We start from the raw sequence: 72,089 nt of genomic DNA on the forward strand, positions 1-72,089 counted from the left end.
ACGTTGTAGGTCGATAGAGTATCAACCAAACCACCGATTTAGTTCGTGCTGTATGCAGTCGTCCAGTAGAAAATGCTTAAACGGCAATTAAAAGTTACACCAGAACTACGAAGCACCGGAAAGGCGTATCTATGAAGAACTATTTCGTAGATCTCACGTGGATGAGTTGATATAACTTGAATTTGTCATGTTGAAAGTCCTGCGCTCAAATCCCACTGATGAACCGAGCGGGGTGGCGCAATGGTTAGACACTGGACTCGCATTCGGGAGGACGACGGTTCAATCCCGCGTCCGGCCATCCTGATTTAGGTTTTCCGTGATTTCCCTAAATCACTCCAGGGAAATGCCGGGATGGTTCCTCTGAAAGGGCACGGCCGACTTCCTTACCAATCCTTCCCTAATTCGATGAGACCGATGACCACGCTGTCTGGTCTCCTTCCCCAAACCAACCAACCAACCAACCCACTGATGACAATTTGTTCTAATTGTTTACGCGTAAAACTGTTGCAGGGGAGAATATTTTCCTGACATGTATTAGGACTTTTCGGAGTTTTCAGAAGTTTTCTTTTGGCAGTCTGCTTCCCCATCGTCACTTCAAAGTAGCAAGTCTAAAAAAAATGGTTCTGAGCACTGTGGGACTCAACTGCCGAGGTCATTAGTCCCCTAGAACTTAGAACTAGTTAAACCTAACTAACCTAGGAACATCACAAACAACCATGCCCGAGGCAGGATTCGAACCTGCGACCGTAGCGGTCTTGCGGTTCCAGACTGCAGCGCCTTTAACCGCACAGCCACTTCGGCCGGCTAGCAAGTCTATAGAGTACATCTGTATAGATAGGCGTGGTGTCTGTCGGACATATGCGACATAACAGACACCATTCGTGATGAAGCAGCTAGTGGATTTGTAACTTCACAGAATAAACATAAACAATCGGAACAGTAGAACAAAGAAACAATTGCATCACATGTGCGGTAGTAGTAATAGTCCCATATAACACTTTCATGCATCCGTAGTTCTGGTCTCAATTTGAATTAACATTTACGCCCGTTCTGCTGGACGACAGCACATAATACGAACTAAATCGGAGTTTTGGTTGATACTGTATCGACATACAAATTTTGGTACCGATCTGAGTGTCTGACATCTGGAGGTTTGGGTATAAGTGACTTCGAACACGGACAGGTCGCTGGATGTCATTTGAGCAACAGATCATGAACATTTCAGCGCTTCTAGCCGGCGGATGTGGCCGAGTGATTCTAGACGCTTCAGTCTGGAACCGCGGGACCGCTACGGTCGCAGGTTCCAATCCTGCCTCGGGCATGGATGTGAGTGATGTCTTTAGGTTAGTTAGGTTTAAGTAGTTCTAAGTTCCAGGGGACTGATGACCTCAGAAGTTAAGTCTCATAGTGCACAGAGCCATTTGAACCAACCCTTGTAAATCTGCCCAATTCGACTGTCGGAGACGTGACTGTGAAGTGGAAACGCGAAGTGACAACCACAGCTTAAAGAGGATAAAGCAGGCCACATGCAGTAATGGACAGGGGCCCTCGAGCATTGTGGAGGACAGTTGTAAAAAAAAAAAAAACGCATGAAATGAGCGGAAAGAATTGCTCGTGACTTCCAAAGTGCTACCAGCGGTCCAACTAGTTAGATGCTGAGAAGGATGGGGTAGAACGGTCGAGCAGCTCTTCTTCAGCCTGGCATTTCAGTAATCAGTGCCAAGCGACGCTTAAGGTGTTGCAAGCAGCTCTCCACTGGACAGTGTCTGGCTCGAAGCGAGTGATGTGGAGAGTGATGCATCACACTGTACCCTTTGGTAATACGGTGGCAGGGTTTGGGTTTGGCAAATGCCTGGAGAACGTCTATAGTATTTCCTTCATGTGTAGTGCCAGTAGTGAAATACAGAGGAGGTGGTGTTACGGTTTTGGGGTGTTTTCCGTGGTTAGCGTATGGTTCTCTTATTACGCCTAAGAAAACTACAAAATTCGATAGTATTAGAGCATTGTGTCTTGGGTGCAGCAGAGGAACAGTTCGGAGACGGTGATTGACAGTGCGCCCTTTTATAAAGCAACACCTGTGTGGCAATGGTTTGTGGGCGATAATATTCCTGAAATAGAATAGCCTGCGCAGAATCCCGACCATAACTCAATGAAGCACCTTTGGATCGGGTTAGAACGTCGACCTCGTTCCAGACTCCAGCGTCCAACATCAGTGTGTTCTCTGGTCTCGGCTCTCGAAGAAGAATGGGCTGCCATTGCTCCACAGACATTGACACGTCACTGAACGTGTTCCCTGTTGAGTTCAAGCCGCGGTGAAGGGTGTACACGGGACACATTAATTTGCACTATCAGCTGACTGGGTTCTTTCGATCAGACGTGTATTCTCCCGTTACCGTGGGATGGCTGTCTCCGTCCCGGCACGCGTCCGAAGGGTCCTGCAGTTGCATAGCAACAGTAGGGCACGGCGCGACGGTCCAGCGGTGCGCGCGGCTGGGAAGCGCGCGTGAAAGTGGGTGCGGGGCGCGCCTGGGTGCTGGCCGCTGGGTGCTGGCCGCCGTGTGGCGGGCCGGCCTTGCGGCGCGTCCAGCGCCGGATCCGCTGCCCCCGATTTCGTTCGGCGCGGCGCGTATTACGTTCGGCCGTTTCGCAACCGCGACGCAACTGGGTCGGGGCAGCGTGGGCGCGCCCTCCCAAGGAGCAGCAGCCGGCGCTGGAGGCGGAGCGGGCGGCACCAAGACTCGAACCGCGGACACAGCGCCGAAGGGCCGGCACCAGCTCCAGGGGCGAGCTGTACCCTAGGAAACGTTACAATAAGGCTGTTCCAGAATTTACCGGGTGGTCGATAGTATTTCAAATCCATTAAAGTGAACACGAAAGCAATAGCTCTCAGGTGACTCACACTCCTAGCGCATCCTCATAGGGCACACGCGATGAACTACACTGAGGAGCCAAAGAAACTCAAACACCTGCCTAATATCGTGTAGGATCCCAGCGAACACGGAGAAGTGCCGCAACACGACGTGGCATCGACTCGACTAGTGTCTGAAGTAGTGCTGGAGGGAACGGACACCGTGATTCTTGCAGGTCTGTCCATAAATCCGTAAGAATACGACGGGTTGGAGATTTCTTCTGAACAGCGCGTTACAAGGCATCCAATATATGCTCAATGATGTTCAGGTGTGGGGAGTCTGGTGGCCAGCGGAAGTGTTTAAACTCAGAAGAGTGTTCCTGGTGCCGCTCTGCAGCAGTTCTGGGCGTGTGGAGTGTCACATTGTCCTGCTGCGATTGCACAAGTCCGTCGAAATGCACAATGGACATGAATGATACAGGTGATCATACAGGATGCTTACGCATGTGTCACCTGTCAGAGTCGTATCTGGACGAATCAGGCATCCCATATTGCTCCAAGTGCACACGCCCCACGTCATTACAGAGCCTCCACCAGCTGAAATAGCCCTCTGCTGACGTGCAGCGTTCATGGATTTTTAAGATTGTCTTAATACCCGTACACAGCCATTCGCGCCATACAATTTGAAACGAGACTCGTCCGACGAGGCAACATGTTTCCAGTCATCAACAGTCCATGGGCCCAGCGACTGACCGCTGTGGCCGAGCGGTTCTAGGCGCTTCAGTCTGGAACGGCGCGACCGCTCCGGTCGCACGTTCGAATCCTGCCTCGGGCATGGATGTGTGTTATGTCCTTAGGTTAGTTAGGTTTAAGTAGTTCTACGTTCTAGGGGACTGATGACTTCAGATGTTAAGTCCTGTAGTGCTCAGAGCCATTTGAACCATTTGACCTCCCTTCCCGCCATTTATCTGCGAATCCGCAGAGAAACAATAGATACTGCGGGACTGTGATAAACGTGTTTTACATCCATCCTATCGTAGACATGTTTGATGCGTAACGTCTCAGCAGAATAAGTAAGCCTAGGAAGCAGCAGTACCCACCATTCTTAGAAGAAGGCTTACATATTTCACTCCACGCGCGCTGCGGTATTGTCCCGCTGAAATATAGCAAAAGGGATTGTCATAAGAAGGAAAAGTTCAATGTCCTCTAAATTCTCCGTGGTGTAGTAGCTGCAGTTCAGATTAACCCCAATGCAGAGAACACATTAGACCGTTTGTGACAAAGTGTACTGATACTGCTTTTCACGTTCCCAGTTCGTTCGAAAGTTCTTCGCTACCCAAGCTCGTCATAGTACTGATCTATACGGATTCACAATGTAAGATCCCATTAGTTTTATGGTCTTATCTAGTCTTTCCTCGTACGCTGTTTCGTACATCCTCCAAATTTGGATTCGTTCGGATCGTTCTATCTTGTTGCTGCAATTTTCAATTTCGTATATGTATTATTTTTAATGCTTTAAAGAGGGATTTTTTGACTAGTGCCGCACAGTCCTCCACGTACTCTATGATAATTTTTTCAGTTATAAACACCTACCCTACGCAACACCCTTCATGATCTGTTCTTTATTTTCTAGTCCTTAGTCTCCTCTTACAACTTTGCCTCTACTGCTCCTTCCTTAATACTTTTGCGCTAATCTACTCTTTTCTTATTTTACATAACCTTACCGCGTTTGCTGTTCTTTACATAATCATTGCATTTCAAACTTTAACTGGCTACTTCAGTTTTAATATTTTTCTACCTCATCACATTTCAAATGCACCTGGTTTATTGTTCTCCTGCCTTCTCGCGATCCATATGATCACTGCTCGACAGCCTGCACCATTAACCGGTATGATTGACAGCAAAAATAGAGAAGATGCGAAGAACACCCTCCCATTTAGTCACGAGTTGGCTAAAGTAAGCGCGAGTGCGTCAGGGAGTTGCTGATTCACCCATTGTGGCAGACGTTACAAGAGAGACGTTGCGGATCAGACTGAGGTTGACTGTTATTATTCTCAGAGTACCTTGCGAGATTGCACAGCGGTTAGCACGCAGTACCTTCCGCAGCTCGTGGTCTAGTGGTTAGCGTTGCCACCTATGGTTCAAGGGGTACCGGGTTTGATTCCCGGCCAGGTTGGGGATTTTCTCTGCCCGCGCACTGGATGTTTGTGTTGTCCTCATCATTCCATCGTCATTGATAAAAGTGGCGAGATTGGGCTATGTTCAGAGTGGGAATGTGTACGGGTGCTGATGTCCGCGCAGTTGAGCACCCCGTTAACCAAACATCATCATCATCGTCATCACATAGTACTCGCATTCGGAAGGACGACGGTTCAAATCCCCGTCCGGCCATGCAGATTTAGGTTTTCCGTGATTTACATTAATCGGGATGGTTTCTCTGAAAAGGGCACGACCGATTTTCTTCCCCATCCTTTCTTAAGCCAAGGTTGCGCTCCGTCTGTATCCTCACTCTCGACGTGACGTTAAACTCTAATCGTCCTTCCTCCTGCCTTTATTTTGAGAGCATACTTTCCTACGAGGGTCAAACAATATATTGTTCCCTGTTACGTATACATCTTGCGAAAAGACCATGAAGGCAAAATAAGAGAGATTTGAGTTCAGGAGGAGGCATATCAGCAATCGTTCCACTTGAGGACCATTCGCGGCTGGAACAGGGAAACGGGAAGCGGCAGTGGTGCACTGTAACATCGATTGTGGAGCACAGGTACAAATAAATTTCTAAAACACGAAATTTTAGAGGCATAAAGTTTGTAAAGTATAATTTCCGTCCGGGTACATTTTTGTTCCTTTAGTCAATGTCGAGGCATTTCTCTTTTAACATGCATCTTCTGTATACTGCTGCAGTTACTTTGTCTCTCTCCTGAAACACTCAACAGGACTTCAACAGAACCAGCAGACGCGACGCTCCAGCACAGTTGTACGAATGTGTGGGAACGATCTGAATGGAGCTCTGTGAAAGGTATTCGTCCTGAGAATCACTTCAAAGTTTCCACGGAAATTGAGTGAACCGAAGTGTGGTTGACTGAATTTGAATCAGTATCTTCCAGTAACGTGCATTGACTCACGGAATATACTCGTACATGATGGTTTCATTACTGCTCGGTGTTTTTCTTGAACTTCGACAACTAACGTCTAGAATCGAGTCAGCGTGTAAGTCTGTTGGTTTCTAAACAGGTTACGGGCCATCAATAACCGTCATCACTGGGACAGATACACGGCTAGAAGTAAGTAAGAGGGAGAGTCTGTTGGTTTTGAAACAAGTTATTGGTCATCAGCAAACGGCGTCGTTAGGGCAGATACATGGCCGCTAAACACAGAGCGTGCGGGAATACAGGGTGGGCCGCAGTCGGCGCATACATCACGGGCAGATTGGCGGTGGGCGGGCCTCCTGACAAGACAGATGCCGGTCGTGAGCCGCGCTGGAGCGGCCGCGCAGCCCGTCTGCGGCGAGACGGGGTGAGCGGCGCCCGCGATACTCAACTGTCGCCGCCGCCAGATCCCTGGAGGAGGTGACGCATGCGCATGCCGCCCCTCTCCGGAGCTGGCGCAACGCGGCAAATGCCACCGCCTCTGTCTGGTCCTGCCCCGTGGCTGTACGCCGTCACCACCTTAAGGCCGCGACAGTCTAGAGAAGGGAATGCGATTTCTGAAGCCGTGAAGGAAAGAGGCAAAGAGAACTGAGTTTTGATGGCTGCTGCAATGGGGTTCTGTGAATTGCGCAATGGAAATCCTATGTTACTATTGCTACGGTTCTCTTCCAACCTAATTTCAACCGATTTATTGAGGACGCAGTCCCAAGAACAGAACGACACAGTTTGGATCTCCTTCATCTTCCTCTCCTTCTTTGGCAGTCCAACCCCTGATCATCCTCGGCCTCGTCAACAACCTGCCTCCATCCATCTCTATTTTTCTCTTCCCTCCTCGGGTCTTAACCTTGGTAAGTTCAGCCAACACATTGTCCAGGCGACTTGCGCTTCGTCGGTCCTACCTTCCAGTGGAATAGAGTTTTACTTTCATTATGTCCGCCTCCGGCAGCTGAGTGGTCAGCGCGACAGAATCTGAATCCTAAGGGCCCAGGTTCGATTCCCGGCTGGGTAGGAGCTTTTCTCCGCTCAGGGACTGGGTGTTGTGTTGTCCTAATCATCATCATTTCATACTCATCGACGAGCAAGTCATCGAAGTGGCGTTAAATCGAAAGACTTGCACCCAACGAACGGTCTACCCGACGGGAGGCCCTAGTCACACAACGTGCACATTCACTTTCATTATTCCTTTGATTATCCTTTCATCCATCATCCTCTCCATATGTTTTACCAGCGTAGTCTACATCAAATTTTTATAACTTTTACTGTGCCTTTCCCCTGTATAGCTGCTGTAATTCATAGTTGTAGCATATTCCCCAACCCTCTGGCTCTCTCACAGCTCCACACATTTTTCTCAGAATTTTTCTCTAAAAAGTTTTGGGTTTTTTATAGATGCCTCTTTATATTACTCACCTTTACGCAACAATAGGTAATACGAGAGAAGACCATACACTTCACTTTGCTGCTCTTGTAATTAGAGAATCTTAACGTCGCGTAATACGCTCTATTTCCTGCTTGTATCATTTTTCACGCGGTTAATGGAAGCAGCTCACTATATTAAAACATTGAGATCTACCTATGCGTATTATTTATTAAAACTTTTAAAAAATTATAAAAATCTTCTAATGCCTAGATCGCATTTACATAAGGCAAAATAAGGTGACTATCTCGTTTCGGTTGTAAGTAGCAACAATCTTGACATCATGCGTAAACGAAATGCTGGTTGAACACGAACTGAATATGGCAGTCGTTATGGCATGCGTCCGTGTAAAAAGCAACATGAAGAAGAAAAATTTTTTTGAAGAGCAACAACAGAACTGAGCCACGCTGTACACCATATTTGTACGAGACACAGCTTGAATAAACCGTCCATATCAAATTGCGTCTCGTAAGAACATAGTATAAAGCTTGGTTCAGTCTTGTTGTCGCTGTTCAGAAAAAGTTTTATTATTCATGATGCTTTCTACACAACGCATGTCACAGCTTGATGACTGATATATCCAACTCGAATTCAGCCTGCATTTCGTATATGCATCTACATCTACATCTACATCCATACTCCGCAAGCCACCTGACGGTGTATCGCGGAGGGTACTTTGAGTACCTCTATCGGTTCTCCCTTCTACTCCAGTCTCTTATTGTTCGTGGAAAGAAAGATTGTCGGTATGCCTCTGTATGGTCTCTAATCTCTCTGATTTTTTCCTCATGGTCTCTTCGCGAGATATACGTAGGAGGGAGCAATATACTACTTGACTCCTCGGTGAAGGTTATGTTCTCGAAACTTCAACAAAAGCCCGTACCGAGCTACTGAGCGTCTCTCTTGCAGAGTCTTCCACTGGAGTTTATCTACCAACTCCGTAACGCTTTCGCGATTACTAAATGATCCTGTAACGAAGCGCGCTGCTCTCCGTTGGATCTTCTCTATGTCTTCTATCAACCCTATCTGGTACGGATCCCACACTGGTGAGCATTATTCAAGCAGTGGGCGAACAAGTGTACTGTATCCCACTTCCTTTGTTTTCAGATTGAATTTCCTTAGGATTCTTCCAATGAATCTCAGTCTGGCATCTGCTCTACCGACGATCAACTTTATATGCATTCCATTTTAAATCACTCCTAATGTCTACTCCCAGATAATTTATGGAATTAACTGCTTCCAGTTGATGACTTGATTATGATTCTTGCTTGCAACCGAAACTAGCTTGTCAGCTTATTTTAATTGACTTATGTAAATACGGTCTAAGGATTAAAAAATTTTTGTAAATTAAAAAAAAAGTTCATAAATTGTATAAAGACCGCTTTCTCTATTCCTGGACGTCAAGCATTACTATGCGTATTGTTATGGCATAAAACGCTAAATCAGAATAACAAAATCGTCTTATGAATCAAACTGTCATTTGTCCAATTTCCATCGACACAGAAGGTTAATTTTCTCTATGATTCTGTGGATAAAAATAGAATTCGGTGGCCCTGACAGATTCCCGATTCTGTATGCATACATATAATTTTGGTGTTATAATGACTGAACCAAGTGAACGTGACGATAGTAGGGCTAAAAACACACAAATCGAAATTCACTACAAAAATATCACAAAACAAATTAAACAAAATGTGGCTGATATATGTATAAAAAGATTGTATTTTATTCTCAAGTCAGAAATATCGCCTCAGATTTTTGCAATGCAAATTGTGTCGTAAGTAGACGATGGTTCCAATATAGATTTAATTAATCAGTATTAATTAAAACGTCTCTTTTAATTGAAAATATTAACGGTACCAGGACTTTTTATATTGTGCATCGATTGCTACAGATTGCCTCTCAAAATAATGTTCGAGAAGTTGAGCCATGCTCTGCATCGTGCTTTGTGGGGTCCCATCACGGAAGCCGACCCCACGTAACCTACCATGTCACTGTGAATAAGAGGTGATACTGACTTCCTATGACGGCAAAATTTGAATTATGCTAAGAAAGCTGAAAAGTAAATATGAGACCGATGTCAATACCGATGGATAATTCAAGCTATTTTATGTTGCAGCCGAAAGTGTCTGTAATGTTACAGTAGAACCAGCGTTTTGCAAGCGAAAATGTAGATTAAGACGACGATGTGGTCTTCCTTCTGAAGAAATGGATTTAGAGAGCATGAAATCGCTCTTTTGTTTATGAACAGGGTGGAGAATGCAGTAGAGTTGTGACCCACGGACCTCCATTTTGTGCTGAGCCATCAGCAACCACCTCAGTTCTTCAGTCTGTTGCAACCTTGTGTGACAACATAGGGCTGTAAAATTTTGGGAAGCCGTCGGCGTTGTATGATTTCGACCGGGAAACGCAAAGTTTACTTTTTATTTATATATTTACGTATTTATTTATTTTTTAGAATGCGCTTCCTTAACTCCACGTAAGTGGAAGTACGTTCTTATTCAAAATCATATCAAGAAGAGAAATCAGCTGTTGCGGAGCACGCAAGCAGATAATGTATTGCACTTGTCATCCTAATACGCCGCTCTAGATTCAAGACCTTGAGATAGCAGGTGTTTACGGCAGCTACACAAATGCGGAAGTCTTCCGGTATGTTGTTGTTTCCAGTGGTGGTACGTCGAGGTCGTCCAAAAACTAAGCACACATCACGGCCACACGACGTCATCCTAGGTTTCTTGTTTTCGAAGTTTCCGTTTTTTATTGTATCGCTTTGTCTGCTGTCTGGGGATTTGAAGACACTGCTACATTATGAAATCATCAGTTATTTTCTTCGTAAGTTTACCATTAGTTTGTGGTTACTTTTCTGAATTTTCTTCGGCAAGCAAATCAAATTCATATTTTGGACAATGCTTTGTCTCTTTTGCCAATGATCAGAGCTGTTATTGCTGTTTCCAACACGACACACTTTCTCGAACACTGTCTTCTTAAACGTTCTGTACGACCACTCGTCAAGCACATGAAAATAACGTTGTGCACATAGTGGAGCAGGTACTCCGTACGTGTCGCAAGTTGTGTCGGTCGCGACGGCCACCTGGTGACGCCGTCTGTTTTCTCGTGCCTCAGGCTATCCACTTTATGTTGTTGCGTATATCAGTAACATCTAGACTACCTCTACAGAGGACAGCCGTTCGATTGCATTAGGAGCAAGGCCACAGTGTTGTTACTTCAAGGCCTCTACTGGATTCGAGTGTATCTGATGATCTCAAACAACTCTACGTACTATAGTCTGTTGAGCAGGAGGTAAAGTATTTACTTCTCTGTCGACAAATTTCTTCTGGTACGACGACAAAAGAAAATCATGTTTGAAGTTCGATGCCCCGGGACAATGAAAGTGGGGGTTGGTTGTGGATTTATACGACTACACCAGCGACATGATGAAGTAGTTAATAGTCACAACTAGTGACATTAAGATCATCATCCAGCCATCTTGTTTCAGGTTTCTCGTGGCTTAATAAGAGATAAATATCAGGATGGTTAGGTATCACAGCCAATTCCGTAAGCAGCATCAATTTCCAATTACTTCAACGTCGGTAGAGTATTATACTTATCCCTGCCGTTGGATACGAGAGCAAGGTTTTTTTTCCGGAACACCTTCTTTTAAAATGCCCAGTGGATTCTCTCTTTCTGTCTGGTCAACAACCTGACGGTCAAAAATGAGAAGACGCACTATATAGATTGAGACGATTAACAGACGAGTGGCCTACTTGTCTACTGATAAGAAGTGACCAACGTCATGCAGTAATTCTCTCTTATTTTTTCCGTCGTTATCATTTCGCGAGATGTATACGGGAAGGAACTAGTATGTTGCCCAACTCTTCATGGAAGGAATATTCACGGAATTTCAACAATTAATCTTTCCGTGATACACAAATCCTCTTTTGTAGCGTCTGTCTCTAGAGTTTGTTGAGCAACTCCGTAAAGCTCTCGCGGCAACTAAACGGTCCCGTTAGGAATCGAACCGCTCTTTGCTGGATCTTCCTATCTCCTCTATTAATCCAACTCGCTACGGCCCCAGACTGATGAACGGTACTCAAGGATTGGTGGAACAAGTGTTTCCTAAGCCACTTTCTTCGGGCATTAATTTCATTTGCTTAAGATTCTACCAGTTAATCTCGGCGTGTGTTTTTATTTTTGTTTCATTTGGTCATTCCATTTTAGGTCAGTCCGGATGATCAGTCCTAAATACTTCAAGGAGTTTAATTTTTCCAGTCAATAGTGTACTCGAGCATAAACGGATTTATTCGCCTATTTGTGCGAAATGTGCTCCGTTTCTTTACGTTCAGAGTCAATGGCCAGTCCCACACCAATCATCGACCCTCTACTGTTTTTCATGTATTTTGCTACGGCTTTCTGCTGTTGCAACGTTCCAATAGACAATATCATAATCCGTGAGCAGCCTCATGTAGCCTCCAACGTTATCAACTATATCATTAATTCAAATTGTAATCAGCAACGGCCTTGGGGCACTCCTGAAATCGTCTAAGACTGAAACTGCTCATGAGTGCCTAACACAGTTCTAGCAGTCTATAGGGAGGTGGCATGGCATGCAAACCTGCAGGCTTGATTAGACTCTTAGACGGAGTTCTATCCTTACCCTACCAACCATTATGGTCATGTGTCATTAGTACCTTCGATATACAGAGAGGTCGTAGGGCACACAACATTAAGTTGAGGAAAAGGGCAAATATCATTATTATACTCAGCATTAATTCTAGGCGAACGGTAACAAAAGCGTGACATTTACCGCAAAGGTTTAATAATTCAAGTTCATTGTTCCAGAAGTTGAGAGTAGAGGGTTGAGTTCCAAATTGAGATGGAAGGAAGTACCTCAGCCGTAATTAGCGGCACGCTGGGAAGGGTAACAAATACTTTACCAATTAAATTTTGTACCGCAGTTCTTTTGTATAACTAACGTTTCGACAGAACACGATTTTACGTGTCTTCACCGTTACTCTAAATATACACACAGCGAAATTTACTATCTTTGTCGCTCGTAGTAACTCAGCTTTACAAAGTTTTATCAAGTACTAATGAGAACAGCGGAAGTGTTAAGGCGAACAAGTTACAAATCGTAGCGCTGTAACTGCCACCGTTGGAAAATACCATCATATGTACCATGCAATAGAACAGAGAAAGAGAGAAAAGTAGCGACAACGAACCAAAGCGGTACAATTGAGGAAGTTACAAGGGGTAGCCCCCCAAGAACCATGGACCTTGCCGTTGGTGGGGAGGTTTGCATGCCTCAGCGGTACAGATAGCCGTACCGTTGGTGCAACCCAAACAAAGGGGTGTCTGTTGAGAGGCCAGACAAACGTGTGGTTCCTTATTAGGGGTTGCAGCCTTTTCAGTAGTTGCAGGGGCAACAGTCTGGATGATCGACTGATCTGGCCTTGTAACACTAACCAAAACGGCTTTGCTGTGCTGGTACTGCATACGGCTGAAAGCAAGGGGAAACTACAGCCGTAATTTTTCACGAGGGGGTCAGGAAGTCATTCCTGAAAGTATTTGTGTGGAGTGTAGCCATGCATAGAGTGAAACATGGACGGTAAACAGTTTCCACAAGAAGAGAATAGAAGCTTTTGAGATGTGGTGCTACAGAAGAATGCTGAAGATTAGATGGGTAGCTCAAAAAAAAAAAAAAAAAAAGTTCAAACGTGTGTGTGTAATCTTATGGGACTTAACTGCTAAGGTCATCAGTCCCTCAGTTGACACACTGTTTAACATAAATTATCCTAAGGACAATCACACACACCCGTGCCCGAGGGAGGACTCGAACCTCCGCCGGGACCAGCCGCACAGTCCATGACTGCAGCGCCTTAGACCGCTCGGCTAATCCAGGGTGGCAAATGGATAGCTAACGTAAGTAATGAGGAGGTACTGAATAGAACTGTGGAGAAGAGAAATTTGTGGTACAACCTGACTAGAAGAAGGGATCGGTTGATAGGACACATTCTGAGGCATCAAGGGATTACCAGTTAAGTGCTGGAGGGAAGTGTGGGGGGTAAAAATCGTAAAGGGGGACCAAGAGATAAATACACTAAACAGATTCAGAAGGATGTGGATTGCAGTAGATGAGATGAAGATGCTTGCACAGGATAGAGTAGCATGGAGAGCTGCATCAAATCAGTCTCTGGACTGAAGATATTAACAATAACAACAATAAGGGGTGGACAGAAGTATGGAAATACCAAGAACACAACACATTGTCGCGCCTAAAACGCTATAGGTAACGCGTTGGCAATCGAAACAGTTCTAGTCACCTCGGAATAGATAAATACACGTCCTGTACGGTATTCTGGGGAACAGTGTAGCATTGTTCCTGTAAAACAGTGGCAAGTTCAAGTAACAGTGGTGGAGATGGATAGGGATTACACACACGTCTGCCCAAAGTTGACAACAAAGGCTGAGCAATATTGAGGTCAGTGGCTGTGATGGATAGGGGAGATGCGACAATTCATCTTCGTGGTCACAAACCTAGCTCTGGATCATGCGGCCTATGTCAACAGGGGCCATGTCGCCTTGGAACACAGCATCACCGTTGAGAACAAACATTCTACCATGGGATGGACATGATCAGCGAAAATGGTCAGATAATCCTTGGCGGTAATGCGATGACGCAGAGTAACCATGGGGCGCATCGCCGAAACCCCGTTATCTTTGATTCTTGGGGCGTAAGCTCGACCTGAAGTTGGGAATAGTGTGGAACAGGAACAACACGTTTGTCCGGCCTCTCAACAGATACCTCTTTGTTTGAGTTGCACCAACGGTACGGCTATCTGTACCGCTGAGGCACGCTAACCTCCCCACCAACGGCAAGGTCCATGGATCATGAGGGGGGGGGGGGGGGGGGCGCACCCCTTGTAAATCTGCACCGGATAGGTACTTGCTGCAGGGAGTGGCAACTGACCCTTAACATAGACAAATGTAATGTATTGCGAATACATAGAAAGAAGGATCCTTTATTGTATGATTATATGACAGCGGAACAAACACTGGTAGCAGTTACTTCTGTAAAATATGTGGGAGTATGCGTACGGAACGATTTCAAGTGGAATCATCATATAAAATTAATTGTTGCTAAGACGGGTGCCAGGTTGAGATTCATTGGGAGAGTCCTTAGAAAATGTAGTCCATCAACAAAGGAGGTGGCTTACAAAACACTCGTTCGACCTATACTTGAGTATTGCTCATCAGTGTGGGATCCGGACCAGGTCGGGTTGACAGAGGAGATAGAGAAGATCCAAAGAAGAGCGGCGCGTTTCGTCACAGGCTTATTTGGTAAGCGTGATAGCGTTACGGAGATGTTTAGCAAACTCAAGTGACAGACTCTGCAAGAGAGGCGCTCTGCATCGCGGTGTAGCTTACTGTCGAGGTTTCGGCAGGGTGCGTTTGTGGATGACGTATCGAAAATATTGCTTCCCCCTCTTTGCACCTCACGAGGAGATGACGAATGTAAAATTAGAGAGATTCGAGCGCGCACGGAGTCTTTCCGGCAGTCGTTCTTCCCGCGAAGCATACGCGACTGGAACAGGAAAGGGAGGTAATGATAGTGGCACGTAAGGTGCCCTCCGCCACACACCGTTGGGTGGCTTGCGGAGTATAATGGTTTGAGCACCACTTTTTCTTGTTTTTGGCATTTGCACCGCCGCTAGGTGTTTCTGGAATTTCAGATCACCCTGCAATTTCGTGGTTATGGTGCCCCCCTCATATCGTTTTGGCGCCGACAGGGTTCACGAGTGCGATAATAAGTACTGCAGCTACATTTGCAGTTGTCATACCTTTATTTTTCACCACGGTCCTTTTCAATTACCGTCTGTCACGATCGCTCAACACACACTTTCGTCCGCGTTCTGAATTAGCGGGTAAAGTTTTTCCACTTCCTTGTGTGCCGTCTAAGTGTCCGATACGGTCCCTGTTGAAACACGACCCACTTGGCGTAGCTTAGTTAAGGAACCACTTGCCATACGAGTACCAACAATTTGCCCACAGTCGAGATTATGCAGCTACGACTACGCAGATCACTGCTCTAACCACGACAGACACTTCAACGAATTGAAGACAGGTGCCGTTCGTGATCAAATACAACACCGCAACCTGCAGGCTTCGTGAGCATCTGCAAGGATGCATTTCTCGCTTTGTTTTATATTTTTGTTCACCCCTTGTACGAGTAGGGCAACGGCCTTGCCGCAGTGGATACACCGGTTCCTGTCAGATCACCGAAGTTAAGTGCTGTCGGGCGTGTCCGGCACTTGGATGGGTGACCATCCGGGCCGCCATGCGCTGTTGCCATTTTTCGGGGTGCACTCAGCCTCGTGATGCCAACTGAGGAGCTACTCGACCGAATAGTAGCGGCTCCGGTCAAAGAAAACCATCATAACGACCGGGAGTTGTGTGTGCTGACCACACGCCCCTCCTATCCTCATCCTCAGCTGAGGATGACACGGCGGTCGGATGGTCCCGCTTGTACGAGTAGATTACTCCTCTGTGACAGAAGCACGGCTCTAAACTTTCCAGAGTGTACTGAATTTGGAACCCGTGAATCATTTCGGACGAATAACGGACCTGTCCTTTAAATGCCTCAGTGAATTTCCTGCTCTATCCGCGTCCGCTTCGCTCTTATTCCGCCTCTCTTAATCTACCTCGATGTGAACGTGGTGCTACAGCTCTGGCTGTGGTCTATCCCTTGCCGTCGCAGTAAGCGCCCCCGCCGCCCTCGGCTGAAAGCGGACAGAAGGCGCAGTGCCGGTCTCTTCCTGGCTGCGACTGCCGGCGCGTGACGTGAGCGCTGTAGACGGCGAGGCGCCGGCCGCGTCACGTGAAAGGCGGCGAGACCGCCGCGCAAAAAGCAGCCGTCCGCGAAGGCCAAGGTGGAGGCGGCCGTCCTGCCGCCGCCGCTCTGTAGGCTGTGCTGTGGGCGTCCCCAGACTCTGCCGCTTACGCGCCCGCCGCCTCTCTCCCCTCACTTCCGCCTCTCGCTCCTCCACGACCGAAAGCTACACAAGCGAAGCAAAGCATCTCGCTTCCTAGTGCCCATTCACCTCGTGCAGCCTCCAATCGAGCCTCAACGGGCTTCTTCTGCCAAAAAATACGAAGAGTAGTTATCAAGTTTGAGTTACCACCTCGAGAGAATCGAGCTGCAACTACGAAACTTGGTGACATTTATCTGTCAACGCGACACATCTTTCCCAACGATGGCTTACGTTGTGGCTGCTTGATTGTAGAAATCTATATTTTCGCTGATATCACCTCGTCGTCACTCTCAAAATGTCTTCCATGCAATGGTTTCTTCGACCGAGGAAAGAGGGAGAAGACACTGGGTACCACATCGTGAGAATATGGGGTTGAAGCAAAACCTGATAGCCTACAAAAACAGCATGAGTGACTGTGACACGTGCAGAATGACCTACAGCATTATAGAGTAAGGACACCACCTTCTAGCACTCGGTATTCACAGCCTCTTGTAACCTCGACTGCAGTTTTCGGCTGTATGCTTCTGCAATGGTTTTCCCCTTACGAGCATAATCTGTCAAGAATAGACCATGACAATCTTAGAACACACTCAGCATCACCTTCTGTAATGAAGTTTCATCTCCAGCTTTTTCGGTGGTGGTGAGTCCACATGTTTCTATTGCTTTCTTTGCTCATTTGTTTGGGGAACGTAGTGATATACATGGCATCCACCCAAGGTGATTAGGCGGCGACAGAAGACATCTGGATTGGCCGGACACACCTGCAGCATTTCCGCTTTCTGATGTATGTGAGCAGTCGGGAAACCAATGGGCGGCAAACTTTGGTGATAATTAATTGAAACCCTAGCTGCCGACATGTGTTGTGATATACCTCGATGGAGACAGCTGAAAATGTGTGTCCCGACCGGGACTCGAACCCGCGATCTCCTGCTTACATGGCAGACGCTCTATCCATCTGAGCCATCGAGGACACAGATGAATAGCGAGTCCCGGTCGGGGCACACATTTTCAGCTGCCTCCATCGAGGTATATCAACAACACCTGTCGGCAGCTCAGGGCTTCAATTAATTATCATTTATTCTAGAGAAGCTGCACGGTCACCAATGGTATCTGTTCTTTCGAGAGCAGTTACTATCTTCATACACAGACCTTTGGTGTGTTTAGAAAGTCGTCCAAGGCGTTGAGAACTCATCCCTGACTGATTTTCATATTTCTATTATCACCTATATTTGGATAGGCATGTCTTGGAGCACCAGGCCTACCATTCCTTGTGCGATTCCCAGTTCTTCACTGAAAGGAAGTCTGCCACTTCATTCTTCGTCATGCAAACTTGTTGGAACACAATGGAAGCCACTCCGCCACCTGCCACTATGCCACATGATGCTGAATTCTTGCTGTACAGTTTCTTCAACTCCTCATGGATTGTTGCAGCGTTCTACTCCTACAAATAAAATGAAAATTACCACATGCGCACTCCGCTTCATTAATGGGTAGCGTCATTTTCTTTTCTCACCCCCAGCGGCGTGCTACGGTACTGTGACACAGGGATTTGTATGTGTACTGGCACTGCAGCCGTGTACCTCCGAACAAAGAATTAACTACGAAGCTTCTTTTTTCAGGTGATGATTTAAACTTGAAGACTCCTCCTCCTATTAATGTTGGAGCTGAGCATTTTGTGGTGTTAAAAGACGGTACTCTATGTATACCAGTTTTAAATCGCATTAGGTCGTAAAGGCCCTTTTCGATCTTAAAGTGATTTTTCGCCCCCAAATAGACGTCTGTGAAGATTAACGCTGTCTAGAAGCTCCATCGTCTCCGTAAAAAATAAACGTCAAGTCTACGATATTGATCAAGCGGGTAACAACCTCTAGCAAGTAACTTTGTTGTTCATTTGCATCATGTTACTTTGAGACCAGGCATGTTGTTTTGCAAGGAAAATAGCGTCGAGAAGAATATTATGTTATAAACCCTGACTATGAAATTTCTGGCGGAAAATTCCCAGTCATGCAATACGGCATGCTTCAATTTATTTAAATGTCCTGCATTCCTTCAGTCTGTTGCGAATCACCACTACTGCACAATTCAACAGTAATTTATCCAAACCGGCAAGGCGAAATGAAAATATGTTCGCGACTGACAAAAAATGAAATGAGCGTGTGGTACTGATGGCCTGGAGGCCCCATCCGGGGGAGTTCGGCAGCAGAGTTGCGAGTCTTATTTCAGGTAACGCGACATTGCGCGACTTGCGAGTCGGTGATAGTGATAATGAAGACAGCACAACACCCACTTCACGAGTGGAGAAAACCTCCAACCCGGCCGGTAATCGAACCCGGGCCCGCTGCAAGGGAGGCAAACACGTTACCACTCAGCTAAGCAGGCGAACCTACGCGACTGACAACTGAATTTTATTGTGAAATTAACCACTAACGCGTTGTTTTTCTCTTAAACGAGGAAGCAGTGCATACAATCCGCGTTAAAACCACACGCTGTCTAGTCGCTGTACCAATCGGACGCTCATTAATGTCGCGCTCGGATTCGGTCCGGATCTCGTTCACACCTCTGTATCGCAATCCACCACGCTGCGTGTTAGGGGACACGAGTAGGTCGCCCCTTTACTTACTATCACTTGTCAGTAACCTCGTTTCTCCGCCTGCAACTGTTTACGAAATGCCACGACAGTAGACGTGACGTGGTACGCGCTGTACAGAGCACAACCTTGGGAAACCTCTTTTGTGAGGGAAATTGAAGTGCGGCGGCGGTCGCCGTTACTTGTCAGCCGGAGCAAAACACTGGCCTGCGCACCGCTGAGCCGCAAGGTGAATGAACAAGCAGGCGCCGCGCCGCCCCGGCCTCCAGAGGTCGCACCGTTCTGCCGCTGACGGCCGCCGCGGGCTGTTTGGTGTTTACCGCCTCTACAGAGCCGCAGGCCCGCAGCTGCCAGCCGGTTTACAGGCCGCCTCCGTAACAGCTCGGCTCTCGCAAGGTCCGCGAGCATCTGTTGCATCACCGGGTCGCCCGGCGATCAACCTCACGGTGAAAGCCGACTGCTTTCTGCTCTCGTTTCCATCAATCAGGAAGAAATACTAACGTCAGCTCTCAATGTCCAATGTGACGTAACGTTGTGCGATCTTCTTGGTGATTTTACCTAACTATGAAACTAAATGAAAGCCTGTTTGTGTAGTATCATATGCGTTTCACTTCTTTTTATTTGTCAAGCATCTTCAGTAGCCTGTTATGCATATCTTTTTTTATGAATATAGACGGTTCAGTCACATTAAGGTGACTACCGCCTATATTCGACGTCAACGTGCAGTAACCACTCACGAACGGCAGATGGCAGCACTAGCAGTGGAGGGTATATAAATCGTGTCGAGGGGGGTTGAGGCACTGAAAACAATGCAGTCCTTGTAGTAATGCGAAAACGGAGTGATTTACCTGACGTTCAATAGGGCAGATCATTGGCCATCGGGTCGGCCGGGGTGACCGAGCGGTTCTAGGCGCTACAGTCTGGAACCACGCGACCACTACGGTCGCAGGTTCGAATCCTGCCTCGGGCATGGATGTGTGTGATGTCCTTAGGTTAGTTAGGTTTAAGTAGTTGTAAGTTCTAGGGAACTGATGACCTCAGAAATTAAGTCCCATAGTGCTCAGAGCCATTTGATCCATATTCCACATAAAAACAACCCTCATCATTATGGAGCCAACAACAGCCTGCACAGTGCCTTGCTGGTTAACTTGGGCCCATGGCTTCGTCGGGTCTGCTTGCCACACTCCAAACCGACCACCAGCTCTTACCAACTGAAATTGAGACTCATCTGACCAGGCTACGGTTTTCCAGTCGTCCAGAGCCCAACCAATAAAGTCACGAACCCAGGAGAGGCTCTGCAGGTGACATATTCTTAGCAAAGGTACACACATCGGTCGTCTGCTGCCATAGCTCATTAACGCCAAATTTAGCCGCACTGTCCTAACGCAAATGTTCATTTACGCCCCACATAGATTTCTGTGTTTATTTCACGCGATGTGGCTTGTCTGTTAGCACTGATAATTTTACGCAAACGGCGCTGCTCTCGCTCGTTAAGTGAAGGCCGTCGGCCACTGCGTTGTCCGCGATGAGAGGTAATCACTGACATCTGGTATTTGCGACCCACTCTTGACACTGTGGATCTCGGAATACGATTACCCATGCTTCTAGTTCCAACTACCATTCCGCGTTCAAAGTCTGTTCATGCCCATTGTGCGACTGTAATCATGTCGGATACCTTTTCACATGAATCATCTAAGTAAAAATGACATCTCCATTGATGCATCGCCCTTTTATATGTTCTGTACGCGATACTGCTGCCATCTGTATATGTGTATATCGCTATCAAATGGTTCAAATGGCTCTAAGCACTATGGAACTTAACATCCGAGGTCATCAGTCCCATAGACTTAAACGTAACTAACCTAAGGACATCACACACATCCATGCCCGAGGCAGGATTCGAACCTGCGACCGTAGCAGCAGCGCAGTTCCGGACTGAAACGCCTAGAACAGCTCGGCCACACCGGCCGGCCTATATCGCTATCGCATGACTTTCGTCACCTCAGATTATATCGTGCACGGCAAAATGGCGTCATCCGAAACTGGCGCCGAGGCAACTGCAGTGGATCAAGGTCCAGAAATGACAGTTGTGAATGAGGGCTGTAAAGATTTGTACTGGTGAACAGACGTGCTAACATAAACGTAGGCTTCCGCGGCCATTGTCACATTCAATAAAATTTTTCTGGGTCTATGACCGCATTGTCAATATATATAAAGCAATCGACGTTTCGGTTCCTGTTGCATGCGACCTTCTTCAGCGTGTTTTTGCTTACTTAGACGTGCTAATGTTGAGCAACTGACCGCCAAGAGGAACCAAGGGGCTGGCTGCCAACAGTGTCTCCTCAACGACCGTTCAGTGAATGTTGAGGGGTACGGGCTTCCGCAGGAGGCACCCGGCTCATGCACGCATGCGGACTGCTGATCATCAGCGACGAAGGCTGGAATTTGCACGGCAATACCGCAACTGAACGTCCACTGAATGGTGACATATGGACTTTTCGGATGAATCATACATTATAATCCATGGGACAGATGGCAGTCGGGATCTAAGGACTGGAAAGCAAACACGCTATAACCGTCATTGGGAGTGTCCAGACTGGAGGACATTCTCTGGCTGATCTCGTCATTTTGGAAGCCAGAATACATCAACACAAGTATGCATTTGTCCCTGGGGACCATATCCACTCATACCCGAAGTATCTTTTTCCTCAACAGGATATCATCTACCAGCAGGACAATACAATGTGTCATTCAGCTGGCAGTGTATGTGCATGGTTCGATGACCACCACGACGAGTTTACCGTACCCCCCCGGCCACCAAACTCCCGGATTTAAACCCAATCGAGAGTATGTGAGACCACCACGATCGGGCTGTCCGCGCCATGGATCCCCAACACAGAAATCGAGCGCAGCTGTCCAAGGCATTGGAGTCGACATGGCTCTATATACCTGTTTGTGCTTTCCAGAACCTCACTGACTATGTTTCTGCATGTCTCACAGCACTGCGCTGCTTTTGAAAGCTGGTCACATTAATGTGACTGGACAGCGTAATAACAATGTTACAAAATGATTACAGGTATTATTATTATAAGTTACACGGTTTCTTCTTATTCTCTTTTTATTAGATGAGAAACAACATTTTGGCACTAGTTGCTGGTTCTTCTCATGATATTGTGATCTTGTTATTCCACATGTGTCGTCCTGGAGTTGTACTTACTTGGCCTGCGTACACCAGGAAAACCATTTTTGGACGTTTTGTAAAATATTTTAGTTGAACACTTCACTTTCATCGCTCACTGTGTGCTCGAAAAACGCCGAAAATCGGACGTCCCAATGTACGCAGGCTAACTAAGTACAGTTCCACGACGACACATATGGATTTATAAGATCACAAAATCGTGAGACAGACTGAATAGTAATTTAACCTGCAAAGGAGGTACGCCTTCCTATTCGTTTGTCTTCTTTACATTCGCATACAACAGTAAAACTTGAAACTAAAGATATGCTGTTGTCACAGCAGCGGTACTCGTACGATTGCAGCGTTATTTTCCATGTACAAATCTCTGATGGTTTTTGACTGGTCACGAAGGCCGGAATCTCGCCGCCCCGACGCGTTTCATCTTCTTCCTACGACTATGCGTATAATTCTTTCAAGCGGCGATTCAGACCTATGTGAAACTGTATTAATCCCATTACTGTTCTTTTCGAATACTGTACGTATAAGAAATATGCACTATTTTGAATACTTGGTTTCTAAATCTGTCACATTCGCGTCGTACTGTCACGTGTAATGCTCTGATACCAATACAAGGGTGTGGTTACGTAGCAAGACAGAGACCTCATCGCGCAGAACCACAACAGCGAAAAAATGGAATAGGTTACAGCAACAGTACCAAAGGCACTACTTTCTGTTCACACACACACACACACACACACACACACACAATGATGTGACTGAGAAAGGTGGCGCAGTGCACACTGGACTTGCATGCGGGAGGACGACGGTTCAAATCCGCGCCCGGTCCGGCCATCCAGCTTCAAGTTTTCTGCGATTTCCCTAAATTGCTCCAGGCAAATGCCACGACGATTCCTTTGAAGGGGCACGGTCGATTTGCCTCCCTATCCTTCCATTTTGAGCGTGTGCTCCGTCTCTAATGATCTCGATGTCGACGGGACGTTAAATCTTAATGTCCCCCTTGCCTGACATGTGAAACACACTATGACGTCCATCATGAGACACGACTTCCGTCGAGATCTTCGTCACGGTAAACTCTTATTTACCTCGTCGAAGAGGAATAGAGCGAACTTCACACGTTGCTCTGATCTTCAGCGCCTGGGAAGCCAGCTACCAGCTACACCGGTTGTCACGTGAAACAGCAGAAGCAGTTAACGCGACCCTGAGGAAGTCGAGCCGAGAATCTACTACGCAATAACAACAGCGCTTAGAAGCTATACGACTCACAGCAGTTTTCCAACAAGCTCTCCGTTCCAGTGATCCAAGGTATAGGATTAATGTTTGGAGAAACGTGTTCAGTATCCCACTTACGTTTCATGAGACATGCGGAACGGCTGTTCAAAAGAATTTTCCATAGCTGCGGTGATTGTAGTTGACCTCCATGAGTGGTATTTTTGATTGTGGAGTCATATATGCAGCCAGACGTTGGACGACAATATTAGTTGTCTAGTGTATTTCTCCTCTTCGCCCCGCCCCCAGCCACACTAGTGTATTGTAAAATTCTAGACAAGCTAAATTTTATTTTGGTAACAGTCGGAATGTAACAATGTGATCACATAGCTGAAGTATAATATACAAGTATTTGACTGCTAAACTGCAGCTGTTAAATTTTTGCTACGCGTGTACAGTCTTAGAACAGGAGTTAACTGTACTTCGCAAAGCTATTGTTCATTTGAATATAATTTATATTAAGTTAGACAGAAGTTTGTTCAGGCCTGCGTCAAAATAATGATAATAATCGAAGTTCTGGAACTTAAAACCACCAGTAACATCTTCCGTACTTTAGAACTTATAACGTAAACTTTAGCAACAACTGCTCTTATTACACTTTATGCAGCCCAATGAATTCACAATGTGCGTAACTATTAACGTGTTCGGCCACTATTTGCGGGAATTAAAGCATTTATCTTGGGGGATGGCTTTACACAAATTTCAGATATAGTAGTTGTAAAATTTCTTAACACTCTTCCCTTCAGTATGACGAATAGCTTCTGGGTTTTTGGACAAATTCATCTGCCATGCAAACCACGCTCTGTTTCATTCTAAAGACAATCAGCGTGGTCCAGGTTGGAGTTTTTAGCAGGACGGAAGAGCAAAAGCTCATGAACTTCTTCGAACTATTATGCAGTGATCCTTGCTTGGTGTGTGAGATCATTATCAGGCTGATAGATTAAAGCTTCAACGATTCTTGACCGTTGCCATATTACGGATAGCCTGCTGTTAACCAAATATTTTTCATAGCACCTGCGTCCATCTTACCATCAACCAAATTCGAGCTTCGAGTCTAAACCACAAAAACGCCATTTAACAAGTTTTATTTACCGCCACCGCATAGTCAAGTAGTCACCTTCCGCAAGACACCCGTCAGCTTCAAATACCCCCTTAAGAGTGCCACTTCGTCCACCGTGACCCATAAATGAATAAAATCTTTTTAAACTTCTCCGTATAACCAACTGCTTCTGAGAACCTGAACGACTACTGAGAGAGAGCGCGCAATCGCCTCGACGGGCAGTTCTGACCTTTGCACCTGATAAGTTTGACAAAGGTGTTTGACTGTTTGCTCGTACAGCATGCTTCTGAGTTTGGCGGCCCGTAAAGTTCTATTATTCACGCCTGCTGTGTGTATCTGAGCTTCCCTGACATCTCCACTCCACAATGACATCTCTAACACTAGACATGCCCCTATGAAACTAGTATGACATCTCCCTGATGGATTGCTGGAACATATGACTTCCTATCGTTTGCTCAATCCACCTCGCTCAACTTTCCCTATCATAGAATGGACCCATGCACAGCCAGATATCCAACAGAGCGCATTCGTTCATTCACATCTTCATTTATTCACTCATCATATTCTGTAAATTATACGATGAGGGGGATTCTTCAAGGATGTGGAATGGGCCCACGTTACATATTAAGAGGCAGCAACAAATTAAGAGAGTTGCTAATCTACTCCACTCACTTAATACATTACTTTACGTATATCAGAAGAAAACTGCTGTTTCGGCAAAAACCAGAGCTCCCCCTCTTGCACTAGCCGACTGCTGTTGTCATACAATACTTCAAAGTAAAGATTTATGTAACTTCATAGCTACTGCCATTAGCTGTGTGTATACAAGCTAAGTAAATATCTGTTCAATACAATCATTCGAGATATGGAAATTTACATCCCTCAGTGCAAATAAATAAATTGTAGGAGGGGCCAACGTTTTACGTTGTTTTTGAATACATTGGGATTTTCAGTTACTTGCCTAATGTTTACCGGTAACTTCTGACCAGGATACAACGCTCCATTCTGGAACATAGATGGGGAAGTATTGTCTACAGTGAATTTATTTTTAATTTGTAGTGTTGTGTTTGTGAACAGCGCAGTTCATCCTAAATCCGCTGCATTTACTAACTTTAAGTACCATTAACCCCCTAGGTCTTTCTGCAAAGTCTAACGGGTAAAAGTGCAGGTGACTGAGGATGGTCTACTACAAAACATTTCATCAGTATTTGTCACTTGCTGAGCAATAATAATAGCCATTAAAAGTCGTATATTTTCAGGTTGGGTAGTACAAGTGGCAGGTAACGACCTTGCCGCAGTGGATACACCGGTTCCCGTGAGATCACCGAAGTTAAGCACTGTCGGGTGTGGTCGGCACTTGGATGGGTGACCATCCAGGCCGCCATGCGCTGTTGCCATTTTTCGGGATGCACTCAGCCTCGTGATGCCAGTTGAGGAGCTACTCGCCCGAATAGTAGCGGCTTCGGTCAAGAATACCATCATAACGACTGGGAGAGCGGTGTGCTGACCCCACGCCCCTCCTATCCACATCCTCCACTGAGGATGGCACGGCAGTCGGATGGTCCCGGTAGGCCACTCGTGGCCTGAAGACGGAGTGCTTTAGTAAATGTGGCAATAGCAAGCCATTAATGTTTATTTTCCCCTGCGCAGTAGGTCATGTGTTAAAGTGTGGACGCATGGACGCAAAACAGATAGTGTCAAGCGTAGTCCACTTAATGGTAAAGTTCGTCTGTTCAGAATGCATTTGGTCATAAAGTTTGTGACGTATATGTGAGAAGATTGTTCGATGCTGAGAAAAAACGAACACACTGATGTGTTTACATGCTAAGGTACCACATATAAAAATATCTGCACTTATATCCGTTACACTCTGTATTTATTTTTTAATTTATCGACTTTCAGAGTGTGCCCATTAGCCATGTCAGCATTGGAAATGTTATACTACAGTTTGTTTTGACAATTCAGAGTATACGTTAGTTCAAATCCTACCCTGGTACAAATCTACATACGTTTAACAGATCCTGACGTAAAACAAATTTTACGTCCACAGTATACTGAAACGAGTAAACAAGACGAAAATGTAACACAGGATAGACAAACGAAATACACTGTAAAAATCCCACTTGAAACACAATAACGAATGATAAATCACTATTAGTAAACTGTTGGGATATTCCTCAGTCAATTCTTATCAACGACTATGTATCTAAATTAACAATAAAATATCATTTTGTTTATGCTGTAAGAACTATTTCAGAAGCTGCGAATAGAGAATTTAATACTTGTGAAGGTCTATAAATAACATATAGGAAGAACATGAGGACAGTATACAAAAATAGATTTTGGTATTGCAGCCATATCTACAGATACACCAGTATTCAGACACATACATATAGGCGAAACATAATTACATACATTTATTGACTGAGCGTTCCATACCCTGCTGAATGGCACGTGGGAATATGGTGAGTGATTGTGTTTTGGTCTTCCTCCTGCAAGATACATGGCTATCAACTTTACACGATATTCTTACTGCACCCTTCTGTAGAACTAATACTTATGTGATCTTAGCTGCACTGTCTCGGGTACTATACTAGCATTGGGTATAAGTATGCAGGTCAACACAGTGATAGAGATTTCGAAGTACAAATCAAACAAAACGGAGCGTTTTTGGCTAAGTTACCGACGCGCTGCTGCCACCTCATGCGTCTGGAAACATGGAACAACATAACATCCAAATGATGAAATACACTTCTGCATCCACATTTTCACTGCATATAGCCATAATCTGGCAAGAAGTTACAAACAAGACTATGATGGGGAAATAAGTTTTTCTAAAGTTTACGTTGCGGCGGACAATCCACGCACACTGCACGAGCTAGTCCCAGAAAAAAATGTGAAGTATCAACAGGTGTTCAGTACCTCTTTCACAACAGCAACCGTAAGAAACTTCTAAAACCAGTTAGGTGTAGAAAGATTGTAAAGAAAATGTAGTCCAGACGAGGACTGTCGTCAAGACTTCTGCCGGTTTCATATTATCAGAAATGCTCCCTCACGCAGACTCAGACAATAATTCACGGTTTAAACGACCTGGCACGCTGCCTTACTCCGCGGTAGATTGCTGGCGCACTCTCGCGTTGTCCTCGCCCTACCTAGGAAGGACGACGAGACACTTGCACATAATTATCAGCGGTAATGTGGGCCGCTGGAGCAGGCAGCAGCTAGCTGGGCGCAAAGGCTGCCAACATTTGCTTCTCACTGTTTGCTCCTCAGTCAGTATACCACACAACCCATTATATCCTTAGTTTCCTTAAGCCCAGTTGTATACGTAGTAAATTATTTCACATGGCAGGAGAATCGAGTTATTTTACTCGAAGGTATCAGACACAAACTCCATATTATTTTGAAATATTTTTCTTTCCAAAGTTGTCCTGATGGTTGACTATGAAAAAAATCTGCGAACTGTGCTGCTTTTCTTTAAGCAATTTCTGATTCCATTATCAAGTCTATGTAGGCTGGAAGGCAATTTGTGTATTTTATAAAACCAAATTAAAATGACGATTTACTCATCAAGGTTTATTCACTTCACTAACAGATACGTGGTTTCTACAATATCGTCATGCCTTTCTGTTGCTACTTTTGTGAACGTTTAGCAAATTACTCGTACAGCAGAATGAATTTTTGGTTAGAAAGGTTTGATACATTTCTTTGATATTTCATTTATCAGTTTTAACCACTGCGAATCATGCTTCGGAAGAACAAACGTAAAGATTGGGACATGCACTCTCAGAAAAAAATAAAACACCGCCAAGGACAATGTAACTTTATTAGCAAATGGGGTGACAGCAGTTAGTCTTTGTAGGATTATATGATAACAAATTCATACCAAACGAAACACACGTGGCACAGCAAAAAGTACCCAAATAGTTGCTCCAGTACACAGTGTACCCTCCCCCCACCCCCGCCCCCCTCTGACGGTAACGCAAGCAGGTATTCTTCTAGCATGCAAACAATCACGAAGGTGCCGAACGGAATTCTGCGATAGACTGTCCCAAGTATCTTGTGCCTTTTGTTGTAATTCGGTAATGGTTCTTGCAGGCCCTGAAGAGCGAGTAAGTTCCCGCTTAATTATGTCCCATTCACGTTCAATTGGCGAAAGATCTGGTGATCCTGACGACCAGGGTAGTTTCTGTAGACCACGAAGAGCACGTTGAGTCGCACCAGTCGCAAGTGGATGTGCGTTATCCTGCTGAAAAAGTGTATCACCTTCCTGGTGAAGAAATAACCAGCACAGCCTGTGCATTATAGGGGGAACTGGCTACTTTACCCTGCAGAGCCACCAAATGTGACAGCGAGTTGTAACTGATGCTCCGCACCCCCACACCGTGAAGCCTGTGTGTCGTGTATAGTGGGCGAATGCACTCTGGAGTAGGCACCTCACCAGGTCTACGTCTACGCCCTACACATGTACAGGGCTATTACAAATGATTGAAGCGATTTCATAAATTCACTGTAGCTCCATTCATTGGCATATGGTCACGACACACTACAGATACGTAGAAAAACTCATAAAGTTTTGTTCGGCTGAAGCCGCACTTCAGGTTTCTGCCGCCAGAGCGCTCGAGAGCGCAGTGAGACAAAATGGCGACAGGAGCCGAGAAAGCGTATGTCGTGCTTGAAATGCACTCACATCAGTCAGTCATAACAGTGCAACGACACTTCAGGACGAAGTTCAACAAAGATCCACCGACTGCTAACTCCATTCGGCGATGGTATGCGCAGTTTAAAGCTTCTGGATGCCTCTGTAAGGGGAAGTCAACGGGTCGGCCTGCAGTGAGCGAAGAAACGGTTGAACGCGTGCGGGCAAGTTTCACGCGTAGCCCACGGAAGTCGACAAATAAAGCAAGCAGGGAGCTAAACGTACCACAGGATGGTGCTCCACGGCACTTCCATCATGATGTTCGGCATTTCTTAAACAGGAGATTGGAAAACCGATGGATCGGTCGTGGTGGACATCATGATCAGCAATTCATGTCATGGCCTCCACGCTCTCCCGACTTAACCCCATGCGGTTTCTTTCTGTGGGGTTATGTGAAAGATTCAGTGTTTAAACCTCCTCTAAAAGAAACGTGCCAGAACTGCGAGCTCACATCAACGATGCTTTCGAACTCATTGATGGGGACATGCTGCGCCGAGTGTGGGAGGAACTTGATTATCGGCTTGATGTCTGCCGAATCACTAAAGGGGCACATATCGAACATCTGTGAATGCCTAAAAAAACTTTTTGAGTTTTTGTATGTGTGTGCAAAGCATTGTGAAAATATCTCAAATAATAAAGTTATTGTAGAGCTGTGAAATCGCTTCAATCATTTGTAATAACCCTGTACTAACTTCATTCGCATACAGACAGAACCTGCTATCATCACTTAACACAGCAGAGCGCCATTCCAGTCTCTAGTCAACTCTTTCAAGACACCAGAGTAGCCACGCTTGGCGGTGTAGTGCTGTCAATGGTAGCCTGGCCAGAGACACACATTTTCTTACACAGAGGTGACAGTAATGGGATGCTTCCTAATATCTGTGGCCCGCTGACATACCGCATCGTCATCCATAAAAATTCCATCGCCGTTTGGTAACATGATGTTCATGAATGGCTGCAGGTGATCTCCAAGTAGTCGAACTTAACCATTTCCAGTCAATGATCGTTTCAGTTGGACCAGAGGACCCACTCCCGTAAAACACACCCCATACCATTACGGAGCCACCACCAGCCTGCACAGTGCCTTGTCGACAACTTGTGTTCACGGCTTCGTGGGGGCTGCGCCACTTTCGGACCCAACTATCAGCTCTTACAAACTGAAATTTGGACTCCTCTGACCAGGCCACGCCTTTCCAGTCGTGTAGGGTCCAACCAATGAAGTCACGAGCCCAGGTGAGGCGCTGCAGGCTATGTTGTGCTGTTAGCAAAGGCGATTGTCTATTGTCATAGTTCATTAACGCCAGATTTCACCGCTCTATCCTAATGGACACGTTCGTCGTAAGTCCCACCTTGATTTCTGCGGTTGCATAACGCATTATTGCTTGTCTGTTAGCACTCACAACTGTATACAAACGCCGCTGCTCTCAATTGTTAATTGGAAGTTGTCGGCCACCGCTTTGTCCGTGTTGAGATGTGATCACTCAGATGTGGTATTCTCGGTACACTCTTGACGCTGTGGTTCTTGAATATTCAATTCCCTAAGGATTTCTGAAATGAATGGCCCATGCATGTAGCTCCAACTACCATCCGCGTTCAGAGTCTGTTTATTCCCGTTGTGCGGCCATAATCACGTCGGAAATCTTTTCACGTGAATCACCTCAGTGCAAATGACAGTTCTGCCAATTCAGTGCCGGCCGCGGTGGTCTAGCGGTTCTAGGCGCGCAGTCCGGAACCGCGCGACTGCTACGGTCGCAGGTTCGAATCCTGCCTCGGGCATGGATGTGTGTGATGTCTTTGCGTTAGTTAGGTTTAAGTAGTTCTAAGTTCTAGGGGACTGATGACCACAGATGTTAAGTCCCATAGTGCTCAGAACCATTTGAACCATTTTTGAGCCAATTCAGTGCCGTTTTATATCTTGTGTTCGCGATACTGCCGCCATCCGTATGTGTGCATATCGCTATTACACCTCAGTGTAGTCCTGCTGAAGGCAGATGGTCCCACTGGTCCCAGATCAGACAACAGGTGCAGCATTAGCTCGGATTTCGCTCCTGGATTATATTGAGTCTGCCACGTGCTGGTCGCACAATGCGTCGAGCTACACGCGTGTCTGTTCTCCACGGACGTCCAGAACCTGGTCTGCAGGACAATCCGCTCACGCAGCATGCGCGCCAGACGGGAACTCGCGTTAAACCACAGACACAACAGTAAACTGGGAAATGAATTTAAAAAATAATATTTAATTGCAGGTATTGTAATAACAAAAAATTTCACTCTTTGTAAATATTTTCACCATTTTTTGACTAAACGATTAATTATTGATGCTTCTGGTACTTGTTATAAAACGGCAACAAAGTGCAAAATCCGAACTCGATAAAGGAATGTCAAAATGAAAGTTATAAATCAACAAAGCTAAGAAGGATAATCGTAAGATATATTGCGCGTGTATTATCGGAATGTGGTGTTTCCCCGCAGGAAAGAGTAGAAAAAAGTACATAATGACTTAATATTACGAGAGTTTTTGTGCGATCTATTGGCTTTCCAGTGTCTATTAATCACTGAAGACTCAAAGAAACTGTTAAACCTGCCCTAGACGCAGAAGTGCCGCAACACGACGTGGGGTGTATTCCACTAATGTGTCAAGTAGCGATGGAGGGAATTGACACCATGAATCCTGCAGAGCTGTCCAATAATACGAAAGAGTACGAGGGGGCATATCCCAGATATGCTCAATAATGTTCATGTCTGGGGAGTTTGCTTGCCAGTGTAAGTGTTTAAACTCAGAAGAGTGTCCCTGAAGCCACTCTGTACCAATTCCGGTCATGTGGGGTGTCGCATTGTCCTACTGAAATTGCCCAAGTCCGTCGGAATGCACAATGGATATGAATGAATGCAGGTGATCAGAGAGGTTGCTTGCGTACATGTCAGCTGTCAGACTCGTACATAAAAGTATCAGGGGCCCCATTTCACTTCAACTGCACACGCCCCACACCATTACAGAGTCTCCACCAGCTTGAATGATCCCCTGCTGACATGTAGGATCCATAGATTTATGAGGGTGTCTCCATACCCGTACATGTTCATCCACTCGATACAACTTCAAACGACACTCGTCTGACCAGGCAACATGTTTCCATTCATAAACAGTCCAATGTCGGTGTTGATGGGCGCAGCCGAGGAGTAAAGTTCTGTGTCGTCCAGTCATCAAGGGTACACGAGCGGGCCTTCGGCTCCGAAAGCCCATAGCGATGATGTTTCGTTGAATGGTTCGCACGCTGGCACCTGTTGATGACCCAGCATTGGAAATCTGCAGCAATTTGCGGAAGAGTTGCACTTCTGTCACATTAAACGATCCTCTTCAGTTGTCGTTGGTCCCGTTCTTGCAGGATCTTTTTACGGAGATTTGATGTTTTACCGGATTCCTGATATTCATGGTATACTCGCGAAATGGTCGTACGGGAAAATCCCCACTTCACCGCTATCTCAGAAATGCTGTGTTCCATCACTCGTGCGCCGACATAACACCACATTCAAACTCGCTTAACTCTTGATAACCTCCCACAGTAGCAGCAGTAACCGATCCATCAACTGCGCCCGACGCTTGTTGTCTTACATAGGAGTTGTCGACCGCAGCGCCATATTCTGCCCCTTTAAATTTCTCCGTATTTGAATACGCATGTCTATACCAGTTTCTTCGGTGCTTCAGTGTACTCCAGTATTCTCAAACACGCCTCGATGTAGCTGACAGCGGCCCCATCGCTGGTGCCTGGTGTGTAGTGAGGTGGTGTGCGCGAGCAGCTGAGCTGCAGCGAGTGCTGTGCTGTACTGTAGCGAGCCATTGTGTTGTTGTGTGTCGCAGCCGCGGCCATGACGTGGCCGCCGCCCCCGCTGCTGCTGTCACTGCTGGTGCTGCTGGCGACCTCGGCCAGCGCCCGCTTCGTCTCCACGCACGACGTCACCCGTAAGTACCGCCGCCTTACCTGTGTTTGCAACAAGTAGCTGCAAAGCATTAATAACGTCACACACTATCTGATCAAAAGTATCCGCACCTACTACTGGACATCAATACGGAGTGTGTCCGCCCTTCTCCTTCATAATGGGTTCAGCTCTGCTGGGGACACTTTCAGCGAGGTGTCTGGATGTCTGTGGAGAAATGGCAGCCGATTCTTCCTCAAGATCCGAGACCAGAGGAGGTAGTGATGTTGGACACCGAGATATGGAGTGAAGTCGACGTTCTGGCACCTTCCACAGGAGTTCCATTGGGTTCAGGTCGGGACTTGAGCAAGGCAGTTCGTTTCAGATATGTTACTGTCCATAAACCATTGCTTCACAACAATTTGAAGCCATTTTGACTATTTTTCGACTGTGACTGTTTCAAGAAATATGTAAAGGTTTTTTTTTTAATTACCGCTACCAGTCACAAACTTAGTTAAGTATTGTATTACTTATTTATTCAGGGACATGTTTCGAGGGAATACCTCATCTTCAAGCTAAATGGCATTACAAAAACAACTTTTCAAGAAGGTCATACTGATGTTACATAGTCTTTTCGTAAATGCTGCGATCATCCTGTGGAAGAAGAGAAAACTTAGTAAGAGGCGATGTCACTTTGGAAGCTGGACTGATGTTTGCAAGAAAATGTTTTGTAACGGTCACTCAGTTTGTTCTTCTGGCGTGTCAGACGAGACTGCACAACGAGACTGCCACGCCAGAAGAACAAACTGAGTGACCGTTACAAAACATTTTCGTGCAAACATCAGTCCAGCTTCCAAAATGACATCGCCTCTTACTAAGTTTTCTCTTCTTCCACAGGATGATAGCAGCATTTACGAAAAGACTATGTAACATCAGTATGACCTAATTATAAAGTTCTTTTTGTAATGCCATTTAGGTTTGTGACTGGTAGCGGTAATTAAAAAAAAAAATAAACCTTTACTTATTCAAACAATCACTGTCTTCAATCTGTTTCTCTGCTGTATGCAGTACACAAAGCATAGCGTCCTGTATTTGGCGTTTTCTTACGTGCAATAAGTAAACCACACTCTAACCACGAAAAATACCCCCATGCCGTTACACCACATCTGCCATACTTCAGCGTTGGCGCTGAACATGGTGGCACGTAACGTTCCCCAGTTTTTCACCAAACAAAAAGCCTTTCATAGCATGGCCACAGGATGTAGCGTGATTCATCACTCGAAACCACTCCTTTCCAGTTATTCAGTGCCCTGTGGCACAGCATCAAGCATCACTTGGGAGTGACTACAGAAATGAGTTGCTTATGAGGGACTTCTCGACCATTGTATCCCATTCATTTTAACCCCCCACTCACAGTCATTGTGCTGATTGGACCTCTACAGCGCTGTGGAACTCACGAGTGACTCCTTCAGATGATGTCATGTGGTTATTTTGTTGACACTCCGAAGTGCTCGACGGTTCTTAACGTCGGTACAAGGGGTCTGCCTGGTCTTGGTTTAGTTGTGGTTGTTCCTTCACAGTCACATCGCCAACCCACATGGACTGCTTTAGAAGCGTTCAAATGTCCGTGATGGATTTGTTACTCAAGTGACATCCGATCATTACTCCGGGTTCAAAGTCATCCCTCTCTCCTGTTGTTACTGCTTCCCTACTGACAACAGAGTACTCCCCGCCTCCGTTTATACTGGCGGATCCACCTGTCGTGACATCTGGTGGCAAGCTCCACATTACCCGGGTGTGTGCATATACTTTAGATCAGATAGTGTGTACAGTTTCACTTACGTAAGACACTAGTAACAACTGCAATAAAGTTCAGAACTCTCTGCAAGTGCTGACTTCAAGTGGTCCGTTAACTTTTTTGTACTACCATAGATTAGTGGCTACACAAATTCACGAGGCTCTCGACAACCCCAGTATTTTTCCACTTGTACCAACAAACCCGTGTGTCAGTGAAATCCGGCCCAGTATCTGTGTGATCTTATCAACTTTAACGCTTTCCCCATATCCGTTACCACACCAGGGTTTCCCCTTCCCTCTGCACCTTTCGCTGCTCTTTTCCCTCTTTACACCATGGGCTGGCCTAGAAGCCAGTCCGCTTTTACGTTTCTTTCTTCTAGTATAAACACCCCCTGCCCACCACTCCTTAACCTATCGTCTGAACCTTCTGAATCACAAGAAACTTAGTTGCTTTGTTTAGATCCAAACACCACTATCCTACAAGACGTGTAAACTTCTCTCATCTAAACATGTACTTTCCCAGTGAAGGCTCTTCTACACTACTGGCCATTAAAATTGCTACACCACGAAGAAATGCAGATGATAAACGGGTATTCATTGGATAAATACATTATAGTAGAACTGACATGTGATTACATTTTCACACAATTTCGATTCATAGATCCTGAGAAATCAGTACCCACAACAACCACCTCTGGCCGTAGTAACAGCCTTGATACGCCTGGGCATTGAGTCAAACAGAGCTTGGATGGCGTGTACAGGTACAGCTGCCCATGCAGCTTCAGCACGATACCACAGTTCATCAAGAGTAGTGACTGGCGTACTGTGACGAGCCAGTTGCTCGGCCGCGATTGACCAGACGTTTTCAGTTGCTGAGAGATCTGGAGAATGTGCTGGCCAGGGCAGCATTCGAACACTTTCTGTATCCAGAAAGGCCCGTACAGGACCTGCAACATGCGTTCGGCATTATCCTGCTGAAAGGTGGGGTTTCGCAGGGATCGAATGAAGGGTAGAGCCACGGGTCGTAACACATCTGAACTGTATCGTCCACTGTTCAAAGTGCTGTCAATGCGAACAAAAGGTGACCGAGACGCGTCACCAATAGCACCCCATACCATACGCCAGGTGATACGCCAGTATGGCGATGACGAATACACGCTTCCAATGTGCGTTCACCGCGATGTCGCCAAACACGGATGCGACCATCATGATGCTGTAAACAGAACATGGATTCATCCGAAAAACAATCACGTTTTGCCATTCGTACACCCAGGTTCGTCGTTGAGCACACTATCCCAGGCGCTCCTGTCGGTGATGCAGTGTCAAGGGTAACAGCAGCCATGGTCTCCGAGCTGATAGTGCATGCTGCTGCAAATGTCGTCGAACTGTTCGTGCAGATGTTTGTTGTCTTGCAAACGTCCCCATCTGTTGACTCAGGAATCCAGACGTGGTTGCACGATCCATTACAGCCATGCGGATAAGATGCCTGTCATCTCGACTGCTAGTAATACGAGGCCGTTGCAATCCAGCACGGCATTCGGTATTACTGTCCTGATCCCACCGATTCGATATTCTGGTAACAGTCATTGGATCTCGACCAACGCGAGCAGCAATGTCGCGATACGATAAACCGCAATCGCGATAGGCTACAACCCGACCTTTATCAAAGTCGGAAACGTGATGGTACGCATTTCTCCTCCTTACACGAAGCATCACAACAACGTTTCACCAGACAACGCCGGTCAACTGCTGTTTATGTATGAGAAATCGGTTGGAAGCTTTCCTCATGTCAGCACGTTGCAGGTGTCGCCACCGGCGCCAACTTTGTGTGAATGCTCTGAAAAGCTAATGATTTGCATATCACAGCATCTTCTTCCTGTCGGTTAAATTTCCCGTCTGTAGCACGTTCGTGGTGTAGCAATGTTAATGGCCAGTAGTGTATTTTCAAGCACGCATTTTTCGCCGTGAATTCATATTTTCGTCCAAACCCTGAATTTAAACAAACTACCGGGAGAAAGGGGTAGCAGTTTAAAGGTTAACAGTGGATCAAATGTAAAAAGAGGAAGAATCATTCCTTTCTGTACACATAAATTTATCTAGAAACTGCAGCTGGACAAATGTGTTACGTATCGACGCGGGACAAACGATGCAGTTGAGCACGCACTGTATGTTCCTGAAACCTGTGTCTATATCAGTGGCACAGTGCACAGTGGATGGTTGTAACAGCCGGCGCTGTGTGTGTCCGCAGCGTGCGCCGTGGAGGCGCTGGCGCCGTCGGACAAGGCGCTACTCTGCTACTACGAGGGCCGGCTGTCCGTCTACCAGCTCGACCCCTGCCTCTGCACGCACATCGTCTTCAAGGACGCCGCCGTCGTCTCCGACAACTTCGGGCTCAAGATCGTCTCTGGTGAGTACACTGACCGACATTCTAATTTACAGCAATGCCACAGCAGTAGCTGCACAGGCCTTCTTTTACTACGAAACATATCATAACACTACAGCACGCAGCCGCCCGACAACAGAGAATAAGCGAGAGAGAGCTTACGCTAGATCTTTCCATGTCGTCACTGTCGCTACAGCCAGATGTTTAATTTTGTCAGTATCTTCAGTCTTTTCACATGTTCTGGTTCCTCATTCGCGTGTTAAAATTTCAGGTTGTTCGCAGATGATGCTGTAATTTACCGTCTAGTAAGGTCATCCGAAGACCAGTATCAGATGCAAAGCGATTTAGAAAAGATTGCTGTATGGTGTGACAGGTGGCAGTTGGCGCTAAATAACGAAAAGTGTGAGGTGATCCACATGAGTTCCAAAAGAAATCCGTCGGAATTCGATTACTCGATAAATAGTACAATTCTCAAGGCTGTCAATTCAACTAAGTACTTGGGTGTTAAAATTACGAACAACTTCAGTTGGAAAGACCACATAGATAATATTGTGGGGATGGCGAGCCAAAGGTTGCAGTTCATTGGCAGGACACATAGAAGATGCAACAAGTCCACTAAAGAGACAGATTACACTACACTCGTTCGTCCTCTGTTAGAATATTGCTGCGCGGTGTGGGATCCTTACCAGGAGGGATTGATGGAGGACATCGAAAGGGTGCGAAAAGGGCAGTTCGTTTTGTATTATCACGTAATAGGGGAAAGAGTGTGGCAGATATGATACGCGAGTTGGGATGGAAGTCATTAAAGCAAAGACGTTTTTCGTCGCGGCGAGATCTGTTTACGAAATTTCAGTTACCAACTTTCTCTTCCGAATGTGAAAATATTTTGTTGAGCCCAACCTACATAGGTAGGAATGATGATCAAAATAAAACGAGAGAAATCAGAGCTCGAACAGAAAGGTTTAGGTGTTCGTTTTTCCCGCGCGCTGCTCGGGAGTGGAATGGTAGAGAGATAGTATGATTGTGGTTCGATGAACCCTCTGCCAAGCACTTAAATGCGAATTGCAGAGTAATCATGTAGATGTAGATGTAGGATGTCCCTTGTCCGCTTCTCGGAAAGCCCAGTAATGAGGCTGTCATGTCGCTTACTTTCAGTTCGTTGGAATTATTTATGGGTTTCTTAACTTAACGACGTTAGCTCCATTTAATCTAAAGAAACCAAACCCCTCTTCCATACGGAGTTTACTTCTTCCGATATACTGTAGAAAAACTTGCAATCAATAGCAGCTGTGTTACTTTTAATCCGTCTTGATTGAAAATGTTTATTCATATGAACGGTTTCCGTTCCTCTAGAACCATCTTCAGATCTGATATTTCGGTTACAGGAGTAACCCGTCCAAACACAGCAACTTTCACATGCTGCTCCACATCTAGTTGCTGTGTTTGGACTGGTTACTCCTGTAACCGAAATATCAGATCTGAAGATGGTTCTAGAGGAACCGAAACCGATCATATGGTTCTAGAGGAACCGAAACCGATGATATGAATAAACATTTTGCAATCAAGACGGATTAAAAGTAACATTGTATAATCACTGATTGCGTCTATCCTATCAGACATTATTTCTGTTTTTGCAACAGCAGCTCTCTTTAAACGCGGATTAATGAAGATAACACCCATAACAAAGACAAAGAGTCGTGTAGCATAAAATTGGTCGTGAACATGCCGTATAAATATGTAGGGGTAACACTAAGGAGTGATATGAAACAGGACGATCACGTAAAATCAGTATCAGAGAATGCCGATGGAAGACTTGCGTTTGTTGGATATTCAAGATAGTAGTGCGACGAGTTCTAGAATATTGATCCAACGTTTGGATTCCTTATCAAACAGGTATGGCGACAGACATCGTACGAATTCAGCATAGCCATTGTTGTAGTGTAGCAGAAATGCACGAGGAAGTCAAACTGGAGTCCTTGGATGAAGGTCGACGTAAGTTTCACGAAATCCTGTATGTTAAACAAAAAGGTAAACTGTATTCGAATAACACTACGACCTGATTCTTCAACTTCTCCCGGCGTATTTCTTGCTCGAACAGTCCACGGGTGTACTGCCGGTCCATAGTGTCCAACGGGCCCTTTGGACACTATGGACCTTGGACACTATGGACCGGCAGTACACCCGTGGACTGTTCGAGCAACACTACGACCATTTTGTTATCTCCATCGTACGAGGGCGTGCTGAATTGCAATGCTTCCGATTTTTTATGTGATAGCTCTTAAAGCTTTTTAAATAAAACAAACGTTATTAGCATTCTACGCCTTTATGCTTCATGTCTACATATTTGCAGCCGTCTGCCACTAAAGTGCTCCGAATTGTAGCGTGTAGCGTGGCGGTACGTAACGGAACTATATCGGTGCGTGAGGAACAGCGTAGTGCAATCGAGTTTCTAATTCAAAGAGTTCGTCCACACATGTGGCACACCCTCTCCTTCAGCGTGACACAGCAAGATCACACACGACCGCTGTGACATCTGTAACAGGCCGACACATTGGGTTCATCGTCATCGATCGTCCTCCATACACTCCCGACTTGGCTCCGTCTGATTTTCATCTGTTTCCAGAATTTAAAGAACACCTTCGAGGACTTCGCTTTGATACTGATGAAGTGACGCAAGCATAGGTGAAGTTTTGGGCTCTGTGAACAAAGTCAGACATTCTACAATGACAGTACAAACAAACTGTTCTGTCGTTGGGAGAAATGTGCTCGTCACCAGGGCGACTATGTTGGGAAATAAATATGTAGATATGAAGAATAAAGATGTAGAATGTTAGCAACGTTTGTTTTATCTAAAAGGCTTCAAGAGTTTTCACATACAAAATTTGGAGGCATTACTTTTCAGTACGCCCCACCGAGCGATGTGGCGCAGTGGTTAGGATACTGGACTCTCATTCATGAGAACGACGGTTCAAACCCGCGACCAGCCATCCAGATTTAGAGCTTCCGTGATTTCCCTAAATCTCTCCAGACAAATGCCGGGATGGTTCCTTTCAAAGTGCACAGGCGAATTCCTTTCCCACCCTTGACGCAATCCCAGCATGCGCTCAGTCTCTAATGACCTCGATGTCGACGGGACGTTAAACCCAATCTTCCTTTCTTTCCTTCCTTCAGCGCGCTCTCGTATATCTTGCGTAGGGATCGTAACAGTGAGATAAGAAATTAGGGTGCGTACTTAGGCATATTGACAACCATTTTCCGTCATTCCCTACGTGAATGGAATACCAAAGAAAATGGATAGTAATGGTGCCCTCCCTTAAAGAGTGTATTGTGACTTGCGCAGTACTTATGTAGGCGTGTCGCCCGTCGAGGCATAGGTCTTCTTCCGCTATCAGAACCGTTAACTACTTTCTTCTTTAACCCTGACAATGTTCCTTCACAAGGTTATAGCAGCCGTGACAACTAGAACACCGTGTTTTAACGAGGTGTTACTCCTCTAGAACTTATCCTTTGTTCACGTTAGTGACAGGCGGAGCCTAGCTGCTCAAGAGTTTTGCGCCCTGGATGGTGCGGCGAAAGTTCCAGTTTTCTCTCAGCAGATATTGTTTCCTTCCTATCATGAACATAAATATTAGATTATTCGGTATAGGAAGACCATTTTCTCTATTAGTATGTGTAGCTTCCGCGAAGTACACAGTAGAGATAATGTAGTGTTGATATTAGCAACAGTGTACAAGTCCCCATTAGAAGATTGGGAGCTATTGATAAAAAAGTGTGACTCCTTATTATGCTGTCTGTCAAACAAAAAGAAGTTATTAACCTATGGTGATTTCAGTGGAAACTTTCTAACCAATTCTAATAGGAAAAGTGAACTTGAAGTGTTATTAATGAGATATGATGTAGAATCAGTGATCAATTTCCCTACACGTATAGTTCAAGACAGTAGAACTCTAATAGATAATGTATTTGTACAGAAATAGGATTTAAAACGAACACATGCTTTCCCTGTGATAAATGGATTACCAAACTATGTTTTAAAACTGATTAACGTACAAAACCTAGCAGGCTGTACAGTTCAGAAACCATTAAGTAAAAGCGTAAGGCTGGTCAACACGGAATCTATAGAGCACTTCGGAGAAAGTTTAAGAAATGTTAATTGGGGAGATGTGTATAATGAACCAAATGCCAATGATAAGTACAACATATTTCTTGATGAATTTATATCCCTTTTTGAACACTGTTGACCCAAAAAAGTTAATAAATGTAACACTAAACAGTGTTCAAAGAAACGTTGGATCACTACAGGTATTAAAGTGTCTTTAGAAAGTAAATGAAAATTGTATGAGGCAGCAAGTATTAGTAAAGATCCAGAAGTAATTTTAAACTATAAAAATTATTGTAACATACTCAGAAAAGTTATCAGAAAATCAAAAAATATGTATATTAGACATGAAATTAAAACTCGGTCAACAAAATCAGATCAGTATGGAATACTGTTAGAAGAGAGACAGGGAAAGTAACCACTGGAGTAGGTAGCATTACTATTAAATAGAATTAGATCATCTTAACCAACAGCACACAAGTAGCTAATGTATTTAACAACCGTTTCTTAAGTGTAGGTGAAAAAATTGGTGTAAATACTCGTAGTTCAAAAGAAAAAGCCAAGCAGTACATGGAAGAGTCAGTTTTTGAAAAATCCTAGTCAGATTAATTTTCATCTCACAAACTCTTGTGAAATAAGGAAAATCATTAAATCTTTGAAAAATAAATATTTTGTTGGAGTAGATGACATCTCTAACAAGATATTAAAACATGTGGAGTAGCTACAGCTGATGTTCTGTCACATCTGTAATGCATCACTGACTCCAGGTATTTTACCAGGCAGGTTAAAATATGCCATTGTCAAGCCTCTCTACAAAAAAGGGGACACCACAGATGTCAATAATTTTCGGCCGGTATCCTTGCTTACAGCACTGTCAAAAATCACCGAAAAAGTAATGAATCAAGAGTGGTTAGCCATCTCAACTTTAATGGGATACTTATTAAATCACATCTTGTATTTCAAAAATGTTGTTTCACTGAGACAGCAATATACAATTCCATTGCCCGCATTATTGAGTCTTTAAATAGTAAAGTGTCACAATAGGAATTTTCTGTGACTTATCCAAAGCATTTGATTGTGTGAACCATGACATTATGTTACAGAAATTAAAATACTGTGGTATAGATGGAACGGCATATGAGTGCTTTGAGTCATATCTACAGAATTGGAAGCAAAAAGTTTCTTTATTGGTTTAAGTGATTTAAGGAAGTTTCCCACTTCATTTAACTGGGGTGAAATTACATTAGATATTCCACAGGGTTCGATCATGGGTCTCCCTCTGTTCTTGATGTACATGAATGATCTCCCTTCTTATCTGAAACAAGAAGCTAAACTGACACTATTTACTGATGATACAAGCATCATTATTAATCTGGTAAAAGAAACTCCAATAGCAAATGATACAAATAATGCCTTTGGAAAAGTTATTGATTGGTTTTCTGCGAATGGGCTTGCTCTAAACGTTGACACACAGTAAATCCAATTTTCTAGTGCAAGCAGTTCCTTCAATAAACATAACAAATCAGCAGAAGTCAGTAGCCACGGTAGAGCATACTAAGTTTTTGCATGTACATATAAATGAGAATCTTAATTGGAAAATTCATATCTTGGATCTCCTAAAACGACTAAGTTCAGCAACTTTTTCAATCAGAATAATTGCTAATTTTGAGGTTATAGAAAATAGCAAGCTAATATAATTTGCATACTTCCACTCTCTGTCATACGGGAAAATATTTTGGGGTAACTCAACACTTCGGCAAAAAGTACTCACTGCTCAAAAGAAAGTGGTTAGGATAATTTGTGGGGGTCGTAGTCGCACATCTTGTAGGCATTTGTTTAAAAGGTTAGGAATTATCACAATAGCCTCACAGTACATTTACTCAGTAATAAAATTTTTTCTCAGCAACATGGACCAGTTTACAAACAACAGTGACATTCATGATTATAATACCAGAAGAAACAAAGACTTACACTATCCCCTACTTCAGCTATCTTTGACACAGGAAGGGGTAAAGTATGGTACTGTAAGGCTTTTCGATAAATTACAAGTTAAAATAAAATGTCTGACAGACAGGAGTAATAGTTTTAAAAATACATTAAGTCGTATCTCCTTGACCACTCCTTCTATACCATAGATGAACTCTTGAATAGGATTAATAAATAAATCTATAGCTATTATATACGAAATATTTGCCATTTAAGGGAATGGGGTAGGTAATCAAAATTTTAAGCTTTAAAAAGATAAAAAAGGCCTTGGTTCATGTGGGCATTTCTTACGCACTTGACACATTCCACATCTAGACTTCAGGCGTTGTGAACTGAGATACACAGCCCGATATGGCAAGCGTTCTCCGTAGCATTGCGATCTTCCCGAACAAACAGGCACAGTCGCTACTTCACTCACATTACTAGAGCCGTCAGGTTCCCAGCTGGCGGTGCAACTGGATCGCACGCCGCCACACCACAGGGCCCGCTGCAGATGCGCCGACCTTGTACGTCCTCTGCGCCTGTTGTGTAGGCCCCACGCTTCATACTCAGGCCTCTCTCTCCAACTCTCTCTTTCCCTATCTCTCTCTTCTCTCTCTCTTTACGGTAATGGAGATTCCTCTTCGGACAAACGTCATATACACATATTACTAAATCAAAGTCCTCAACCACTTTTCTGTCTGTATGTGAAGGTTAATCTCAGAAACTACTGTAGGGATTTTGATACGGTTATCACTAATAGAATAGTTCACTAGGAACGTTTGCGTGTGTAATTTGTGATTATGCTGGAGTGCAAAACATGACAACTAAAGTAACTTTTGCATGATGTCCCACTGCCAAGGACATATTTCGATGAATCTCGGACCAAAAAACTGCTACAGTATATTACAGAAGGTAATTGGGAGGAAGACGCCATGAGATGACCACATTCGACAATGTTCCAGGCTGCATTACGTTTTCCCGCCTCTCACCGCATGAGGGTACGTTCAGCATTATCGAACATATCAGATTTGTTAGCCCAGGTGTGGGGAAGCAGTACGTTGCATGAGCGTACTAACTTCCAAATCTTCGAAGACGTTCACTCACCAGTCAACGTTATTCCGAAACTGTACTCCTTCCCCTCGTGGCACGTGACTTCAGTTTTATGGATGACAACACGCGACCGCATCGAACATCGTAGGTGGAGTTCTCCGAAAGAGAGGATATTCAGCGAATGGAATAGCCTGCCCCATCTCCCGACTTAAATCCCATCGATAACGTGTTTGATGCGTTAGGGAGACGTACCGCAGCACGTCCACACGCACCAATGACGATCCAGCAGCTGTCAGCCGCGCTGCTGGAGGAACGGAACGCTCCACCACCAGAACTCCTTACCGACCTCATCGCCAACACGGCAGCAAGTGGCAGAGCACCCGCTGCCGTCAGCGGTAGTCACACAAAATTGAAAATCATGTCCTGCGTGTTTTTGATGTCCGGGAGACCGTCATAAATCGCAGTGACCTTATTTATTGTCTGAATAAAAGAGTCATTTCTGTTCGTCTGATTGCGTATTTATTCTATTTAACTTCTGTACTATACTGTAGCAGTTCTTTTTACATATGCTCCAAGCTTCATCGAACTATGTTACTTGGCAGTGACACATCATGCAAAAGTTTTGCACACTAGTATATTTTCAACGTGGGGTCGATATTGGAATTGTAAGGTGGATGTACACAGATAGGCGGCCAGCCGGTGTGGCCGAGAGGTTCTAGGCGCTACAGTCTGGAACCGCGCCACCGCTACGGTTGCAGGTTCGAATCCTACCTCGGGCATGGATGTGTGTGATGTCCTTAGGTTAGTTAGGTTTAAGTAGTTCTACGTTCTAGGGGACTGATGACCTTAGAAGTTAAGTCCCATAGTGCTCAGAGCCATTTGAACCATTTGAACAGATAGCCGTAAATGAATCATTGTATATGATCCTCGTGCTAGTCGGAAGTTTACACAGTTTTGTATTCATTTTGGTTTACGGCTTTGCCGGTGTGAGGTGTCACAGCGGTAAGACGCTGGAACCAACTTCGAGAGGACGTCGGTTCAAGTCTGCGGCCGGTCATCCAAATTTAGCTATTCCGCAGTTTTGTGTTCTTTACCAAACGATGAGTGCAAGAGGTCTTTGACACTTGTAGCAATATGCGGTGGAGCGCCATCCACTATAAAAGTCGTACCTTCTAGCAGGCGTTTATTAGCCACGCGAGGGATGACACAATTCTGTAACATGTCGGTGTAATTCGCTCCTGTCACGCTGACAGTTTGAAAAGCAGCATCCCGCTTTTCTTCGACGAAAAAGGATCCGTTCACGTTTGGTGTGGCAAATGAACACCACACCGTGACTTTCTCGTCATGCTATGGGGTTTCCACGACACTTCTAGAATTTTTTGTAGCCGATATTCTGCAATTATGGATGTTGACAGATCCTTGGAGTATTAAATGGGCATCGTCGGTCCACAACACGTTAGACAACCGAGTGTCATAGTCCCCCATTATATGAAGTGCCCACACCGCAAATGCGGTACGCGTCACAAAATCGGCAGCTAACATTTCATGATGACTCTGGAATTTGTACGGATAGCACTGGATGATACGCCTTAGTACTCTCCAAACAGTATTGGGTGGAATGCTGGTGCGACGTGAGCCTTCAGGAACGCTGACTTCACCATGCGGAAATGAACCCGCTATAGTCTACATTTCTTCCTGAACTGTTCGAGCAGCAGCAGTAGCACCTGTGTCTGGTCGCCCACTACGGGGACCATCAAAAATGGTTCAAATGCCTCTCAGCACTATAGGACTCAGCATCTGACGTCATCAGTCCCCTAGACTTCGAACTACTTAAACTTAACTAAGCTAAGGACATCACACACATTCATGCCCGAGACAGGATTCGAACCTCCGACCGTAGCAGCAGCGAGGCTCCGGACTGAAGCGTCTAGAACCACTCGGCCACTACGAGGCCCATCGCCTAAACAATCCATGGCTTTGAACTTCATTATCATTTTCTTCACAGCGACACTTGTCACGAGATCTATGGTGATAGGATCGTAAAGCTGCAGTAGCGAATTCTTCATTCCGACATTAAAGATTCGCGAACAGTGCCTTTTCTGGTAAAAGCTACACGTAGCCATTACTGGCACACCTGACTCCCTCTGTCACTACAGTTCATTTTATACACGATTGTCATGCGACTTCACTGACATGTAGCAGTCCAGCGCCATCTGTTGGCCTCGTTTTGAACTTATTTTTGCTGTCAATAGCGCCCATGTCATCCCAGGCGTGTGTGTGTGTCTAGTTTTACCTCTCTACCTACATTATTCCGTGAATTAGTGCATTTTTCAATGTTAAGGGACTTTCGGGTCACCCAGTACACGACGGAAATAAGACATAACTGAAGGCCCTCTCCTGTCCTAAATGCTTACTGGTCTTTGATCCTCAGTCCGGCCACCTCTCGCACAAGGAAATCTCGAGAATAAAACCGGTGCACGCGCTGAAGGCCGCGGACGATGTGGTCGAAAAAACCGGACCACAACCGCACCCCGTTTGGGGTCACGCCGAGGAGTCCCCTTGCGCAACCCCATTTCGCAATCGGGCGCTAATGGAGGAGAGAAAGCAGCGGCGGCGACAATTTATAGAGTTTGGCTGTCGTCTACTTCACGGGCTGGGCTGGGCGGCGCGGGCCAGGGCGTTGTCGGCGCGTCGCGAGTGTCCGGCGCGGCTTTCTCCGGCTGGACCGCGGCGGCCCTCGCAGGCCCCGGCCACGCCCAGACAGCCCGCCCACGCGCCACGCCACGCACTCTGCCCCGGCCCCGTAATGAAGTACCTGTCCGCAGTACAGACGTGACAACCCGGGCCGCACTTTCTCCGCGTCTCCTCGCGGACAGTATTACCTCACCAAAACACTGGACCGGTCCGGGGGCGAGTGGACACCTGCTGGAACCGACACCGCCAGCGCAGTTCACTTGTCTGGGCTCGCTGCCTCGTGTACTGTCTAAGTAGCGGTGCCACTGAAACGGAAAGTAGCTCGCTCACTCCTTGTGACGTGGAGGTTGTCGTCGCAGTAATCTGACTAATGAAGGGAGTGACGAGGTGACGTGGTTTCTATTCATGATTGGACTCTACACTAATGCTCTGCAGAATGCACAACCTACATCTACATCATACTCCGTAGGCCACCTAATGGTGTGTGGCGGAGAGTACTTTGGGTACCACTATTTGATTCCTCCAACCCTGCTCCACTCGCGAATAGTTCGTCGGAAGAATGATTGTCGGTAAGCCTCTGTATTGGCTCTAATTTCTCGAATTTTCTCCTCGTGGTCAATACGCCAGATGTATGTAAGGGGAAGTAATATGTTGTCCTGAAAAGTGCTGTCCCGAAATTTCAATAGTAACTCTCTCCGGAATGGTTGTGGCCGAGCGATTCTACATCTACATCTATACTCCGCGAGCCACCTTACGGTGTGTGGCGGAGGGTACTTATTGTACCACTATCTGATCCCCCCTTCCCTTCTAGGCACTTCAGTCCGGTACAGCGCTGCTGCTACGGTCGCAGGTTCGAATCCTGCCTCGGGCATGGATGTGTGTGATGTCCTTAGGTCAGTTAGGTTTCAGTAGTTCTAAGTCTAGCGGACTGGTGACCTCAGATGTTAAGTCCCGCAGTGCTTAGAGCCATTTGAACCATTTTTTTTCTTATTTCCACATTACATGGTCGGATCGGAAAATTCTAGGTGTTCTTCTTAAGTGGTCCGTTTCTAAAGCTCTAAGCCTCTTTGTAACGCGTTTTTATAAGATCGCATTCCTGTTTCTTCGGTACAAATTTTGCAATTGATTTTTAAACCAACTTCCCGATGAACTAGAGACTTGAAACTTTCAACGTAGCTCAGAACTCGATGACAGTACAGCATTAATCTTCTTTTGTATCTGGTGTGTGGCGGAAGGTAGTTCATGCACCACTGCTGTTATCCCCTTTTTGAATTGCATTTGCGAATGATTCGTGGTAAGTCTCATAGTGCTTAGAGCCATTTGAACCCATTTCTCTCCGGGATGCACAACGTCTCTCTTGTAACGTCTACCTGTGGAGTTTGTTTAGCATCTCCGTAACGCTCTCTCGCCTGCTAAACGATTCCGTGACAAACGCGCAACTCTTCGTTGGATCTTCTGTATCTTCTCTATCAGTCCTACTTGATGGGGACCCCAAATAAAAGAATCGGGCGAACAAGCGCCTTATAAGCCACTTCTTTCATGGATGAATTACAATCACCACTTATAATGTTCGGGGGTTATTCTAAAAGAAAAGGTAATTTCGTTCTCCATATATTTTTCTCAAGTGAAAGAAAGAAAACGAATTTTACAACATATTCCGGTATCTTAACTATTTTCCTACGTCTTCGTATCACTCAACAAGCTCTCCTATACCTTACGCATTCTCAGTGGCCACTGAGTCGTTGAAACACCCACTAATGTTCTTTTTGTTTTCACTGTTATTTCCTTAGTGCCCTCCGCCAAAACAATCCTTCAGTTTGGGAGTAAGATGGTGGTCACTCGGGGCCGAGTCCAATCCACAAGGCGGATGTTCAAAAACTTCCGACTTAAACTACCGAAATAAATCCTTCGTCAAACATCAGAACGCAGGTGAACGTTATCGTGAAGAACTACGATGCCACTTGACGATAAACCACGCCTTTTTGTTTCCAACGGAACGGCGCAGTCGGTGAAGGGTCTGACAGTAGACTTCTTTTGTATCCCACCTGGTGCTACAGTCTGGAGCAGCGCGACCGCTACGGCCGCAGGTTCGAATCCTGCCTCGGGCATGGATGTGTGTGATGTCCTTAGGTTAGTTAGGTTTAAGTAGTTCTAAGTTCTAGGGGACTGATGACCTTAGACGTTAAGTCCCATAATGCTAAAATCCATTTGAACCATATCCCGCCTGGTAGGCGGCGCGTGGGTCTGCTCCTGTAAACTGAAGAGTAGGCCGAATGTAGGAAGCGAGTAGGAGCAGGTGAGGTAAAAATCTCTCGCTACTGCCCTTAGAAATGGTTTTACTATATCACAACAATATTAACGTAAATAGATAATGTGATTACCTAGTTTTGCACAGAGGAGGACACAGGTGCGGAGCCGAATGTATCAAAGCTCACAAAAGTTACACAGGCAAAATCTCTAGTGGCTCGCCCACTATGAAATAGAAACAATATTGCTTGGTCGTCTACTCGGAATCAAATGGGCAGAATTTTGAGCGGCGCTCGTAGAGCTGCACAGCGCCGGCTGGAGGGCGCTGTCGTCGGTGTCAGTGTCGTAGTGCCAACCTAAGAACTTGTACCTACGTTGTGGCATCGTAGCTATCGATACCACAACTTCTGTATCTATGGTCTCTCGTCTGGAAATAAAGTCGGTGAGCGGGATGCCGTTTCGATCCTAAAACACTGTCAGCCGCGCTGCTGGAGGAACGGAACGCTCCACCACCAGAACTCCTTACCGACCTCATCGCCAACACGGCAGCAAGTGGCAGAGCACCCGCTGCCGTCAGCGGTAGTCACACAAAATTGAAAACCATGTCCTGCGTGTTTTTGATGTCCGGGAGACCGTCATAAATCGCAGTGACCTTATTTATTGTCTGAATAAGAGAGTCATTTCTGTTCGTCTGATTGCGTATTTATTCTATTTAACTTCTGTACTATACTCTTTGGTTCCATAACAGTTTTGTTGCTTTTTTTGATGCGGATCGTGATGACGCCCTTTGAGTGCCTGGCGCTTTAATAGGAGTTTCCGGGCGCTCAATTGATTTTGTTGCTTCCATTTTCTGCACAGTATTTCGATGACCAACCCAGCCGTCTTCTTCAGATGCTCCGAGTTTTGCTGTTATGCGTACTCGCTGTCTGGACTCCAACCAGACTGTGAGCTATTGTTAGTCACACGATGTTATTTATAGCCGAGTTCGACTCCCGGCATCCATGCGTCCTTTGCCGGAAATCAATATATTAACATCTCGCCGACCATCACATCTACCACAGTTAAAAAACACTGAGGGAATTTGCGTTCCACGGAGGATCAGTGTGTGGTCTGTAAGGCAAAAGAGCATCGAAGGACGCAGTGAACGTCGGGAATCGAAGTCGCCTATAAATGGCGGCGTGAGGTGAGACCAACAGTAGCTTACAGTCTGGTTGGAGTTCAGACAGTGAGTACACGTAACAACAAAACTCGCAGCACGTGAAGAAGATGGCTGGATCGGTCATCAAAATAACGCGCAGAAAAGTGAAACCATAACTCGGCTGAGCACCCGGAAGATCACTATTAATCAATCACACCTAGAAAACCTGAGAGATCGTGACTGACGCTTTGTTTCTGAAATTGTATGCGAGGCCTACTTCTTGTGACCAGTAATACTGTGGTTCATAATTCGTCACTGTCCTTCTCGTACCGAATGCGAAAAGTCTGCAATTTCCATTCGTTGTTTTTTGTGTTCAACCATCGAAAGTCGAAGAACTCATATGGCACCCGTTTTTATAGCGCCAACCACCACTAACAGTCGGATAAAGAACAGATAGTGAAATTTCAGGAGAGCACGAGCTTACTCTATCAATAGTGAAGCGTCTATCCTGTTGAATTTTTTCTCAATCATTGATTTGAGTTCGTCACAACTGAAGATCGGCCTGATCGTTCTACATCATGAACATTTGTTCGCCATTAAATGTGATGCTCGATTTCCTACCTCAAGCTTCATTCAAGTTTCTAAAAACTTCGTTTATCTGTCTGTACATTTAGATAGGTTGGACTTTTCTGCATTCGGAAACCATATGACACTACGAACTTCACACCTAGCGATATCGATCATTTTAACATACGAGGGTCGTTCACGAAGTAATTTCCGTTTCTATTTCTATCCGTGGCAGCGCTACGATTGCAGTTTCGAGCATGCGCGGCAATAACTCTGACTCAAGGAGAAGACGTACGCCATTTTCAGATCGCCGCTGCCGACGTGTGCTTTTTAGTGCTTCTTATAATGTCAGCCGTAATTGAAAATGCCGCTGCGGTGAAATCAGACTTGTGATTCGTTTTCCAAATGCAAAGAAAGTTAAACCAAAGGAAATTCATCGGCAAATCTCCGAGGTTTAAAGACAAAATGCTATAAGTGATTCAATGGTTAGAAGATGGGTCAGACTGTTCAATGAAGGACGTGATCAAGTGCACGATGAAGAACGAAGTGGACGCCCGTCTGTGGTTACTGATGAACTGGTTCACATGATTGAAGAGAAGATTAAGCACAGCCGTAAGTTTACACTTAGTGCCCTTGCTATGGAAGTTACGCAAATCTAATGATCACTAGTTCATGAAATTGTTACTGGAAAAGTGAAATTTCGAAAACTTTTCTCACGTCAGGTACCCAAAATTCTTACTGAACAACACAAAGAACAACGGATGGGCAGTGCACTTCAGTTTTTGACTACTATTCATTTGTGATACCTGGTTAAAACGCTCAAAATAATTCGAAAACATTGTTGATTCATGATCTTCAGGTGATTCATCGTAATGAAAGTGTTTTGTAATGTCAGAATGGAAGAGTATTTATAAATTAATTACAGTTTTGAGAATTTTTGTGTGGGACGAAATTAAGAACACTTTTCTGTATTTTTGTTTTTGCAGTATTAATATTTATGTCAAATACTGATTGTAATATCTTGTAACAAGGTATTGTAAATTGCCTACGAGAAGAGAATAAATTCAGGAATATACAGCGTGACCCAAAAGTCTGTTAGCTTTTGAAAATGCACTGGTTCACGGAATAATGTAGGTAGAGAGGTAAAACTTGACACACATTTGTTTCAGTACCAGAAACGAGAGCAAAAACAGGCCAAAAGAAGGCGCTGGATCGACGAAGCACCCCAGTGTGCGTCAACACTGACAACTGAAGAGTCTGGGGTACCGAAAAATCTTAGAACTCTTGTGGAAACCAGTAGCATAACAAGAGAGTCACGGTGTTGTGTGGACTTACCACATCAATCGTGATCGGACCCTTTTCCATCGGTGAAATGTGGGGTGCTGCTTTTCACACTGTGAGGGTGGTGGGTGCGAGGTACGCCGATATGTTACAAAATCGCATCATTCTTAGCTTGGCTGATAAACACTTGCTTGAGGGTAAAACTTTTATGCTGGATGGCGCTCCATCCCATATTGCAACATGTGTGAAAGATCTCTTGCGCATATCGTTTGGTGAGGATCGCTTGCTGAGCCACCGCTTCCGTCAAACTTGGCCTTCCAGGTCCCCAGACCATAATCCGTGACCTGAAGTCACAATTTCTCACCATACGTACTGACATGCTGCACAGTTCTGTTCACAAAATTGTCCCTCGACAATAGGTATTGTTTATGAATAACGACCAACACGTTGAGCATTTATTATAAAGAACATTGCCTTTGCTAAAACCAATTGCTATGCTAATTATCGCTTTGTATCACATGAAGCACTATCTGCTGGTCATTTTTTGCACTTTTTTGTTTCAACAAAACCCCATGTCATTTCAAGCATATGTTTCAATTTTTACCTCTCTACTTACATTATTCCGTCAAGTATTGAATTTTCAAGTGTTAACGGACTTTTGAGATACTCTGTATATCGACCAAGTTTTAGACTGGTTCATTATCTTTCATGGCTTATACAGGTCCTAACATACTAAGGTGATAAAGTTTGGGTCCCCTTCTTTATGCCTGGGGCAAATATCTGTTGTTTATGTTAGTCAAAATCGCGAGTTCTTTCGAAAGCCAGTAGGCTAACATGGGGGATTCTCTTAAATATGTACACGAATAACTATTTTAGTATTTAAATTGGTCTTAATGCTTGTTTGTCTTCCAATACTAGTACCATTTTTTCGGAGTAAATAATTTATTTCTTCTCATCTAAATAACCTGTGACCACCAATTCCATGACAACTAATTGGAATCATGGCATAATGGCACAAAAATTTCCTCCAACACAATTTTCTTCTGAAAAGCGAAATGTCGCTATAGCCTCAAATTTATGGGAAGATATAGCCAAGGACACATATTACGAAATACACTGACGTGACTAAAGTCATGGGATAGCGACATGCATATATAGTGCAGTATTGTGTATACAAGGTATAAAAGGGCAGTGCATTGGCGGAACTCTCATTTATGTTCAGGTGATTGGTGTGAAAAGGTTTTTGACGTGATTGAAATGAAATGAGTGTATGGCAACGTTGGCCGGGAGGCCCCATTCGGGGAAGTTCGGCGGCCAAGTGAAAATCTTACTTCAGTCGACGCCACATGGAGCGACTTGGGCGTCAGTGATGAGGATGAAATGATGATAAAGACACCACAACACCCAGTCCACGAGCGGAGAAAATCTCCAACCCGGCCGGGAATCGAACCCAGGCCCGCTTGCATGGGAGGCGAACACGTTACCACCCAGTTAAGAGGGGGGACTTCGACGCAATTATGTCCTCATGATGGGAATTAGCAGACTTTGAACGCGAAGTAGTAATTGGAGCTACACGTATGGAACATTCCATTTCGGAAATCGTTAGGGAATTTAGTATTCCGTGATCCACAGTGCCAAGAGTGTGCCGAGAATACCAATTTTCAGGCATTACCTCTCACCACGGACATAGGAGTGGCGGGCGGCCTTCGCATAACGATAGGGATTAGTGGCGTTTGCGTAGAGTTGTCAGTGCTAACAGAAAATCAGTACTGCGTGAAATAACCGCAGAAATCAATGTGGGATGTAGGACGAACGTATCCATTAGGGCAGTGCTGCGAAATTTGGAGTTAATGGGCTATGGCAGAAGACGAGTGACGCAAGTGGACTTGTTAACAGCACGACATCGCCTACAGTGCCTGAACTGAGCTCGTGATCATATCGGTTGGACTCTAGACGACTGGAAAACCATGGCTTTGTCAGATGAGTCCCGATTTCAGTTGGTAAGAGCTGATGGTAGGGTTCGAGCTCGGCGCCACCCCGCGAAGCCATGGACACAAGCTGTAAACAAGGCACTGGGAAAACTGGTAGTGGTGTGAGCTGTCTTTACATGGAATGGCGTGGGTCGTCTGGTTCAACTTAAGTGATCATTGAATTGGAATTGTTATGTTCCCCTACTTCGAGACCATTTGCAACCATTCAATGATGGAATTTTTATGGGCGACAGTGCACTATGTCACCGGGTCACAGTTGTTCGCGACTGGTTTAAAGAACGTTCTGGACAATTGGAGAGAATGATTTGGCCACTTAGATCGCCCGACATAAATCCCATCTAGTGTTTATGCAACTTAATCAAGAGGTCAGTTCGTGCACAAAATCCTGCACCGGCAACACTTTCGCTATTTCAATATTTTCGAATGGGACCTCCAATGAGTTGAACTCGTGCCGTGTCAAGTTGTTGCACTACGCTGGCCATAAGCAGGTCCGACACGATACTGGGAGGCATCCCACGACTTTTGTCTCCTCACCGTACACTTATTATAGAAAAGAAAACTGTAAACACCCCCCTGCCGTGCCCTGCGCCAGTGACTAGGAGGAGTGGGTGTTCGCAGACGTGTCGGGGGCGTCGCTGCTGCGCGCGCGCAGCCCCTCGCTACGGACCGTGCTAGGCCTGCGGCTGAGCGGCGCCGTGGCGCGCGCCGCCCTCACCTCGCCGTCGCGACGCCTGGCCCTGGCCCGCGACGCCGCGCGACGCCTCTACGCGCACCACCTGGACGGCATCGAGCTCTCCGTGGACGACGACGAGGCCGCCTCCGCCGCCGACGCCGCACCGGCCGCCACCGCGCGCCAGGGGCTGGTCGCCCTGCTCAAGGTAACGCCTCGCCGTAATACACTACTGGCCATTAAAACTGCTACACCAAGAACAAATGCACATGATAAACGGGTATTCATTGGACAAATATATTATACTACAACTGACATGTGATTGCATTTTCACGCAATTTGGGTGCATAAATCCTGAGAAATCGGTACCCAGAACAACCACCTCTGGCCGTAATAACGGCCTTGATACGCCTGGGCATTGAGTCAAACAGAACTTGGATGACGTGTACAGGTACAGCTGCCCATGCAGCTTCAACACGATACCACAGTTCATCAAGAGTAGTGACTGGCGTATTGTGACGAGCCAGTTGCTCGGCCACCATTGACCAGGCGTCTTCAAATGCTGAGAGATCTGGAGAATGTGCTGGCCAGGGCAGCAGTCGAACATTTTCTGTAACTGGAAAGGCCCGTACAGGACCTGCAACATGCGGTCGTGCATTATCCTGCTGAAATGTAGGGTTTCGCAGAAATCGAATGAAGGGTAGAGTCACGGGTCGTAACACATCTGAAATGTAACGTCCACTGTTCAAAGTGCCGTCAATGTGAACAAGAGGTGACCGAGACGTGTAACCAATGCCAACCCATACCATCACGCCGGGTGATACGCCAGTATGGCGATGACGAATACACGCTTCCAATGTGCGTTCACCGCGATGTCGCCAAACACGGATGCGACCATCACGATGCTGTAAACAGAACCTGGATTCATCCGAAAAAATGACGTTTTGCCATTCGTGCACCCAAGTTCGTTGTTGGGTACACCATCGCAGGCTCTCCTGTCTGTGATGCAGCGTCAAGGGTAACCGCAGCCATGGTCTCCGAGCTGATAGCCCATGCTGCTGCAAACGTCGTCGAACTGTTCGTGCAGATGGTTGTCTTGCAAACGTCGCCATCTGTTGACTCAGGGATCGAGACGTGGCTGCATGATCCGCTACAGTCGTGCAGATGGCTGTCATCTCGACTGCTAGTGATACGAGGCCATTGGGATCCAGCACGGCGTTCCGTATTACCCTCCTGAACCCACCGAATCCATATTCTGCTAACAGTCATTGGATCTCGACCAACGCGAGCAGGAATGTCGCGTTACGATAAACCGCAATCGCGATAGGCTACAATCCGACCTTTATCAAAGGTGATGGTACGCATTTCTCCTCGTTACATGAGGCATCACAACAGCGTTTCACCAGGCAACGCCGGTCAACTGCTGCTTGTGTATGAGAAATCGGTTGCAAACTTTCCTCATGCCAGCACGTTGTAGGTGTCACCACCGGCGCCAACCTTTTGTGAATGCTCTGAAAAGCTAATCATTTGCATATCACAGCATCTTCTTCCTGTCGGTTAAATTTCGCGTCTGTTACTCGTCATATTCGTGGTGGAGCAATTTTAATGACCAGTAGTGTACTAACTGCGTGTGGCTAGATGGCCGGGTGCAAGTCTTTCAATAGGACGCCACCGCGGCGATTTGCGTGTGTTTAACCTATCCCAGTTTTCAGATTGGGAAAAGAGAAGTGTAAACTGGTCCTCTCTAGAACCCATCTTCTTCTGAGACGAGAGACTTTAAGTTACGCGTCATGGATGAAACCAATGCCCCTCTCTAATGTTAGACTATCAGCAAAATTCACTCTATGTAGCTACCTAACTACATCTCCAAGCGGGCATCGATTATGCGGAGGAAGCTGCAACGAGAAAACTCACTCCCAGTGCAGTGTTCTATACGTCACATCCCATCCATCATGGTGCATTGTTCTACCACGGAACGATAACTATGACACACAGCAATAAGAGGGGAACAGCTTACAAAGACATCTAAGCTGCTTCCTATCATCACAGTTGTCCACTGGATAAGGTGGTACACGGTATCTGGAAAGCTTTAGTAATAATCATCGAGTGTTCTCACTTCTAAGTACTAATATTTTGAAGAATCAGCCTCAAGTTGCGCAAATTTTCTGGTCTTTACCAGGTTTCGGTTAGTTGGGTTGGGTTGTTTGTGGGAAGAGACCAAACTGCGAGGTCATCGGTCTCGTCGGATTAGGGAAGGACGGGGAAGGAAGTCGGCCGTGCCCTTTCAGAGGAACCATCCCGGCATTTGCCTAAGGCGATTTAGGGAAATCACGGAAAACCTAAATCAGGATGGCCAGACGCGGGATTGAACCGACGTCCAGGTTTCAGCTAAATTAATCTAGCCTTATTCAGAAGCATGAAATTACTATAACATGCCAGAGTAAGGCACAGTCAACATTAAAATTACAACCTACAGTACCGTGGTACTATGTCGAATTAAAACTACCGTACTTGACTGAAGTCCAGCTCGGCATCTCTTCACCCCGCGGTCGGTTGGCAGCGGCAACTACTACGACCATTTCCATTAGGACAGTGCTGCGAAATTTGGAGTTAATGGACCATGGCAGCAGACGCGTGACGCAAGTGGCTTTGTTAACAGCACGACATCGCTTAGTCAACGGGTGGGTGTTGTTCTGGTTGAAGTTCAGTTGAACGTAGCTGCTGCTGCCAACCGACCGCGTGGTGAAGAGATGCCGAGCTGGACTTCAGTCAAGTACGGTAGTTTTAATTCGACATGGTACCACGGTACTATAGGTTTTAATTTTAATGTTGACTGTGCTTTACTCTGGCAAGTTATAGTAATTTTATGCTTCTGAATAAGGCTAGATTAATTTAGCCGAAACCTGGTAAAGAGCAGAAAATTTGCGCAACTGAGGCTGATTCTACAAAATATTAGTCTATCACAGTTGCTGACGGGGCTGCAATATGCTAAAAATTCTTAGTCTTCTAAATACCTTGATGGCGCAGTGTGTTATAAATTACTACCTTTCACTCACAGCGTTGACTACTCATTATTGACAGGTGATATTGTGTAGAGATGCTTCTTAGACGGATTTTTCCCAAGCTGAAGAGAATGTATAAAATAACGTGACTTCCCCTGAAATAAACACGTTATTTAGAAATCTTCTTGTCTTTTTTGCCTGTAAAACATTGACACTGTGTTTGTTTTCCAATTGTATCAATAGATATCTGAAATTGTTTCGAGTCATCACGGATGCGACATAATCTCCTTGTGAACATACACTGAATACTCAATTTTGAGTGATGTACGGTGCATGCCTGCCTCTATTGTTAGAGTACTAGCCACTAATCTAAGCTACCACATTGTAGCTATACGTGCAGAGACAGGAAGACACTAAAAAGGACTCTTATCTCTAGTAAGAAAATCGTTTAAACTGCTCAAACGAAACATTCCTGGTGGAACTTCCTGGCAGATTAAAACTGTGTGCCCGACCGAGACTCGAACTCGGGACCTTTGCCTTTCGCGGGCAAGTGCTCTACCAACTGAGCTACCGAAGCACGACTCACGTCCGGTACCCACAGCTTTACTTCTGCCAGTACCTCGTCTCCTACCTTCCAAACTTTACAGAAGCTCTCCTGCGAACCTTGCAGAACTAGCACTCCTGAAAGAAAGGATATTGCGGAGACATGGCTTAGCCACAGCCTGGGGGATGTTTCCAGAATGAGATTTTCACTCTGCAGCGGAGTGTGCGCTGATATGAAACTTCCTGGCAGATTAAAACTGTGTGCCCGACCGAGACTCGAACTCGGGACCTTTGCCTTTCGCGGGCAAGTGCTCTACCAACTGAGCTACCGAAGCACGACTCACGTCCAGTACCCACAGCACTTGCCCGCGAAAGGCAAAGGTCCCGAGTTCGAGTCTCGGTCGGGCACACAGTTTTAATCTGCCAGGAAGTTTCATATCAGCGCACACTCCGCTGCAGAGTGAAAATCTCATTCTGGAATTCCTGGTGGAGCTGCACTGTCAGACATTCCATAAACCAAGTAAAAAGTAAGAAGAGCCATCAGTGGTGTAAGAACCACATAACCTGAATCATCGGCCAAGGCAAATATGTAGTGTCACCCCTTTTCCTAAGTTGGACGACTTTACGCTATCTCACAGAGATTGCTAGTAGCAGACTTAACTTTTCCCCGTAGTTCAATAATTTGTCCACCAACCGTCACATTTAAACATCCCTGTTGCTGCATCTGCATTATTTCTAGGGTAACAGTCTACTGGCGCCCAGAAATTTATGTCTGTAGCCGACGTAAATGGATGCTATAAACCTCTAATCAAATTTGTGTATTGCGTTAATATGGCTGTTATATGTTCCTGGAAGTTTCAAGGCAAGGAAAAACGTGCAATGTATAAAAACTCTAAAATAATCGTACAAAGGAAAGAAATGAAGGCAGTTATTGTGAAGTAGAAGGTACTAATGAGTTTCCATTAGCCTCAGAAAATCATTCTAGGTTAAATGTCGTAGAACACGTGAAACGTCAAGGCTACTACAGACTTTTACAATCTGCTTTCATTGTGCAGGCTCTCCGTACTGCCCTGGACTCTCACGGACGTGAGAAGCGGGACTACCTGGTGTCCGAGCAAGTGTTCGACGACTTCACCACCCAGGAATACGAGCCCACATGGTGAGTCCGGCAGCTTGCAGCGCACACTTTCATTCTCTGCGTTATGGGTTATCTTCTAAACATATACTAACGCCATTTCACGTCGAAAAAGACTTCCCATCTCTCAATATTTCCGTAATTTCTAAGTGTTCGTGTCACTCCATCGGTACACACCACACATCCACAAAGAGAGAGATCTGCCTTAGTTGCTTGCAAACTCGTGGTGATTTTAATCACCGAACAAGCTTGCAGGAGGTGATTCCTAAGAGAAACAAACAAGCGTCCATAATTGGGTCATTTCCATGCTGGAGTCAATTTATTCATATCATATAGGGCTCAATATAGTACATTCAACTGAATAACAATCATTGCAATACCCACCCGTTGACTAAGTAAAATCACTGAGGAATGCTACTCACAAACCAAGTAATGAAATGAAACTGTAGGGTTCCAGAAACCTTTTCAAGTCTAATACATCTTTGATGTACGCAGACTGGTCCATTGACAGTGACCGGGCCAAATATCTCACGAAATAAGCATGAAACGAAAAAACTACACAGAACGAAACTCGTCTAGCTTGAAGGGGGAAACCAGATGGCGCTATGGTTGGCCCGCTAGATGGCTCTGCCATAGGTCAAAGGGATATCAACTGGGTTTTTTAAAATAGGAACCCCCGTTTTTTTATTACATATTCGTTTTATACGTAAAGAAATATGAATGTTTTAACTGGACCACTTTTTTCGCTTTGTGATAGATGGCGCTGTAATAGTCACAAACATATGGCTCACAATTTTGGACGAACAGTTGGTAACAGGTAGGTTTTTTCAATTAAAATACAGAACGTAGGTACGTTTGAACATTTTATTTCGGTTGTTCCAATGTGATACATGTGCCTTTGTGAACTTATCATTTCTGAGAACGATCAATGGACCACCCTGTATATGCAGACCGAAGCGAAGGAGAAAAATTTGTATGAAGGACGGGATTAGAACCCAAGTCTCCTGCTCACAAGGCAGAGAAGCTAAGCAGTGCGCCACCCTGGCTTGCACAGCTGCCTCTCTCCTCAAGCCAAGCTGCCAATCACGCCTCAGTCCACTTGGTATTCCCCCTAAACTCGAACAACATTGTAGGGGTTCTGCAGCCATATTAGAATAGCGTCGAACTAAATGCGGGATCCAAGTAGTACAGCTGTAGGCATTTCATTTTGCCCGACCTTGAACACTGGCAATGTCACGTGCAGTCATTGTCTTGAATTCGTGATATCATCAATGACCATGATACATGCATGGATGATGTCACCAGTGACCTTGAACACATAACATCATCAACATGAGGGGTTATAAATTTAAAAATTGAAGATGCCAGATAGGAAATTTAAAAATTGACGATATTGGATGGTGACAAATCTAAAAAAGAAAGATAATTTAAACAGTGCGACATGTTGACAGGAAACATTTTCAGCATATCACAGTTCATGATAACACTGGTGGGAAACATTTACAATAGATGTTCCACTGTGTATTTCATTTCTCTCTGTTTTATTACTTAATGTTTACGTCAGATACTGGGCTGTCTCATAAGGAAATTTAATCTCTGCCCTTATAATATGTATCAGAGGGATTGTGAAAGGAAAAACTGAAACAAACTCTAGATGCCAACTTTATTATAAAAAATATTACATTTAAAAGAAAGTTGTAGGCATACTTGGTTGGCTGTACAAATTCATATACATTATTGTTAAGGCAAGGAATATACAGAGTTTAAATTGTATAATGTTTTTACATCCAGTGTTTTAAATTTTTAACACACGCACAATACAAAAATTCTCTTAGTATAGAAACGACTACATTCCTAAGAAAGTTAGATAAACACGTCACTGATTCCACACATTAACATGTCACACATACATGCAAACCCACAAACACCTGCACTGCCTGTTCCAATGATGTCTCAGGTACGGTCATTTCTAAGAAAGTTCTCAGTTGCTAATGCTTACGTACGCTTCTAAATGAGGTTTTCTCTAAACCTATTTCCTTATATAGCTTTTAGTTAATCATGAAACCAATATCGATTCTGGAAGTACGAGTTTGGCTGGCGGATTTGAGCTCCCACAATCGATTTTCGCTCCGTGCAAACCATCTACCGCGTATGTGTCGTGATAGGGGTGTCAGTATCTACTTGTTTTTTAAAATGCTGGTTAATATGGATGTAATGATTACGTGTGGGTGAAGGAAAAGTAGTATTCCAAGTATTCCACTGACCATGATGTTACTACTTTCCTTTATTTAATTAAGGAGAACGGTATTTTATGTTTATTAAACAAATGCTGAAATGTTTTGTGAATTAGCAAACCCGAACTGCTTAGTAAAGACCCCTTATTCTTATTCTATGTAGCTGACTAATTTGTAAGCTGGTAAATCATTCTTTTCGTTTAGTCGTAGAGGCTATCGTACACAGTAAATTGCAAAGTTTCAAAACATTCCATATCTTCGAAACGTTGAAGTACAGAACTGTTCTACCGGTGATCTGCAACGCGCGTGATATGTCTCTGTGTATAAATGAATTAAATGGTGTGTATAATTTTTGTAAACATCTCTTCTTGAGCAATCCCGTCCTCCTTGTCCTGCTCTTAATAACATCAGCAGGAAATCATAATATCCGTTATTTAAACACCATGCTAAGCTACTGATAGTCTCACTTCACCGTCCATGTGAATACGGAACATCTGGTATACAGACAACTTGTGCTCGCAAAATCTTTATTTTGCCGGATTAGCAAACTCAATTTACTACTGACTGTAAGCACTACTGCGAAAATCGATTCCCGAATCTGATTGTCGTCTCGTGAAAGCTGCGACGCTTGTAAATGTAGGGAATGAGAGGTGAATGAGTTGTGCGCAACATCTTATCGCAAAAAGGCTGCACCTATTTTAAGGTATGTGTGTGTGTGTGAATGAGACAGGCACTTTTAATCTTATTAAATTTTATCTTTCAGATTTTGCAGCAGAGGATGATAGCGTTTAGATGTTCCTGTAGTGATCTTGTTATGATATTCGATTTGGAACTGGTCAGGAAGTGGAATGTTTGCTTCATTAGCACACAAACATTCATCGCCAATAGCTAACAGCAGGTAATATGTGATCCATTACACCGTCACTGATCAGACTGTCACAACATCAAGATACATGGAACTCAATCATGTTTCCTGCAATCCCAGCAGCTAATAAAGGGCAATGGCGAAATTATTGAATAACTAATAAGGTTACAGTGGGAAGCGTTGGGAAACAATCCATTTAATATCTGCCGGCCGGTGTGGCCGAGCGGTTCTAGGCGCTTCAGTCTGGAACCGCGTGATCGCTACGATCGCAGGTTCGAATCCTGCCTCGGGCATGGATGTGTGAGATGTCGTTAGGTTAGTTAGGTTTAAGTAGTTCTAAGTTCTAGGGGACTGATGGCCTCCGATGTTAAGTCCCATAGTGCTCAGAGCCATTTGAACCAGTTAATATCTAATTTACCAGGTCACGATGGTAAATACGTATATACTGCATTCACGTCCCCAATGACCACGTCCTAGTCGGGACATTAGACCCAAATATTCCTTAGACTGAATGCTAAGTAAAATTCAGACACAGATTGTTCCCCCCATACAGGTCAGAGACACGGAGTGAGAGAAACTGATGTATAGAAACAGAACTACAAACAACTTTCACTCTGCGCCCGAAAAGCTATTACAAAGTACAGTTGATGAAAGAGAAGCGTTTTCCGTCAGTGTTGCGCTGCTATTTCCTAGGTACAGATGTGGATACAATCTAACTTAACGTGCAGAACGATGTTTTGGTTCCATTCCATTCGCCCGCCGTCCTGGTGGCGCGAGCAGGCCGCGGCGGCACACTTAGCTGTCGCCGGTCTCGCGGCAGGTAGCATTCACCACGGGTCTGCCGCTCTGCCCTTGACAGCGGGGTTGTGGAACAGCACAGACGTGCCGATCCTTTCGATAGCGGGCCCTTGCCTAACCTAATCCGGCCCCATTCAGAGTGGCGCTCCGGCGCCATTTGTCAAGTGGGCGCTTTGAATGCTGCGCGACAAGCAACCGCGCTGCGACCTGGTTTACCTGCACTTGAGTGCAGTCATACTCTCTCTATACACTAGCCAGCTGCCACGCTTTTTCACTCTTCTCCACCAACAGAAAACTTCATCTGAGAAATGAGAAAGGAAAAAAAAGAAAGAAGATTCAATCGGTATTAACGCTGCATTAATCACAGGGGCCATATGTAGTGGTTACCCTGTAAAAGTAGCAAATGATAGAGTAATGGTCATATAATATAGAACCTTTGGCCCTTAGAAATCAGTTTTGTCATTCTAGATAGACACTGTCTTTCAGATAAGATGTTTCTCTCCCTATAAATTGTGCCCACTCGTTTGAACATCCCGCTTAAATGAACATTTCGCCACCAGAATAACCTTATGATTACAGCCAGTTATGTACAGAATGTTGCGTCCATCCCTAAAATCCTTAACGATTCTAGCACCTTAAATAAAATTGATAGAAATTTGATTTAAATTTATTTTTAAACATTTGATTTTCGTACATCAGCTACATAATAGAAATAAATAATGTTCTTAAGTCCTAGGAAAATAACTGCATGAACTATGCGGATAACTCTACGGAAAGAGTAACGTTTCTTACGTTTACCTATCCACTAGAGAAATGAACAACATTCCCAGCTTGAGAAGACTGTTAATGACATATCTACTACAGCAACGATAAAGATTACGATCATCCCTGTACGCGCTCGTTGTCCTTGCACATCCTTCTTTCCAATTCGATCTTCCTCTTTTTCTCAATATTCTTATGTGGTCCAGTCTCCTTAAATTTCCTTTCCCCAGAACTCGCTATACCAGAAAGCATCTATCTTGTAAACCTATAACTTCTTTCTAGATCTTCTCTGCCTCGTGATGACTGGGTGTCGTGTGATGTCCTTAGGTTAGTTAGGTTTAAGTAGTTCTAAGTTCTAGGGGACTGATGACCATAGATGTTAAGTCCCATAGTGCTCAGAGCCATTTAAACCATCTTTCTAGATCTGTCACTGTCACAATTGTTATTTTTGGTTCAAATGGCTCTGAGCACTATGGGACTTTGCATCTGAGGTCATCAGCCCCCTAGAACTTAGAACTACTTAAACCTAACTAACCTAACGACATCTCACACATCCATGCCCGAGGCAGGATTCGAACCTGCGATCGTAGCGATCACGCGGTTCCAGACTGAAGCGCCTAGAACCGTTCGGCCACCCTGTTATTTTTGTCTTTATTATTTTAATTATTATTACGAATATTATTATTGTTATTATTATTATTATTATTTACTATTATCGCTAACAGTGCCAGCAACTGCAGTGGTACAGGTACCGCTAACATTATTTGTATTACTTCATAGTCAGTACTATTTACTCACATTGCCCCTTCAGGCACTCACATCGTTTTAATACTATTTGTCATATTAAAATTAACATTTCTTAAAAATTTTTGAGGTAAAAAAGGTACTGTATGTGTGAAACCCCGATCCGATGAATGAGAGGGCTTGATGGCCCCAATCAGATCGGGTCAAATAAATAAATAAAATGTTTACATAAATAACTATTCCTTTGGCTCGTTATTTTTTAAGTTACAAAGGCAAACACCCTTTATATGTACACTGGCGGCTGGAGACACCCAGTGATACACAGCGGTGCTGTTGTTGTGGTTACTGTTGATGTATTCAGTCCAAAGACTGGTCTGATGCTGCTCTCCAGGCTATCTGTCTGATAGAAGCCTCTCCACCTATGTATAGCTAGGGCAACACACACCCATCTGACCCTGTTCACTGAAGTCAAGCCTTGATTCCCCTCTACAAGCTTTACCCACCCAAACTTCACTCCATTATCAAATTGAAGATTCCTTGATGCCTGAATATATGACCTATAATTGATCTCTCCTTTTTGTCAAGTTCTGATCTAAATCTGTTTCCTCATTGCTTCCATTTAGTAACTCTTCATTATTATCTGATCTACCCATATAGTCTTTTTGAATTCTTCTGTAAACTCGCATTTCAAAACCTGTTATTCTCTCCTTATCTGGAATGCTCATCGTTCAAGTTTACTTCTGAACAAGATTCCAGGCAAATACCGTCATAAAAGACTTCCAAACACATAAATTTACATCCTATGTTAAAATGCTTTCTCTTTTTCTTAAACGATTTTGTTACTATTATCAGTCTGTTTCTATATGCTCTCTACTTCGGCCATCGTCAATTATTTTGCTGCCCAAACTTCAAAATTCATGTAATTCTTTTAATGTCTCAATTTCTAATCTAGCTGTCTCAGCCTCGCCTGATTCATTGTGACTACATTCCATTACCCTTGATTTACGTTTCTGGCTGTTCAATTACAAACTCTTTTTCTGCCATCTCTCACATAACTACAATGTCATTGACAAATATCAGTTACTTTTTATTTCTTCTCTACGAGCTTTACTTCTGTTTTCAAACTTTTTATTGGTCTCCTTCACCACTTGTTTAGTTCGTACATTAAATAACGTCTGGGATAGGTTACAACATTGTCTCAATAATTTCTCAACTACTGCTTCGCTTTCATGTCCTTCGACATTAAGTCCTGTCTAGTTTCTGTACAAACTTTCGCTCCATATGTTCTATAGCTACTACCTTTAGGCTGTTATATTCAGATTAACATCATTTCATTATTAATGCTTACTGCTGTGCGTTTAGTTTCTGTCTAGGGTTCCATGAACGTTTGAACTTTCAGTGAGGCACGACAAAGAAAGTTCTGCGAAATACACATTTGCATTGTACACATGCACCTCTCTTATCAACATTAGAAATGCCGATTAATGACTAGGGACGTATTCTGGGTGCGTTATTTGGTCATTCACAGTTTTTAGAAAATGTAATCAACGATCTCGTGTTGCAATGTAATAAAAAGTGCCCTACAAGATGTATAAATCAGAAGTCCTCGTGATTGTTCCGTTAGGAAAAAAGGAGAGTTAGGGTTTAACATTAGGATCGATACAAGCTAATAAATGCAAGCAGATTATGTTATTTTTGTGTAATGTAACTTAATAATGTACAGGATGACGAAATTAACAAATCACTAATGAAACAAAGTGTGTATTTCATATAAAAAACAGGAAAAGGAAAATGTTTTCATTCTAGGGCTAGATGTATTGTCGATGTGGAGTTCGTTAGAGACGGAATGCTAGTTCAGTTAAGGAATATCGCGAAAGAAACAATCCCGTAATCGACTTCAAATGATCTAGGAAAACCATGGAAAACCTAACTCAGGAAAGCAGCACGCGAATTTGAACCCCATTCACCACGAACTTGAATTCAAATATCTCAGAAAAATGGAAAGGTGAGCTCCTTTGGAAAGCTGGAACATATTATCAGTCAATCACGTCGGTAAAGACTCATAAACGACTCGTATTCACTGTCTTAAACACTCCAGGATTCGAATCTGATAAATACTTTCAAGATATCGTTACGAACAACAGATATGAACTTTATTGACTGCATGTACCATAGAATTACACTGCTTAGAATGCCACCATTTGGAGGTACAGCAACTTGAAAATAAATGTCAAGCAGAAAACCCATGCGTCACGTCGAGCGTCTCTGAGGGCCTTGGTACGTTGTTTGTATCTGTCGGTGTTGACGTACAACGTCCCCAGTATTTCAGCGAACAGCTGCACTCAGCAACATCGATGCGCTGACTTCCCTTCACCGTTTTTTTTCAGTCTTTCGCCCTCTACACTGAGACCACAAATCAAGGGAAAAGAATCTAAAACGCAGCAATAACTCTGAGAAACGTAAAATGTTTGCACAGAAAAGTCGAAATCGTCGTTACCATTTAGTACTTCGCAAAACTGCGACAAGTGTTGCCGTAAGAGACAACGCAGCTGGGTCAAGGCATCGTTTACCAGACGAACTGCGATGAAGGGTTGTTGTACAATTAGCCTTAAGAAACCCATTCATTTGTTACTACAAAACAGTCCTCAGAATAAGTACGACAGAAAAAAATCTTTGTCTGCCTGCAGATTTTGTAAGTAGACAGAAAATCGCAAAGCCCTGACTTAGCCGCCAATGAGGCCCCGTGTGGTTTAATCCTCACCAACTCTGCTGTCAAAAATAACAAGAGCACACATCGTCTAAGGACTGCACCACCAGCTCTCAGGACAACTGACGAAGTACACATAGACCAAATAAGTGTCAGGCGATACGTCCAACTTCTAAGTTACATGGTAGTTACACAATTCTCAGTTTAGAACAGTACATGCAAGTCTGTTTAGAGATGCTGACAACTGCATGTGTGGAAATGGAAAGTGAGCTAGCTGCCGAGTGAACGGACACGTTTCCAGGTCTCGTAACTCGAGAAGGTGGCTCATTAGCATGTGTCGGTGAGATAAGCCGGCTGCCTCGCATGGGCCCCTTCCACTGGCAGTGCTCGGCAACTGCTGCTGGCTGTTCTCCTACGAGGAACGTTCTTAAGGTTCTCTGCCTCACCCAGAGATGGCTTGAGTGTTACCAAAATATTGGGTTGGTGCATGAGTTCGCAGCGTTTCTCTATACGTTTAATAAATACAACAGATATACATAACAGAGACTTTAGTCATCAATAATACATTCTCTTTCACTATTGACAACAGTCTGGCAGTGCTGGGGTAACTTTTCGAATCTGCGACTGTAGAAATCACATCATTTTGAGGAGCACATTTTCATCCAGGAAGGACGTTGCTTGAAGGTTGATAGAGACCTGTAAAGGTGAAAATCGGAGAGCGCAAGAGCAGGTGAATCAGGTGGGTGCGGAATGACTTCCCAACCCAACTTCTGTATAGCGTTTTTTGTCAGTCTAGCAAAATGTGGATGGGCGTTATGGTGGAATAGCATCACTTCACGCATTCTTCCCTGTTCTTTGTTCTTGGGTTGAGTTTGCAACATGTTTCAGTTGTTGACAATAAATGTCAGCAGTGATAGTTACACCCCGGGGAAGCAATTCGCAGTACACCACACTGTCGCTATCCCACCAGATGCATAACATTATCTTTTGTGAATTCGCGCATATCTTTGTACGGGTAGTTGCTGATTCATTTGGACTCAACCATTCCTTTCTTTTCGTTTTGTTAGCATGAGGACACCATTTCTCGTCACCCGTAATGATATGTTCACGAGCGAATTGATGGCGAACAAGCATAGACGCACATATGGACACCCATTGATTTTTTGTGATTTTGGCTTAGAGCATGCGTACGCATACACCCGATTTTTGAACCTTCCCCGTTGCAAGCAAATCTCACACGAGGGTGGAATGATCACAGTTCATCACACTTACCACTTCTCGAATACACTGACGTGGATCATTGCGGAGTTATGAAGTTAAACGATCTTCATCAAACCCCGAAGGTTTTTCTGAACGTGGAGAAACACTAATGCAAAAATGATCCCACTTAAAACAAGAAAACGATTTTCTTTCCTGCTCTGTCTAGTGGCATTATCCCCAAACACGGCGCTTGTGCTTCTGGCAGCCTCCGCTGCTGTCGCATCTCTATTGAATCCAAACACAAGATTCTGTTGGAAATGTTCCGATTTCTCCACTTGGCACTCCATTTTCTAGCGCCCACAGCTCCACTCACTATCTCCAAATAACAATACGTAAACTCAAGTAGCAACGGTGAACTACAAATAAAAATGATAGCCGATAAATTAACCCATAGCAACCGGAATACCAAGATGCAAAACAAAAACGCTCCGAATTTAGCATCAACCTAATGGCTCTGAGCACTATGGGACTTAACATCTGAGGTCATCAGTTCTCTAGACTTAGAACTACTTAAACCTAACTAACCTAAGGACATCACACACATCCATGCCCGAGGCAGGATTCGGACGTGCGACGGTAGCAGCAGCGCGGTTCCGGACTGAAGCGCCTAGAACCGCTCGGCTACAACGGCCGGCTAATACTATGGTCTCTGCACAACACGACCCTTTCGACGGCGCCGTCTGCAGCTTTGCAGACGTACGCTTAGTCGCTTGCTTATGTAGATGGTGTCAACATTCAAGTCTGAAGGATTCCACGAAAAATGGATGAAAGTGAGTTACAAACACTTATAAAGCAATTCTTTTACAAGCATTTGGTTCCAAAGAATACAATGGCATTAAATAATTCATCTACTTTCTCGAGGATTAATGACGTGCAGCAAATATAAAAAAAAATAGTGTGCATTCGACCGCTCACGACGTCCAAACGATAATGTCCGAGCTCGCTGACTATCCAAAAATTTGGATATGTGGCGTACAGCACAGTTTAGACGAAGTTTTCGGTATTCCAAAATTCCCGTTCCTTGGGTGCCGCTGTCGACCAAAATTACCCGGGAATTATCATTGCCGTGTTTACGTATATTTCAACGCAGTTCGAATGAATTTCTTGGGCGTTCCACAACAATACATCCTTCTTCTATCTCCTGGCCTTATCGTGTGCTTTTACGGAGTCGACACGTTAACCTGGATCTGGCAATCTTAGTGGTAGAGGGTGGCCGGATGCCCTTTCTGTCACCATCCCTCCCTCCCTCCCTTTCCACAGGGCGGAATTCATGTATCCCAACAGTCTGCGCAAAGCGTAAGAGAACATCCTCGAAGTGTTTACGAATCCTGTAACTGAGGCAGGAGGTGGATACTAGTCCGGTATGAGCGCTAGATTGCATGTCCGTGTCGGGGCGTCTTCTCGAATCCCGGAAGTGGCAAGTTAACGGGCGCGGCTATCCGGACGGGTACTCCACAACAGCGAATGAAACATCAATTTTTAGAAGTGCGCAGAAAAAAGCAAAATTAGCTCAATCTGCAGGAAAAATCATCTCACCCCTCGAACCATCAACCTCCCTCATGAAATACAACAGCCATTTGGAGAGCCGTCGCTCACATAGCTCGCAAGGTGTTAAGGACGCCAAAGTACTACGCTTGTCAACAGTATGACAACTCAGCGCCTGAGAACCGAAATCAACAATACCTATCAAGCAAATTTTATCCTAAAAATAAAATGAAAAACTAGTGTATTTTTGTCTCCGATAAAGCCAACAGAGTCCTAGGGAACATGGGACCCGTCATATTTCATTCCAGTAAGAAATATAAAAAGTGAGTACCGTAATGTTAAAGACGATCTAAGTCTCTGATAAACTAGTGCTATAAGGCATTTCATGGCACAGCTCATATGTGACACATCATATGAGAGACAGACCATTTAAACAATCGACGATAGGTGCAAGAAGAATCAACGACAAACCCGTCAGAGACAGTCAACCAAATCATCTGTCTTAATACCATACCTGGAACACAATTATGACTGAGCTAACACAGAATCACAATTGCGGCACTGCCTCCAAGTTTCTGCAATTGTTTAGTTCGGAGTCTACAACATAATGAAGCGGGGAAAAAGAAACAGTGACTGAGTTTTCAAAGGTTTGGGGTCCGGCACTCAATTTAGCAAGATTTCGCTAGTCACCTCATGAATGAGAACCGGAAACCACTGAGGAGAAACTCATTTCACTTAAGAGGAGTAGGACGTCAAGCTGTCCGACTTGGAGCAGGAGAGGCAGCACAGGACATTTTAATTTCCACTGTTTTGCATTCGCAGGTCCGACGGGTCGTCGCGCAAGTCACGCCGGCGAGCGACCACGACGACGACGACGACGTCAACGACTGAGTCCCCCGAGGAGACGGCAGCGCGCTACCTGGAGCTGGAGAGGGACGCGCAGAACGCACAGCTGCTGCTCAGCCTGCCCACCAAGCCAGAAACCATCGCCAAGCGATACGATGTCAAGAACATTACCCGGTGCGTAGCTGGCGCGAAACTGCTTGTCTGCAACAGTCTTCTTATCTCACAAAAGTCATAAAGCCTTCAGAAAAAGAGATACACGCATTTGTCAGCCAACTACACCACAGGGTGATACAGCTACCCCTACCGGTGGGTTTTATGCAGCCCGCAACGCCTTCGAAACCCACATACGTTTTACTTGAATAATTCGAAAACTATGGACCCTATTGTAAACGCATCCAGTACAAAATTTAACTGCATTAAATTTCCAACAATAAGGTCCTATTCAGTTTTTCTGAAGACTATTAGTTTGCACATAGCGAGTTGGAGAATATGAAAATGATATGCGTGGTGTTCAAAGGCATTGCAGGTTGCATAAAATCCATTTTAGGGGCAGCTCAGTTACCCTGTATATTCAATAGGTTTCTTTTCCCTGACTCATGTAGACTAGAGTCTTTAGACAGATCACCAGATGCCTGCAATACATTTAGGAATACTGCTTGGTTT

At 44.8% G+C, this 72,089-nt stretch overlaps 1 non-coding gene and 2 pseudogenes across 1 annotated transcript; 2 read left to right on the forward strand and 1 right to left on the reverse strand.

The window, feature by feature from the left end:
* Positions 1-15,639: 15,639 nt before the first annotated feature.
* On the forward strand, positions 15,640-15,757 carry LOC124596894 (annotated as a pseudogene).
* A 1,576-nt stretch (positions 15,758-17,333) lies between these two features.
* On the reverse strand, positions 17,334-17,408 carry Trnat-ugu. The gene has a single exon. It is a non-coding gene; the product is annotated as a tRNA-Thr (tRNA).
* Positions 17,409-25,828: 8,420 nt separating this feature from the next.
* On the forward strand, positions 25,829-25,946 carry LOC124597217 (annotated as a pseudogene).
* Positions 25,947-72,089: the final 46,143 nt, after the last annotated feature.

The sequence above is a fragment of the Schistocerca americana genome, chromosome 2 (genome assembly GCF_021461395.2).
Source record: "Schistocerca americana isolate TAMUIC-IGC-003095 chromosome 2, iqSchAmer2.1, whole genome shotgun sequence".
Lineage (NCBI taxonomy): Eukaryota > Metazoa > Arthropoda > Insecta > Orthoptera > Acrididae > Schistocerca > Schistocerca americana.